Source organism: Chionomys nivalis, chromosome X (genome assembly GCF_950005125.1).
Source record: "Chionomys nivalis chromosome X, mChiNiv1.1, whole genome shotgun sequence".
NCBI classification, from domain to species: domain Eukaryota; kingdom Metazoa; phylum Chordata; class Mammalia; order Rodentia; family Cricetidae; genus Chionomys; species Chionomys nivalis.
Genome location: NC_080112.1, coordinates 38,544,523 through 38,616,611, shown reverse-complemented (window position 1 = coordinate 38,616,611; position 72,089 = coordinate 38,544,523). Strand labels below are relative to the sequence as shown.

The following is a 72,089-nucleotide window of genomic DNA, read 5'->3' as shown; positions in this document are numbered from 1 at the left end:
CTGCTCTTACAGTTGTCTTCCTATTTACAGCCTTTAGTTGAGTGTTATTCATCCCGTTCTTTCCGGCTGGGAGGGACGAGGGGGTAGAAAAGTGGTAAGGATTTCATTGAGTCTCAACCCTTCAAGTAGGCAGAAGAAGGAAAGAAAGAAGTCTTTATGGTCCTCTGTCACAGAGAGAATAAGCTACAAAAGCTGAGCTTTTTCGCATTGCCAGCACTCATGTTCTCTCATGCATTATAATGCCACAGAGGGCCGCTGACTCTTTCCTTGCTCAATGCCCTCCTCTGTTAAACAAGCTTTCAGTAGGAGGCATTGAAGTTCAAGAACAGGAGCAATATATAGAGAAAAAAAACATTTAAGGCAGAAAGAAAATAAATTCTTTTCAATTTTAAAAACCTTGAAGGGTTTAGGTTTAGGAAAATGGCTTAATCAGTTCCATCAAGGATGCTCTGAATATGTATAATGGACATGGGTTCTGAAATAGGATATAAAAGTCATTGCTTTTCTAGTTCTAATTATGTCGTGGATTTTTTTGTTTTGTTTTTGGTGGTAGATAAATGCATAAAGTATATTTGACACTGAAAGTGTAAAATTTAATGTGAAACTCGACGGTTTCCGCTCCAAATGCCTGTTCTAACTGTGTTGAGTTGTGTTGAATTTAGGTCTGGTTAATTTTGGTGTGTGTGATGCTCTGATTTATTTGTAATGTTTTTAAGTAAGAAAGTTTATAAAATTAAAAAATCAGGAAGTTCTGGGAGTGCTTTTGAGGTTGGCATATCACATAAGAAGCTGCTTTCTCATGCAACAAATCATCCTTCCTGCCACTGTAATGAACCTAATTTTCAATCAGAAGGAATGTGAATGTTATTTATAATGTAGATTCTCCCAATTTTATATTTTGCTCATGGAATTTCATTGTTCAAATTCATCTAGTTGAGAATTGAAGACTGGATTAGTACCAAACTAACCTTTGAAAGAGAGATTGTTCAGCATCTTTGTCTGTTGAGGATCTGCTTCCCATCATCCAATCAACTAAGTGTTGTATTTTTTCTGTTAACACAGTGTCTTGATACATAGCCCAGGCTGCCCATGAATTGATCATTCTACTTCAGTCTCCCGAGTGCTGGCATTACAGGAACATGCAATTATGCCCAAGCCCCAATCAAGGAAGTCTTATATATTGAGAATAAACTATATGTCAGACGCAAAGTTTAAAAGGCGACTCCTGCCTTTGATAAGTAACAGTATCACTGCTGTACTCGGATGAACAATCCAATTATTAAAGTAAGAATACAAAGAAAAATTACAACACAGAAAATTATCAGGTACAGACTTTGTGAAATAAGAAATTGAGGGCAAGTAAAAGCTGATCGTGAATAAAAGAGTCAGGAAATCCTCTTAGATCTAAGGCTTTATTTGGGCCTTTAAAATATTCATAAAGGCTGGAAAGCAACTTAATGAAGGGTGTACAGTGTTATCAAACCAGAGGAAGAGATGAGAATTTCAGATTCTGTTTCCCATCTGTAAAATGAGCCAAGAAGCCAGATATAAGCCCCCTCTGTGGCTGAGACTGTTGCCTTCACTTTATTATCATCATTATTATTGATATTATTATTTACTTTTATTTGTGTGTGCATGCGCGTGTGTGTGCACGTGCGTGTGCTTTAGTGATGGGATGGAACTCAGAGCCTTGTCTATACTAGACAAGCCCTGGACCATTGTACTATACTGTAGCCTGTTTTCACTCCTATTGTTCCAGTATTCAGCAGTTTCTCACCTAGGACAATCACTTGATATGTGTGTTCTATGTGATTTGTCTAGAACAAAACAGTGCATGGAAGAGAAGGTTTGGGTGCTAGTTTACCTGGGACAAAGATCACATGAGTAAGCAGTCAATTTCCCTCAGTAACTTGGCACTTAGTTCAGAGTTACCCTGCCAGAGGTGTGTTAATTCTCCCAGAGCATCAAACTAAGTTCTTCAACAGTCAGGCAAAGGAAGTCTCTTGCCTTTAGATATTCACTTCTGCTGAGGACACATAGCTCCAGTTGCTTACATGGAAGATTCATCTGGGTTGGCAGTGATGGTAACCCTGCTGTCAGGAGATGGGTGACTGGGTTATAAAGGTACAGGGTACCTGGCCATGTTTCATTGGTACCTTTAGTTCAAATGACATTCCTTAATTAGCCAGGCATCTAGGTGTATGATAGTGTGTGGCATGGCATATTAAGTATAAAATCTTATTTTGGAAAACTCTAATTGTTTAATAAAGAGTTTAAGAAACTGGAAATTTTAGTTTGGATAATTTTGTAATTTCTTTCTAAGTGCAGAATTCCCTCAGATGACACGTTCTCAGTGTGGCTTTATAAGTCACTGTTCTATGTCATCACCTAGATGCCTTCCATGCTCTGCATGATAGAATGAATTGAATTATTTGCTGCTGCTTCTGAGAAAGGGTGGCACATTGTGCACTAGAGTAGTTATAATGCATTTGGTGACATTTTCCCCTTTTTCTCTCTAGTGATGATGAACTCCTAGGTGGTGTTAGGAACTCTCCTTATCTTTTTTGTTTGTTTGTTTGTTTGTTTTTGTTTTGTTTTTAAGATTTATTTTATGTATTATGAGTGTTTTGTGTGCATTTATATGTATGTACTATGTGCCTGTCTGGTACCCGTGAAGGTCAAGAGGGTGTTAGATCCCCCAGAACTGTAGTTACAGATGGTTTTGAGTCAAAACTGGGTCCCCTGGTAGAACAAGTTCTCTAAACTGCTGAGCTATCTCTCCAATCATTATTTTTAAACTTTGTGTGTGTGCGTGTGTGTGCATGTGCGTGCCTGTGAACATGATAGTTCAACAGATAAAGGCTGTTCTTTTGAAATTAATATTTTATGTCCATCTTTCTGACTGTCATTTTTATCTTTTCTAATTACCAAGTATGAGAAACTTGTGAAGCATAAAGAACGGGGCAGTGTGTTCTGAACTGAGTGGATTTTGAAATAATGCTATTCACATAGAACTATAGTTTTTCCTTGAAACACGGGCAGCTTTAGCTCACAGAGCACAGCCTCCCACACAACTTGGAGCCAATAACTGCCCCATGCTGTCTCTATGCTCAGCACTCCTTTTCTGTGTTTCTCTGGCTCCACTCTTCTCCAAACCTTATCCACATTCCCACAGCTTGGGGACTTGATCCATGAACTCTCCTTTTTTGATCTGTGTAGACTCTGTACCCAGCTCAGGACTTAATATATAGTGACTCAATAAAAGAATTCAGTAAAACTGAATTACTATATTGGCTCTCTATATTTAATATGTATTTTAATATGGATTCTCTTTCTCCCCTCTTTTTTCTCTCTACTATCCTCTCATCTCACAATATATAGCTCAAGCTGGCTTTAAACTCATGATTTTCCTGTCTCAACATTCACAGTTCTGGGATTAGAGGTTTATGCCATCATTAGTAACTCTTGACTGAATATAAGTCATTCATGGAACTGTTTTACAAATGTTTCTGAGCAGAGGAGTGAAGGAGGAATGGGCTCTTTGTGGGATGTGCTCAGAATCCAGATAAAAATTGAGTTTCAAAACAGATAAACTTGTGTACAGCACTCACAAGGCTTTAGCTTCTACTCCCAGCAACACACTAACACCTGCACACATGCACGAACCAAAGCACCCCCACACACATGGGGCGGGGGACAGAAAGACACAGAAAGAGAGAAGAGAGAGTGAGAGAAACAGACAGAGATTTCAATAGTTTGACTTAATTCTTATGCGTTCAGACATTGACACAAAAGCTTGAGAAAAACCAACCCAAGGTATACAAATTAAAAGTCTGGAGGAATTTCATTTTAGATGCAAAGTTCTAGGTGTCATTGGAGAAATTGTTTGGTGCTGGAAAACACAATGCTGATTAACTAGTCAACTAATTAACTAGTTAACTAATACTCACATAGTTAAATTAGTTGTATCACAAATAATCAAAAGACTCATCCAAGTTTTAATATATAGTTTGCATTATAGTGTTCAGGTAAAAAATATGAAATAACTTAATTTCTTTTTCTGCGCTTGTCATGGCATATTATAAATGACAGAGACCTAGGAGAATATCTCCATGGTGAGTGCCTAAAGTTATAGATAAGAAATGATTTTAAAATTTTCATTTAAAATAGCAGCATCATTCATCATAGCCCCAAAGGAGAAACAACATAAGTGTCTATCAACTGATGGGTAGATGAGCCAAATAAGGTATACATGACATTTTATTCCACGCTAAAAAGAAGTGGGGCTGATGAGATGGCTTAGTGGGCAAAAACATTTACTGGGCAAGCCTGATGACCTGAGTTAGATTTTTCAGAACTGATGGTAGTAAGACGGAATCATTCTTCAAATTTGTCCTCTGACCGCCATGTATGAGCCATGACAAATGCACACACACTTACAAGACACATATCTACACACCTATACAAATGCCTGTGCCTTTCCCTCTAACCTACACACTAAATGAAATTAAAATATAAAACAAATGAGTTACTGATACATAGATGGTCCTCACAAACGTTCTTTTAAGTGAAAGATATGCCATGAAGGACCAGCACATTTGGGATATTTCAATTTGTATGACATACCCAGTATAGGAGAATCCATAGATAGAGAAGAAATCTTAATTGTTCAGGGAAAGAGATTGGGCAATGACTTCAGGGATATGAGATGTGCAATTTCTTTTTGGAATAGAGAGAATATTCTGGATGGTAGTGACAATCCTAACTACTATGAAGGAAAAGATGAGAGGTGCTTATCATAGCTTAGGAGTCAGTAGAGTTGGGGGTAGGTCAGTGGTATTCAGGGCAGCCTATTTTCAGGAAATGAGTTGAAGAAGTTGGCCAAGGACAGAGTGAATGGAAGGGCTTTCAGGGAAAGGAACAATGGGTATGAAATCAGGAGCTAGGCAGTGGAGCAGCCTAGTAATTGGGAAGAGCAGAGAAGGCTAGGAGGAAGGTGATAAGGAGGAATAGGAGGAGGAGGAGGCAGCAGTGGCATAGGTTGGTGGCTGGGAGTGAGGGGATTAGCAAGGATCAGTGGCTCGTGCAGAACAGTCTTGTTTCTATTCAAAAATCAGTGGCCAGCCTTTAAAGTGGAAGAGTCATATGATTATATTTTGCTTTCAGTTCATTGTGTTGGAGGAAGGCAGGAGAGATGAAGATTGGATTAAGAAGACGAAGAGTGGATGAAGAATGGCTCTACTAGGAGGACACCACATGAGGGCAGGTTGACAGCAGGTGGTGAAAGGTTTGAAATGCTTTTTAGAAATTAAAAATCGGTACTTTTATAGGCAAAGGTTTTTGCCACACAATTATCGCCTTTGACTTTGTGGCTTGTATCATGGTTCAATACTTCCTTTTGAGTGTGTACATTACTGTGGCATTCAGAAGTCAACCTTGAGTCCTTCCTTAGGCACTGTTCATATTGTTATTTTGAGACAAGGCTTCTCAATGACTTGGACCTTGCCAAGTATGCTAGGATGGCTGACCACTGAGCCCTAGGAATCTGCCTGCTTCTGCAATCCCAGCACAGTGATTACATCAAGTGCTAACACACATGGTTTTTAAAAACAAAAACAACAACAAAAGCAAGGATTCTGGGGATGAACCCAGGTTTGAGCTATCTTCCTAGCCCTCGATAGTTTCTTTTTCTCTGCTTAGTAGAGAATATGAAATTCTTATTTCCTCTCAATAATTCCCTCCACTCCCTGCAAAGTTCAATGTTAGACATGCAGGGAATTGATGGAGGAAGGTCATTGGTTAAATAAAGAAACTGCCTTGGCCCTGATAGGACAGAATTTAGACAGGCGGAGTAAACAGAAAAGAATGCTGGGAGGAAGAGGAAGTGAGCTCAGACGCCATTTCCTCTCCTCTCTGGGGCAGATGCGATGAAGCTCCGACCCAGGATGGACTTAGGCTAGAATCTTCCTGGTAAGTGCACCTCGTGGTGCTACACACATTAATAGAAATGGGCCAAGCAGTGTTTATATGCATACAGTTTGTGTGTTGTTATTTTGGGGCAAAGCTAGCCAGGCAGCCGGGAGCTGGGTGGCAGAACGCAGCCTGCAGCTCCCTTCAACAGAATGGCCCCCAACATGTGGACAGCTGCATCGACAGAAAGCCTGAGAAAGCTTGGGAAAGAATAGAGTAAAGCATGTTTTCTTGGTAGCAGCAATTTCTCGGGTCTGCTCTGCTTGATAGAGGCAAGCAAGCGCTCTCATCTAAGAGAGGCTTCCTGACTCAGCTTTAGCTGCAAAACCCTGCAGCTCATTAAGAGGTCCTGCCACGAAACACTTAAATGGTATTGATAAAAGCTGACTGCATACTTGTTTGTTTTCAGCCGTAGCACGAAAAAAGTTGTGCTGTTTTATTTGAAATGCTGGCATTCTGGTCTGTCCTGCCAGGGCAAACTCTGACTCTTTCAGGCAGTCAGTCCGAATGAGTGTGATCTATGAGCAGAATGCTGCAACTTGTTTGCTGGCAGGGACTTTGAAACGCCACAGAGTTGTGGTGATAAAAATGGCTCCAACATGAGGCTGGAAAGCTAAGGAATGGGCTGGATCTAGCTGGCAAAGTCACGGCTTTAATCCTACCCATATTGCTCAGTAATTTAAAGGCTCATGCTGTCAGAAAAAGAGAGATATACAGTAAAGAGAGATTCAAAGACAAAGAAAACCTTTAAATGATTTACAGTGTGTTTAAAAATATATGCAGGCTAAAAGTGAAAGTTCTTAAAAGTAAAAAAATGAAGAAATAAAGTAATTGGATGTGGTAGTACACACCTTTAATCCCAACACTTGGGAGGCAGAGGGAGATTGACCTCTGTGACTTCAAGGTGTGGTAGCACACTCCTTTAATCCCAATGCCTGGGAGGCAGAGACAGACGGATTTCTGAGAGTTCAAGGACAGCCTGGTCTACAGAGTTATTCCAGGACAAAGATATACAGAGAACCTGTCTCAAAAAGTAAAAGTAAAAATAAATGAAATAGAGTTAAAATAAAGCCACACAAAGATGGAAAATGCACAGAGAATCTTGATACTGTATGCTATTATGCTCTCTTTGAATTGCTTGAATGCTGAGGAAGGAGCAACAGCTGCTAAAAGATATATGTTTATAAATGCTGCTGGACTAATCCAACATAGATATTTTGAAAATACCTTGACTTTAAAATTTGGATCTAAGGACATGATGCTTTGGAAAGGAGTTTCTTCTTTTGTTTTCACAGAGGATGAGACCCTGTAGATTGTTTCTATCCCAATATGGTATGATAGACCACACCCTCCTGAAAGGATGCTGTGAACACCCTCAAAAAATTACTTTGCTCAACTGCCGACTGAGATGAATCTAGCACACAGGTTATACCATGAAAGGCCTGAATAACAGTGCCCCCATTCAGCATGAAGCAGTTTAGAGAGAAAAAACTGCGCCCATGTTCCCAAATATTGTTTATAAATGTTCTTTTACATTTAAAGGGGGATATGATATAGATATGAATAATTTGCATTTGTATAAATTTTGCCTTATTGATAGAAATTTAATGTCAATTTTGTTATATATATATATTTCTGATCTTGATTAAGGTATTGTGATTGTGTAGTTCATGTAAAAATGTAATGTATATAGGCTGTTAATGGATAATCATTAATAATAGTCAAGCTTGTAGTCATGGTAGATTTTCTAAATGTGCATAGATATATTTCTGTTATATAGGCATTCTTCATATCTTTCAAAGACTAGAGAACATGGTATTTAATGTTTTAATAACTTAGGGCTTTTCATGACAATGAGACATGTCTGCTCCTGGCAGCACCAATCTACTTCAAGAAGAATATGAGCATCAAAGAGACACCTTATGGGGCTTGATAGCCATTTGGGCAAGAAACTGCTCTTGCCTGGACTGATGCATAAACTGGACACAAAGAACCTGCAGAAAGAGGACTGCTGAACTTGCCTAAAAGTGAGATGGTCTTTCGGGGCTCCTGATCATGAAAGAGTCTGCGAGACATTCTGCAGGACACAGCAGATAGTGACTGAACTGCCTTTGAAATTTCCTGCTTCATTGAAATGTTTGCTGGAAACTATGGGCCTGTAGGCTGAAGATGGATGCCGCAATGATACAGAGAAACTTTGGGTGACTGTCCAGGCAGCGAGATGTCTCTGTCATTTCTAGAGTTTGGAAGTTGCTTATTTCTTGTTTGCTTAGGTAATATTGTATTGTTCTGGAGTCTTTGGTGGACTTGAAGAATAGTTAGTTATAGTTATAGTTTTCCTTAGTTATGATAAAGATAAAATAGATATAAATATTGTAATTTTTACTTGATAACTGTTTTGTTATATGTAACTTTGCTATGTTAAAGTTAAAGCCTTCCTTTTTGTTTAAACAGAAAAAGGGGAAATGATGGAGGAAGGTCATTGGTTAAATAAAGAAACTGCCTTGGCCCTGATAGGACAGAATTTAGATAGGCGGAGTAAACAGAACAGAATGCTGGGAGGAAGAGGAAGTGAGCTCAGACGCCATTTCCTCTCCTCTCTGGGGCAGATGCGATGAAGCTCCGACCCAGGATGGACTTAGGCTAGAATCTTCCTGGTAAGTGCACCTTGTGGTGCTACACACATTAATAGAAATGGGCCAAGCAGTGTTTATATGCATACAGTTTGTGTGTTGTTATTTTGGGGCAAAGCTAGCCAGGCGGCTGGGAGCTGGGTGGCAGAACGCAGCCCGCAGCTCCCACTACAGGGAATTTCTCCGTCTGCATGTCTTTCCATCTGCAAAAGGAAGATGACTCACCAAATCCATCTGTCATTCTACATGTGGTTGTGTGGTCTTTTACTATTTTTAAACTGGTTATGTTGACCATTCATTGAAATGTAGAAAACCCAGTAGGAGCCTCTTTAAGAATAGACTCTTCAAGAAACAGACTCATATGTATCACCTAGGCTGGCCTAGGACTACAAACCTAATATGTAGTTGAGAATGGATGACCTGAAACTTCTTACCCTCCTGCTCCCATCTCCTGAGCACTAGAATTGCAACACATCTGGGAACAAAGCCAGGGCATTGTGAATACTAGGCAGACATTCTACCAACCAAGATATGTACAGCCCAATTATAAATGTTTAAGAATGGCTTCTGATGGTATTCTTAAATGAGTTTTCTAAAGCTGACTATCACAAGTTCCACTACTTTAGATAACACACGCCTTTAATCCTAGCACTCTGGTCTACACAGTGAGTTCTAGAACACTCAGAGATATACAGAGAAACCCTATCACGAAAAGCAAAACAAAACAAAACCAAGTTCCACCACTTTAGAATGGAAAATCCATTGTTTTTTAATTAAAAGGCTTTAGATCCTAGTGTCTTGGGACTAATGCACTAGCCAGCAATGGAAGGTACCAATTATTTTTCCTCCATCTGTAAGTTTGGCATTCTTGTTTCTGTATCTATTTTTGCCTAGTGATTAGCTAAGTATGTTCTAGAACAAGGCAGAATCTGGCCACTAGAGTTTAAGTCTTTGATTTGACATGATAGTTCATACTTGGATGAAATTCAACAAATTCTTTGTACGTGAAGGTAGGATGTTGGGGAGATGTTAGTAGAATTAGAAGCTATCATTTGAAATGAATTGTAAATAAGAGTATAGTGTGATACACCTGTAATCCTAGCTATTCAGGAAGTTGATTCAGGAGGATTTTGAGCTCAAGGCCATCTGGGAAATACAATGATAATCTGTCTGGGAAACGAACTGAGGCATCTGGGCTAATACAAGCTCTCTGCCTAAGTCATCATTTTAACATGTGAAATGTAGCTAAAATTATGGTGAGGTAAGTGTGTCATTCATTTTGTTTGCAAAATTTAATGGAACACTGAAACAGCAACAAAAAAAAATGATAATGAAGATTGTGTTGGCTACTCTTATGTCAGCTTGATACATAAATGAGTTATCTGAAAGGAGGGACCCTCAACTGAAAAGATTCCCACATAGATCCAACTGTAAGGCATTTTCTTAATTAGTGATTGATGGGGGAGGAGGGCTCAACCCACTGTGGGTGATGCCATCCCCAGGCTTGTGGTCCTGGATTCTATAAGAAAGTCGACTGAGCAAGCCATGGGGAAATAAGTCAGTAAGCAGCTCCCCTCCTTGTTTCTGCATCAGTTCCTGCCTCCAGTTTCTGGCTCTGTCTGAATTCTGCTCTGACTGCTTTCAGTGATGAACAGTGATGTAGAAATGTAAGTCAAATAAAACTTTTCCTCCCCAAGTTACTTTTGGTCATGGTGTTTTATCACACCATTAGAAACCCTAAGACAAAGGTAGAAATATTTCTATGCAATATTTTTGAAAATCAAAATTTGCAATCAAGGCATTTGCCTGTCTCACTTCACCCTAGTTCCAGCAAAGCTTGGCATTGGTGGTTTCCCTACTTAGTAACAAAGGGAATGAATGATGAGGTCAACCATCAGCTAGGTTTCAGACATCCGTAAAAATCAGGGACGAAGCTTCCAAGTGACATATGAGGCAAGAAGTTAGGGAAAGTCTGGAATAGAGACTGTGTTGGAAGGACATCTCTTCTTGTTATGTATTTCTGGAAACATTTGCCTAACATCTGTACTTTAAGAGGCAGTGCTATTATTATTACAATGGCAAGTACATCCTCCATAAGGCACATAGAATAGCATCTTGCATCTCTGTGTGTAAAGAAAGTTTCTAGAATATCCCTGTGAATACTACTCTGTTGTAGCACTTGAAAGAAACTGCAGTGTAATTGAAATTAGCAGTGAAGTGGAAACAATGGAGAAGAAGTAGGAACATAGCAAGAACTTAAAGCACATGAAAGTCTGTATACAAGAATGGCACTAGACTTGCTCTGTGTTGTATCAAGGATAGCTTCCAAGAAAAAGCGATTAGCTTAGCATTACATTTAATGACAGGATTGGTCTCTGGAGAGATGTCTCAGTGGTTTAGAATTCTCGCTGCTTTTCTAGAGGATCTGAATTGGGTTTGTAGCACCAATACCAAGTGACCAACAACTACCTGTACCTCCAGTTCCAGGAGATCTGATTCTTTTATCTGGCCTCTGTGGGCACACAGTTGTGTGTGTGTGTGTGTGTGTGTGTGTGTGTGTGTGTGTGTGTGTGTGCATTCCCTAAATAACTGCTCTAAAAATGGGGAAATTCTGGGCCAAATGGTCACAGAATGGCAATTTAGATATACGGAACAGATTGAATGGGATCTGTGTTTTAAAGTTCCTGCAAATTCCCATTTTGTTTCTTCCTAGATTGGTTCTCAGGAAATATTCAACACCTCTATATTATTTATATGTGTTTTAGATTAATTCCATAAAATTTAGCTGGAGGGAACATTAAAATGCAATTGTACCATCTGTCTTTGCCTCAAGTTACAAATGAAATTTGCTCAACTAATTCATGAAAATGGTTTGATAACTTTTTCTATGTTTTTGCACTGTATCTTTCATTTTTAAGGCATTACAACTTGATTAGTTGGAAAATGTGCTCTGTTTTCACACCCATGCAAATTTCTCTTTTGACTGTGAGGGACAGGGTGGGTGACTGAAAATACCTTGTTTTGGTCTTAGGAGCCTTGAACTAAAGTATTGGTTCTGTCAGTACTGCTTTAGGCATGGCTTCTCACTTCTCTAAACATTTCCTTTGTAAAAATTGTTATAATACATATTGATGTTGCTATTTATGGGTAATTAATAAGAAGGGAAGTAATTGTTGAGATCAGGAACCACCAGAAACATGGACAGTGAGGATTTAAGATAAATATGGATCAGAAGATTGGAATGTAAAGGTTTTCTTTACAGCTCTGGAATTTAATGCATGCATACTTGCTGAACTGATTTAAGCCAAACTCATTCATTTCTTGATCCCAATTCTATTCACCTCCAATTCAATATTGCCTGACAATATGGATTAGATAATCACTGAGGACAGTATGAAATGTAAGCAAATCATATTTAAATGAACCAGCTAATAGTATCTTGATCACTTGGGTAAAACTGTTTATAGAATATTGTTTAATCTAGGATTATTATCAGATTAATTGTTCACTTTTTGCTATTTCTCCAAATTAGAAGTTTACATGTTGTGCTGATTCTGGCGCTCAAGTATAATACAAGCAGCATATCTAGTAGTGCAGTTATGCATGCTATGTTTGCCATTAGATTTTAGGGACATTTATAGCTCCAAGCATTGTCCATGAACTTTGAGATGTTATTTCTCTGCGTTAGAACACAGACTTGAGTGTTGGTCATCATCAGTTGTCCACAGGACTTATATTTGGGTCAGGCTTAATGGGTAAGGAATAGTTATGGGTAACTTGTGGCCTACTGTATTTGTCATCGTGCTTCAGAACTATGTGTTTTATTAAAATTCATTTTGTTTGATGTGTATGTGTGTTTGCATGCAATGCCTTGTACCTGAGGAGGCCAGGGCACTGGATCCACTAGAACTGGAACTACAGACAGTTGTGAGCTAACATGTGGGTGCTGGAAATTCAACCTAAGTCCTCTGGAAGAGCTGCCTGGGCTCTTAACTGCTCAACCATTTCTTTAGTCTCCAGAGAAATAGTTTTTATCCAGGGAAACTGCACCTACAGTTTTCCTTTTTAAATTTCATTTTGGAGTTCTGGAGATTGAACCTAGGACTTTGTATAAGGTTGGGTTTTTATTGCTGTGATAAATCATAACCAACAGAGCTTATTAAATAATGTGTCTGATTAGGCTTATTGTTTTCAAGGGTAGAGTCCATGATATCAGAGTGAAGGCATGGTGGCAGGAGCAGCTGAGAGCTCTCTTCTCATACCAGCAATCAGAAAGCAAAGAGCACATTAGGAATGACATGAGTCTTGAACCTCAAAACCTGCTCCCAGTGACAAACCTCCTCCAAAAAGTCACACCTCCTAATCCTTCCCAAACAATTCTGTCAATAGGGTACCAAGTATTCAAACATAGGAACTTACGGAGGCTATTCTCTTTCAAACCACCACAGACTTTTCACGTTTAGTAAATGCACAACCATTGAACTACATCATTCGTTTTTTTCTTTCTTTTAAAATCATGATCTGTGGTAGCAAACGGGAAAGAATCCTGTTAATTTGGCTGCTATTTAAAGAAGAAGTTTGTTCACCAGCCATCTTTGTCAGAGAAGTGTAGCTCTCACTCGTGATCAAAGAAGCTTCTGTTTTCAACAGATAGAGACCAAAATAGAAAACCACAACTGGTCAAAATATGCAGAACAACTTATTGTGGAATTCCCATCCCCAGCGGATAACACAACTCCTGCACATTCCTCTTAAAAGAACAGAAAGAACCAGGGAGTTTGATGTGAGATTATATCTCCTAAAATGATAGGGAAGGTGCACCCACATACTACAATACTATGGCTGCCTAAAAAAATGAGAGCACTAATAGGCATGCTAATGTGGGAGGGGGAAATTTCAAGGGGCCCCATCTCTAGATAAAGAACTGCAGGCAACTAAAATGCTTAGAAAGGGTGAATTAGTCCTTCCCAGGAATGAGCCCTTTAATTGGTCAGCTATAAAATCATACACATACAAGCAAGACTAAAAAAACTCAGCATGTTGTATTTATATATTTGTGTAACAAATATACATATATTTGTATGTAACAATAATAATCCAAATGAAGAGGCTCTGAATTGCAGAGGGAACAAGAGGCATTGGGAGGGGAAGAAAGGGAGGGTGAATGATGTAATTGATTATATTTTAATTAAAATAAATAAGTATATATTCATTTATTTTCTTATATATATAAGAAAAAATGCAAAGGCTGGAAAAATGGTTTAGAAGTTAATGTCATTGTGGTAGTTTGAATAAGAATATCCCCCAGAGGCTCATATATTTGAATCCATAGCTATCAGTGAGTGGCAAAATTTGAAGGGTTAGGAGGCATGATTGTGTGAATATGCATATCACTGTGGGTGGGCTTTGAAGTCTCAAAAGTCATGTTAGGCCTAGTCTCTTTGCCTATGGGACAGGATGTAGAATTCTTTTTTTTTCTTTTACACAGGTATATGTACAGTTAAGTTTATTAATGACTATTTTTGAAGCCAGCCATTTTGTTCAATACTTAAATAACAAGCTATTTAGTATTAAAGCGGAAGGTACTGCCACAATGTGACAGAAATACAGCTCTATTCACAAACCCTTTACACAATTATATATTAAATGCTAGTTTTATTTAAGCAAGGCACCCCTACTTGTTCTAAAATATGGGGTGGTTACCCCACTGGAAAAGCAAATGTGGAGAGTCGGATTGTTTAATTTCCAACTAGACCGTCATTTACCACAGGAAAAGACTTGACCTTCATTAAGGCATCCACATCTTCATTGTTTATCTCATACTCTTCCACATAGCGCTGCCCCATGTATATTCTGTGCTTTTCTAAGGCCTTCTTCTGCACGTCCTGCTCGGGACTCCATCTCAATTAAGGCATCACCCCTCCTTTTCCCATCTCTATTTAAGAGGAAATGAATTCCACTTTCACTGTTGCGGGTTCTGCAGTCTGAGAAAAAGTTAAGAACATGCTCCACAGTGCAGGACCAAGGCAGTCCCTGAGCTCGAATGAGATAGACATCACCCACCTCCTGTCCTAACTTTGGTGGGCTCAGCTCCTACTCAGGTAGCGGTGGGAGGCCTTCCAGGTAGGTAGTTTTGGACTCCTGGCTGTAACCCCGCGCCGGCGACCGCCAGCCACAGCAGGAGCAGCGGGGCGCGCAGGGCCAAGTGGGAGGCGGCAGAGGCCGCGGCGGCGGAGGGTCGGGCGGGCACGGGACCCGCCAGTCTCCGGCGGGTGCAGGCCCAAGCTGCAGGCTGCGCGTCTGCGAGGCAGCGGCCGCGCCGGCGGCGGCCCCGAGCAGCAGCAGCAGCAGCAGCAGCAGCAGCAGCAGCAGCAGCAGCAGCAGCAGCAGCAGCAGCAGCAGCAGCAGCAGCAGCAGGCGGCAGCGGCCCGAGACTCCCGACTGGAAGGTGCCGGCGGCCGAGTAGATGGGCAGGCAAGTGGTACCAGTGCTCCGGCAGCTGCTGCAATTGCAGCCACAGTCCGGGGATGTAGAATTCTAAGCCATTTCTCCAGCACAATGTCTGCCTGCCTACTATCATGCTCTCTGCCTTGATGGTTGTTGGAACACAGTCCACGAATGAAGCTGCATGAGGACAATTTTCATTGCTTGTGAGAAAACTCCAAGAAAACAGGACAAGAGTCCTGTGACCTCAGTTCTCCAAAGCCCAGGTTTGTCCTTGGAATGTGCTTTTGTGCTCCTTCCAGGGTCATGGTGTTGCCTTGGTCATGGTGTCTCTTTACAAAAATAGAATAGTAATAAGGCAGGCAAAGGAGCCAAGTTCAGTTCCTAACATTCATATCTGTTGGCTCACAATGACTCACAACTGCCTATAACTCCACTTCTGGACTCCACAAGTACCCATTTGTCCTCTCGTGTGTGTGTGTGTATGTGTGTGTGTGTGTGTGCGCGCGCGCAGATACACACACATAATGAAAACCTTAAAATCTCTTCCTATAAATAAATAAAACTATGAGAAGGATAATATATTTCAGAAAGGCATTCAGACCTACTTCTGAGATGGGTCATTCACATAGTTCTTAATAGGAGCAATAGACAAGTAACTAAGACAGTCTCCTAATTTATTCTGGATCCTTTCCACACTCTTTGGCATTAGGGTTCAAATACAGGACCTTATACATGCTAGGCAATACTACCTCTGCGCTAACATCTCAGCAACACGATTGCCCTTTAAATTATTTTGAGACAGAGTCTTACTATTTTGTGGAGATTGGCTTTGAAACCATTTCAAAGCCCAGACTAGCTCAGAACTTGTGATCCTTGCACCTCAGTCTCCAAGTAGCTGCTATTTCAGGCATGTTATCCCATGTCTGATTCATGTTGATAATTTTGGATTAGCTATATGATTAATATGGGAAATAAGCTAATTTTAAAAACAGTTTCTTTAGCCTCTGAAATCATAACATAGTTTGAAAGCTGATGACATAGTCTCCCAGGAAAATCCTTTACTTAAACCAGATACCCAGAATCTATATGGCTCATCATCCCAAGGAAATATGATTATTAAAACGTTTTGGTCATACTACATGACTGAACTATAACATTATCAATTTATGTTATTTAGTATTCTGCTTGTAGTAAAGACATTGCTAACGTATCTGTAAGTCTATTGTTAGGTGTTTTGAAATTTTCATTACATGTGGGACACAAGTAACAATAAAGGTGAGTTGGCAGATGTAAGGTAAGGAGAGGGATTTTCATCATTATACAGTTCTTACATGCTTCTTGTCTGGCTTTGTGACTACTTTGCCCCTTACAACAGCCACAAGAACAACAATGAGACATCAGGGTTGCTAAGACATTAAAAGAATTTAAAAAAAATTATTTTTATGTGTATGAGTCTTTGCTTGTGTGTATGTATTCATGTATGTGTACTATGTGTGTGGCTTGGCATGTGCAGAGGCCAGAAGAGGCCATCAGATCCCCATGGGATGGCTTTGAGCTGCATGTGGGTGCTGGGCATGGAACCCTGGTCCCCTGAAAAAACAGCAAGTGTTCATAACTGCTGAGCCATTTTTCTAGCCTGATTTAAAAACCTGAGCTAGAGACACACATGAATGCTACGCTGGCTGGCTTTAACATGACTTCCCTGACTTGAGAATTAAGTGACCCAAGTATTGAGAGTTTTCCCTCTTTAAGTATCATCTGCAGTGGAGTTTATGGGGTTCATTGCGCAGGACTTCTTTTCTAAAAAAGCGTTTCCTAGGCTCACGAATGGTCACTTATGCAAACATCTATATTAGTAGATTGTGACTCAGCACCTGACCATGGGTCTGGATGAGGGAATTCTTGTTAATAAGACCTTCTCATAATCGACTCTTTTAGGAATGTGCCATAATGCCTAATATCTGAAATTTTTTTCTTTCTTTTTTTTCTTCTTCTCCTTTCTGATACTGGGGATTGAACTCGGGAACTCAAGCACTCTGCCACTTAGATCCTTCAATCCATTTTTTACTTTTCACTTTGAGATTGGATCTCAGTGAGCTTCAAAGGCTGTACTGGACCTTACTCTGTAATCAGGCAGATCTTGAATTTGTGATCGTTCAGCCTCACTCTCCTGGGTTTCCTGGATAACAGGCATGGGCCTCCCTTGAAAAATTCTCTTCAACTTAATTTTCATCACTAAGAATTTTTAAACCAAAACTTCAAATAAAAACAACAACAATATTTCTTCTGACCTAGACCAAGGCTTTAGCCAAGGCTGGCCTCTAATTGGTGGCCTCAGTCTTCCTATTGCTGGGAGAACAATCATGGTATCCATATTTTGGAAAGCTGCTCAGATGATGTCAAGGGCAAGAAGCACAGACTGGGAGTAAACCTGTAAGAATCGGGAACTAAAGAGTTCAACCAGGGCTGAGATGCTCCCAGCCGCTATGCCCCTCTGCTGTGCTGAGCTGTGAGGAGCGGTTCCTTTACAACTGAGGGAAGAGTCCGGTCAGTTAGTCTAGGACCCCACCTAGCTGATTGAATGGGAAGTTCCATTGAGCCTGTCTCCAGCTGCCCACCAATCAAACATCAGGACTTGACGTTCTCTACGTGATAGTCCCGCCCCCGAGGAGCGTAGCCCCGCCCTTCCGACCGTGAGGCCCAACCGCTCCCGGGTCCCCTTGTGGCGTAGGCTCCAAGCAAGATTCGTTCCTGGGCGGGCGGTTGCTGGTGTTTCGACTCCGGCTCACACTCAGGCTCTTCTGTCACCTTTTTTTGCTTCCGCCCAGGAGTGTGAGAGATTTGGTTGTCCACCCCTGGCGGGGCAGTGGAGTACCATGAAGCGGGCAGCGATGTGGTAGGTGGCAGGGCGTGGAAGGGCTTGGAGGAGCGCTGTCCTAGGGCGCCCACGCCTTCGTTTGCCGGCGCGGGGCGGAAGAAGCAGTGGACGGGACAGAAGCAAAGGATGCAGAAAGAGGCACCCAGCAGCCCATACCCGGGCCCAGCGACCTAGCTTGGAAGAATGCGAGTCTGCCCTAGTGACTCTGGCACTTTAAAAAGGGAAGACTCAGGGTGTTCCCTTGAAATTCCTATCCCTTTGCTCACCATGGGTGTGGCTGGAACCTTGGGGTAGCCCCTTTTCTGGAAGCCAGTATTTTCAGTTCTGCCTTGCCAGCCCTTTTCTCTTTGAAAAACGTTCTGGAGGTTATGTGCTTGACACACTTGGAATCTGATTTAAGTATGTTATCACGTGTGCAAAGCGTTCGGGTTCGGCTCACATAAGCTGATTCATCTGTTTTTAATTATTTTAGATTTCTTTTTATTATTTTCTGTGTATGAGTGTTTTCCTTGCATGAACGTCTTTGAACCACATGCATGTCTGGTGCCTGAAGTGGTGAGCCTCCATGTGGGTGCTGGGAATCAAACCCAGGACTTTTTGCAACAGGTGCTCTTAACCACTGAGCCAACTCTCCAGCCACTTGTTTATTTTTGGGGCAGGGTTCCACTATGTAATCTTGGCTGGCCTAAAATTCGATTCGCACATCAACCAGACTGGCCTTGTACTCAAAGAGATCCCTCTCCAGTGCTAAGTTAAGGGCATGTGCCACCACTTCCAGTTCTTGTCTGTATATTTATTCATTGGTTTGAGAGAAACAGCCCAAGTAATATTAGCTGGCCTTGAACCCATGGCAGTCCTTCAGCTTTCAACATTTTTAGTGCTGGGATTTACAGATGTTCATTATCATGCCCTATTTAGAAAGTGACTCTGATAAACGGCAAGGGTCTTGTAATGAAAGGGCTCTGTTGGACCACATGGGCAATGAGAATGCCTTTTGGTAGATGTAATCTTTCCAGTTGGCACAGTTTAAAGACTGAAGTCTCTAGACTAAAGGGCATATCTGGCTGTCCCTATTCCACAACATGTAAATTTTTTTTCTGCTTGCCTGGTTTCCAAGAGAATGACACTTGCTCTGGTTTCAGAAGTCATCCTGCTGTTGGTGAACTCGACCTTGACTAATTTTCTAGGGGCCCTTGATCTGCCTTTACAGTTCCTAGGAACCTTGCTATCAGGTGAATAAAGTGGGTCTTCTCCCCACCCATCAGCACCTAAGGTTTGTCAAACTATTTGAAGACAGGCTGAAAGTCATTACAAGAAGGGCATGATTACCTTTGGACATAATGTGAAAGAAAGGCTTCTATAAGCTTTTTGGCCTTGCCCTTGTGCCTTCTTCCACAGGACCTTTCCAAAGGGTTGTGAAATTTTATTTTCATGTGTATGAATGTTTTGCTTGCATGTCTACATGTGTTCCATAAGCATGCCTGGTGCCAGTGGAGACCAAAAGAGGGCATCACATCCCCTGGAACTGGGATTATAGATGGTTGTGAGCCACCACGTGAGTACTGCTAACCAAACCCAAATCTCTTATAAGAGCAAGAAGTACTTTTTAATGGGCTAGAGAGTTGGTTCAGTGACTAAGGGTAGTGTCTGCTCTTCCAGAGGACCCAGGTTCAAGGACTCCATTTGCAGGAGATCTGACCCCCTCATTTGGCCTCTTCAGGCACTGCATGCATGTAGTGCACAGACATACATGCAGGCAGAACACCCATACACATAAAAATAAAATCTCAATTTTTTTAAAAAAGAAGTAGTGTTAATTATTGAGCTGTCTCTCCAGTCCCGACAACTCCTTTCTTGAGCCCTTCTAACCCAGCTTATAAGTTCTTCCTTGCACTCTATGTCATTGTCTTCCTTTCTTGTTAGTCCTGGTGAGCCTTGGCTTCTATCAGTGTCTAGTCGAGAGGTAATCCCTACATAAGGACAGACTGTCTGAGGTGATCAGGTTTAGTGTATGCTTGTGGGGCTTTTTCCCAGACACACATGCATCATGCCACTTGATTTAATCTCCATATTGAGGTATTTTCTCATGGTAACGGACATATGAATAACCTTGTCTGGGCTATTGTAGCTGAGGTACTGGATAGCAGCACAGGCCTTCAGTCATGCTAAGCAAGTCCTCTACCTCTGAGCTGACACCCCCAGGCTTGTACTATCTGATAATACACTGACAATTCTTTTTTTTGCCATTTTTTCCGTATTTGAAACCTAAGATGGAGCTAAGCCATTTCTTTTCAGAACTGCAGGTGATTCTAGCTCCCTAGGCAAGCCATGGAGAGGTTGAAATTCTCAGGTCTCTTTCATTAGAAAGGTTCCGTGCTGGGGTCCTGTGGCCTGAGTATCCTAAAGGATCTATGATAGTTTCCTTGAAAAACTAGGGGTCATGTTGTGGCGCTCTTGTGGTTTTATCAGAGATGAGAAGGAGAGTGAAGCAATCTTGAGGGACTGAGGGACAGGCTTTTATTAAGCAATTCTCCTGCTCTTTTGCTTAACTGCTTCATCACCTACTAGTGGGGCTGTCCTCTAAGCATAGCACTGTTAAGTGTGTTTTGTAGTACAACATCACAGAGTATACTTAACACAAACCCAGATGACCCAGGCCAGACCGAATGCTACAATTTACAGCACCCAGGTTGTAAATCTATAGAACAGTACTGTATTGAATGGTGTGGACAATTGTAACACAGTGGTAAGTTACTTCTATGTCTAAAACGGAAAAGATAGAGTATTTAATATGGTGTAGAAAATAAAAAGGGTGCACTCCCCTGCCGTTAATGGAGCTTACAGGACTAGAATTTGGTCCAGGTAAGTCAGCTCAAAGCACAAATATATAGTACAGCTGTTTAAAAGCTATTCTTTTTTCATATCAATGTTATATGAGTCTTTTTTCAAGTTTTTTTTTTTTTAATTTTTTTCTGAGCAGGGTTTCTCTGTGTAACAGTCTTAACTGTCCTGGAACTTGCTTTGTAGACCAGGCTGACCTCGAACTCCCAAAGATCCGTCTGCTTCTGTCTTTCAAGTGCTGGGATTAAAGGTGTGCACCCCCACCGCCTGGGTTTTTTCAAGTTTTAAGATATACAGTTCAGGGACTAGAGAGATAGCTGTGTAGTTAAGAGCACTTGGGGCTCTTCCAGAGGACCTAAGTTTAAATCCCAGCACCCACGTCAGATAGTTCGCAAATACCTATAACTCCAGCTCAGAAGAGTCATTCCCTTGGTCTGGACCCCACCAGCACCCACATACAGCAACACTCATGTCCACATACCCCCCCACACCCCTTTACCTCTTGAATGTTGTGATTGTAGGCATGTGCCACTACCCTTAATTTTATATATGCTGGAAACTGAACCCAGGGCTTCAAGCATGATAGGCAGACACTCAGCCAACTCAGCTATATGCTCAATTCATACAGTTTTTTTTTTAAAAAAGTGTTCAAATATCCTTAAAATATATATCCCATCTTTTAAGCTGCATACAAACTTAGGACATGAAAATCACTTTAAAAATATGTTGACTCAGGTGTTTTTCTGAATTCAGTTACCCCTGGGGTTTGAATTCAGGGCCATTTTGTCTTTTGGCGAATGGTAGCAATGGGAATGATTAGTTTTTCTTTTTGTAGTGGGTTTTTCATGATTCTCTGTGCATGTGAGTTGAGGTGTATGCACATGTATGTTTACAAGTGTGTTGGTTTGCATGCAGCATCAAGATGAGGCCATTGAGTACCCTGCTCTAACACTGGCCTTATTCCCATGAGACAGGAGCTCTCACTGAGACTAGAGTTGATCATTTAGGCCAGCAAACCCTGGTGGTTTTCCTGTCTCTGGGGTTATAGGCACCCATGAATGATGGAGGAGGGTCATCTGTCTATGTGTTACTTTCATTGGTTAATAAAGAAACTGCCTTGGCCCTTTGATAGGACAGAAAATTAGGTAGGCGGAGTAGGCTAGAATCCTTCCCAGTAAGCCACCACCTCGTGGTGCTACATAGATTATTAGAAATGGGTTAATCAAGATGTGAGAATTAGCTAATAAGAGGCTACCGATAACGGGCCAGGCAGTATTTAAAAGAATACAGTTTCTGTGTTACTATTTCGGGTAAAGCTAGCCAGGAGCCAGGCTGCAGCCCACCGCTCTTATCACTACAACCACACCTGACTATGTGGTTGCTGATAGCTGAACGAAGTTATAATTTACCCATTGAGCTACCTCCCTAATCTCGCCAGTGTTTTTTATAAAAAAATATTATTGTGTGTATGTGTGTATATTTGCATGATGTACATGTGTATGCCATGGTGTGCAGGTGGAGGTCATAGGACAGTTTTGTGGAGTCAGTTCTTTCTGGTTACCTTTCTATGAGCCCTGAGGATTGAACTAAAGTTGTGATTTTTGTCACCCTCCATCCCCTGTATGTTCTTTAAAACTAGGTATGTTCTATTGCAGAATCCTAGTTTATGAGATGACAGAATACAGGAATACATAACCCACTTCCATGGCTAATAGATTTGAACTTATATAAAAGTGTATACAATGTTGAAAAATAGAAAATCTAAATCACATTGTGAAAACATTCAAATTTTAAGGTTAAGATCAAGAAGACTAGAATATTAATCTGTGTAGAAAAGTACAGAAAAGGGAAAGGTTACTGTGTGAAACAAAATGCCAAGTGACTGACAGCCATACAGATGAGGAATAAAGAGGGCATAAAGACTGAAGGCCTCCAGTGGGTGCTTCTGTTTTAGTGAGCCAACAGGGATTGTGTCACAGCTAAATAAGATGACTGGGTGGCAAAGGGGTTAAAAATCTCCTGTGAGGAAGTATCCATATTCATATCTTGTTTTGCAGTTGAATTAGTTGGCTTGGTGAAAGGTCAAAGATTTATTCTAGCAGCACATTAATTGTCAAAACTACATGTAAGTAGGTTTTTATAAAGCAGATTTCCTGAGTGACTTTCACTCAATGCTGTAACTCAGTAGCTTGCTCTAAGAAAAGGTAAACATGTAAATTTTTTTGGCTAGTCATTATCATAACATCATGTAGTGTAGGAATTTGCCAGTAACTTGAACTAGATGACGGTGTTTAGAATTCTTGATTTCTTCAGTAACGTTTCAGCTTTCAGAGTATGTATGTGTGGGTGGGGTCTAACTATTTAGCCCTCACTGTCTTAGAACTCACTGTATAGAACAGGCTGGCCTTGAACTCACCAGGATCTGCCACCATACCAGGCTGCTATATGTTATTACTGATATGGTAGTATATGGTTGTCAATATTTGCAAAAGTGAACTACCCATCAGCTTACCCAGCTCATTTTTGAGAGAATTGGTAAGGCTCCTTTGGGTACATAGCTTTTATTTTCTTTCTTTAGGGTCCTAGGATTTTTTCAACAAGTTTTGTAAGTACTTTTCTTTGAGTGCAAAGTGATGACTCAAAGTTCAAAGATGATTAGTTTGTAATTGAGTTGATGTTACTTGTTGAGGAAATGTGGTGTGCAAGTAAAGAACAAAGTATTTACTAAAGGCAGTGTGTGGTTAGATACTCTAGAAGAGGTGACATCTTACAGATTCGCAGAGAAGCAGCTCTGGAAATTTTTAAGTATGCTTTCTCTTGTTTTCCAGGCTTTGTACCTTGAACAGGGGGCTTCTTACTCATGGCAGAGGACTGAGTCAAAGATCCCAGTACACCAAAAATCATGGACCCTTACACATCAGTGAAGGCAAGCATGATTGTTTTTCCCTTTTGTGCCTATATGATGAAAAAGCCCATTTTCCTTGGGAGGTGGTGCACAGAATGATAGCAGCAGTAATGAACCATGCATGTTAAATAATTACACATATATGTGTGTAGGGGGTGGGCATTTGTACAAGAACACTTGTGCATACAGGAGCGTCGGTTTTCTTTGGAGTTACAGCTGGTTCTAAGCCACCTGATACAGGTGCTGAGAACTGAGTTCAGGTATTCCAGAGAAGAAGTAAATGCTCTTTTTCTTCTAAGTTTTATCTTATTTTTTATTGCTTTTATTGAGCTCTACATTTTTCTGTGCTCCCCTCCCTTTCTCTCCCCTCCCCTTAAACTCTCTCCCATGCTCCCTATGCTTCCAATTTACTCAGGAGATCATCTTTTTCTACTTACTATGTAGACTAGATCGATGTAAGTCTCTCTTAGTATCCTCATTGTTGTCTAAGTTCTCTGGGGTTGTGATTTGTGGGCTGGTTTTCTTTGCTTTATGTTTAAAAACCAATTATGAGTGAGTACATGTGATAATTGCCTTTCTGGGTCTGGGTTACCTCATTCAATATGTTTTCTAGCTCCATCCATTTGCCCGCAAAATTCAAGATTTCCTTATTTTTTTTTTTCTGCTGTGTAGTACTCCATTGTGTACCACATTTTCCTTATCCATTCTTCGGTCAAGGGGCATTTAGGTTGTTTCCAGGTTCTGGCTATGACAAACAATGCTACTATGAACATAGTTGAGCACATGTCCTTGTGGCACGATTAAGCATCCTTTGGATATATACCCAAAAGTGGTATTACTGGGTCTTGAGGAAGGTTGTTTCCTAATTTTCTGAGAAATCACCACACTGACATCCAAAAGGGCTGTACAAGCTTACACTCCCACCAGCAATGCAGAAGTGATCCCTTTTCCCCACAACCTCTCCAACATAAGTTGTCATCAGTGTTTTTGATCTTGGCCTTAAGGAAATGCTCAACATCCTTAGCCATCAGAGATACGCAAATCAAAACAACTCTGAGATTCCATCTTAGACCTGTAAGAATGGCCAAGAAGTACATGCTCTTAACCACGGCATCATCTCTCTATCCTGGATACATGTTAAGTGTCAGTGTTTCATAAGTCTCCCACATATAAAATAATGAAGGTAGTTGCATAATAGCTTGATGTAGAAATTGGAATAAGAATTTGATGTGTTCCTAGGAGCCTTGGGGACGGAGCAGTTTCTTCTATTCACTTCCTGTGTAAAGCTACAGAAGACTGGAACAGAGATATAGTCATGAAGAAGCCTGCCATTTGTGTCAACCTTAAATGCTTATCTATAGTTTTGTTAGAGGGACATTGTTAATGTATTCTTAATTGCACTTACTAATATTATATGCAGGCTATGGTATGTCTTAGGAACTAGAAATACTCATAAAAATTAAAATTGTCACCTCTTTAAGGGGTCTGAGTGAAAGAGAGAGAAAATATAAATATGTGTAAAATTGAAATTTCTTTGTTTTCAGCACCTACCAATCTTTACACTGACCAAACAAGTGAGAACTATTTTATGTCAGTGAGCATCAGTAATCTGTACTGTTTGGGCTATTTTGTATACATTATTTTTTGGGGGAGGAAATTCAGAAATAAGAATAATTTACTAATGGTGATGTTTTACAATTCTTTATGGTTTCACCATAATTAATGTGTTCACTGAGTATGTGACATATATATAACAGTATGATAGGAAATCTACCACTTTCAGGAGACTACATGTTATTCTTACCATAATTTGGTTTTGATCATTTTGTTATTGAAGGACCAGGTATAGCTACATTTTAATTTCCCATGACCGAAATATATATTTTGAAATGCTAGAAAAAACAGATTATTTGAAATATTGTATGTTTATTTTCTAATTTCAAATTAATACTGATAATCTATTTTCCCCTTTCCATATAGCATGTTCAGCTATCCATGTGAATCATGGTGTGTGGTAATTAGTATTGATTTTTCCCCTCAGCGCTTATGTTTTGTTTTAAGCTAATTCACTCTTGCATAGTGGGCACTAATTAAAATTAAATCACACTCTTTGCTTTACCTTGATTTAAGTCTTTGGGTTTTTTTTTGGCTTAAGCTGCTTTAATTAGGATGGTATAGATATGTAAGTAATCAATTGCAATAAAACCCAGTTTTAGATATTAGTATTAGTTGTTGAACTAAGTTATTTTCTCTAATACTGCCTATAAGAAGATAGGTGGAGATTCTGTTTCTAAATATCTTTGTTCCCAGACTGGGAAGGTAGCTCAATTGGTAAAGTACTTGCCTGCAGGCATGAGAACCTGAGACTGATCTGTAGTCCCAACACCAAGGATATGTAATGACATGGGTATTTGCGGCTCACAGGCTGGGTAGCCTAGCCTAGCAAGCTCCAGGCCCTGATAAATCCTGTCTCAGAAAACAAAGTGGCTCACTCCTGAATAGTGATACCTATGGTTGTTCTCTGGCTTATGCATGTGTGTATACATGTACAAAGGATTTCCATCTTAAAGGGACTCAACTCTTTTTATCAAAAGGCTTTATCAGCCCTTTTGTATGAAAATTTTATGATTTATGTAAATGAACCTCAGTAATTGACAAAAAAGTATGTTTATTTGCACTAAGGAGATGGTATAGTTGTTTCCCATTTTCAGAGAGCAGAGGCCTGATCCCTCCCCTGAGCTGTTATAGCATTGAATGGGAATTCAGGAATCTTGATACCTTTTGAGTGCATGAGCAGCTTTGCTTAGTTCCTGAGCATTTTGCCCTAACCCATTTTTCCTATTGCCTTGTTTCATGGGGTAATGGCTTTATTTTTGTTTCAGTTCGGGATAAGTTACGGGAGATAGTAGGAGTATCCACAAACTGGAGGTAAGCACTTTGGTTGTTTTATTCCCCAGGGATCATGCTAAGTAATATTTAGGCTCAGTTGCTGATCCTCTTCTATGGATGGGGAGACCTATGTGGAGGTGGGGCTTTCCCATTGGGGTAAAAACAACTACTTCTTAATGTTTTAATCAGTTGATGCATCATCACCATAAAAAGTGGGATTTATCTATATTGCGCATTTTCTTTTTTTTTCTTTTTTCTTTTTTTTATATTGCGCATTTTCAAAACTGTTTAGGTATATTCATTGATTCTCAGAAGAAAACTTGTAATGTTCTTATGGTATATTTTTCTATTCCATTTTTTAACACAGTGAAACTGAAACTCACAGTTAAGATGTGAGACTTGAACTCAAGTCTTCTCGTTTTACTGTTTCATGTAACTTGACTCCCTTATGCAAAGGCTTGGGAGAGTCCTGTGGTTTGGTATGTAGGTAGCACGGATCTTGGCCTAAGCCGAGGACACCCTTGTTGAGAAGCCATAGAAGGCCAGACTATGGTGGTGTACCATCTGTGGGATCCAGGCTCAATCTGGGAGTTTAGCAAAAGGCTTAGATGAGGTCAGGGTGCTCACCAAGTCAGTCCCCAGAAGGAGCTTGTGGATATGATGCTTCCTGGTGGAAGTCTAGTGGTCGGATGTCATGCAGAATTGAGTGGCCAGGGCATTGCCTCTGAGACCTAGGCTTGATCCAGGAGGTTACAGAAAAACAAACGTCAGGTTGTTGGGGTTACATACTAGGCTAGAGTCTGGAGGAGAACTTCTGACACTTGGGTATGGAGTAGAGTGGTGAAGGTGGGGCAAAGGGACCCATGTGTGGATTCAGGGAGGGGCATGTCTGGCTAGAAGTCTAGAGATTGCTTGGGGTGCAAGAAGAGGTAACCAGACTAGGATTAAAGTTTTTAAAACAACGTTAAGATTCAAAAATGTTTTAAAAGTTACATCTGATATCTGATGATTTTTGAGTTCTCCCCATCCAGAGTAAATTGACAGTTTACGCCTGTTTTTCCCCGTGAATTTGACTTTTACAGGGCTAGCCTGTTTGATTTGAGAGTATTGCATATTCTCCATTTATCTGGTACCATTTAACTTGTTTCTCTGACTTTAATATTTTTTGTGAACTAAACTAATAATTATCATTTAAATTTGGACTTCTTACATGTTGCTGCTGTTGTTTACATAACATTTTTGTTTCCTATTGCTTTTTCTGTTGTCTTATGCTTTACTCTTCTTTTTTCTCTGCCCTTTTAAAAATGTTTTCTTCCTTTTTAACCCTTTATTCCACTTTGAATACCTCCTTTGGATATCTTTCACTTATCTCGTTTGTCTCTCTTCTGAGATTGAAGGGATGGGAGGGGAGGGAGAGAGTCAGATGAGTGAGGAAGAGGAGAGTGAGAAGATGAGAATGAAGATGAACATGACAGGACATGGAATATGAGTGTCAGCACCCTGTCTCTTGCCTTTCTCTGCTCTCATGCTTAGTATTGAACTTAGGACTTTGCTAGGCAAATGTTCTACCACTAAGCTATGGTGCTAGTATGAATAAACCTTTTAAAAGATTTACTTATTTTCATGTGTAAGGCTGATTTGCCAGCATTTCTGTATGTGCATCATGTGTGTGTAGTACCTGAGGAGGCCAGAAGTTGATATCAGATCCTCCGGAACTGGAGTTACAGATGGCTGTGCATACTGGGAATTGAATCTGAGTCCTCTACAAGCTCTGAACCACTGAACCGTATCCCCGGAAGCTCCTGAGTAAACTTTTTATGATCAGTTGAATATGTGGTTCATTTAGGTGTATCTATATCAATAAGTATGCATTTCTTATGTATATAACTACTGACAGCTAATTCACTTGGGAGAGCATGAGACTTATATCCACAAACATGAAAATGTCATCAGAAATGTTGTTTTACCAAATGCTTTGTGGGAAGGGAAAGAAGGATTTGAAGATCAAGTAGGCCTTGATCCCTCCTTTCTTCCATTTATTTTGTCTGACTGACCTGTTTGAGGGAATGGATACTGGAATTGTGGGACAGTACCGTTCTTGTTTTGTGAAGCCTACCTTTTCTTCTCAGAGACCATGTGAAAGCAATGGAGGAGAGGAAGTTACTTCATAACCTGTTGGCTAAATCACAGAAAGCCCTACCACCAAGGAAAATGAAGGACAGTTTCATCGAAGTTCTCCTACCTTTGGGTACTGATCCTGAGCTGCGAGATAAATATTTGACTGTTCAAAACACAGTAAGGTAACGCTGTATTATTTTCATTATTGTCAAAAAATGTTACCATTTTTTAAAATAACAACTGTGAGATATAATTCATAATCCTTACAGTCCATTTATTCAAAGTGTGTGTATGACTGTGTAGGTTCAATACAGTGAAAGACTTGTGTAAGTATCACTACAGTCAATCTTAGGGCTCTTTCTTTATCCCAAAGGACATTTATGAAAATTTAAAGGGAAGTCATTGTGATTTTCATTTAATTCACATTTTGACTTTATTTCACAGATTCGGCCGGATTCTTGAGGACCTTGACAGCTTAGGAGGTACTGGTATTTGTCTTCCTAAGAACAGTTACAGGTAGACAGCGAATCCCTGATAGAAAGGACCATTTTATTCTTTATACCATACAGACAGAAAAGGTTTTTCATTGTCATACTATTTTTCTTATTAATATGGATTTTCATATAACAGAGTTACCATCCAAATGAGCCTTTTTTATGATTTTTTAGTTTTAAATTTTAGTTTGAATGCAGGGGATTGAACCCAGGGCCTCAAGCATGCTAAGCATGCACTCTAGATGCAGTTTTATCTGGAATGTCAGGAAACACTATTATCAAAGCATGGCATGGCCATTACACTCTTGAATTTTCAGCAGGTTATTGCCTGTACAAGACCTGTATGAGATTGGGCCCTTTGGCAATCCATCATAGGGGAGTAAACTACTTAGGAGGCCCCACCTCTACCGGAAGCTCTATGTTCAGTTAACTGTTATTAGGTATGAGGGGCTTATGAAGCCCCACTCCCCCCTGAGGATCTATAGACAGTTAGTGGTTTCTTAAGTGGTGTAGTCACCGGTAAATTGAGCTATGATCCTGTAAATAATCCCTCACTTAGGCCCACGTGTGCACCCCAACTAAACTCAATGGGTCACTAAAACTTTTTAAGAGAAATTTTTTTTTGTTTTTTGGGGGTAGGAGTGTTTAGAGACAGGATTTCTCTGTGTAAAAGCCCTGGCTATCCAGGAACTCACTTTGTAGACCAAGCTGTCCTGGAACTCACAAAGATCCACCTGCCTCTGCCTCCCAAGTACTGGGAATAAAGTTGTACACCACCACCACCCAGCATTTAAAAAGTATTTAAAGACAAGTTACAGATACCATGTAAAGAAGCATTTTCCATGTATCATGTGTTAGAAATTAAATTGCAGACTACTAAATATTTTAGTGTACATTTCCTATGAAGTAGGACATCTCTTATATAACCATAATGCTACTATCATGATCAGAAACTTAGTATTTTTTAATCCTCAGGGCTATTCAGTATTCACTAGTGGTCCTTTATTAAAGAAAGGCATGCTTTCTATGCATGGATTGCATTTGGTAGTTGTGTTAGAAATAGACACCCAGCCTTTTCTTGGTTTTTGTAAGCTTAGCCCTTTGGAAGGCTGCGGGCTGCTTTTCTTGTAGATTCTTATAGACAAGCCCTCTCTTTGATCTTGTCTGATGTGTTCTCATGATTAGTGTCAGGATTTGTACCTTCCACAGGAACACCATGGGAGGGGTGCTTTGTTCTTACTGTGGCTCATCAAATGATACTTAGCTTTTTATTTCTCCAGTTTCTGATAAGGTAAACTTTCACATAGTGAATGTGATATCTGACATGTTTTCTGTAAAATTACTCCTTTCCCCTTTGTAGCAAATTAGCATCATTGTAAGGACACTTTGAGACCTTCTAAGTATCCCATTCCTTGCCAGAATTTCAGTTATTATTATTATCTTTTTCCTCTTCATAATGTTTCAGTACTGGAAATTGAGCTGAGGGCCTTGAACATGGCAGATAGGTGTTCCACCACTGACCTACATTCTTAGTCCCACAAGTTACTGTTAAATTTTAAAACAACGTCTTGCTGTGTAGGATGGCCTAGAACTTGCTATGTAGCCCAGGCTGGCCTCACTTTATAAAAACTGAGCCATCTCCATGGCTCCCTGGATTTAAAAAATGTGTCCTCCATCATTCTATGAACACTTTCAACTTTCTGACCAGTAAGATATTCTACATTCATCTTATCCTTTCTCTGGCCCAGGCAGCCAGTTAGCCAAGTCTTGGAGGGATTGTAGTTCTTTTTACTGGAGAATGGCATTTAGAAACCGAAGTCTATATGCTGGGAGTAGTTGTGGCTACTGGTTGTCACGATCCTGGATATGTATGTCCATTTACATTTGTTTACTTATTGATCTATGTATATGAAGACTATGCTTTTAAACTGGTACCTTCAACTTTTGTTTAGCAGTCTATGGTTTGCACTTTAATATTTATAATTCCCTTTTCCAGCTAGCTCCATTATCTGTAATATATTTACTAATGTGACCAGCTTCCTGCCTATAACCCATTTACCAGGGCCACTACCCAAATCCTCATTGTCACATCCCTTGTACTCTGGCACCCTAAAAAATAGGTCACCCTCTTCATTGTTTTAGGTCTGCAACACGCTTACCATACTTTTGTCACCTCCCCTCTACATGAATATCCTGCTCATTCCACTTATTCCTCCATGTTGCCCTTCTCACTCCCTCATAATGACTTTTAGAATGAGCTGTTGGGAAGGGACTTAAAGACTCTCAAGTCTCTTAAAATACAAACAGAAGCCCACTTACATATAGCTGCCCTTCTTCTCTACATTAGTTAGAAATTCTTAGTGGTCTTTAAAAATTATACACATTTATATTTGCATATCTTACTTTGGTTTTCTTAGCTGTCCTTATATACACAAACACCTTTGCCATTGCCCTTAGTTTTCTTTTTTAGATTTTTAAATTTATTTGTGTGTGCATGAATAGGACAGCTTATGGGAGTTGTTTCTACCTTTCTACCATGCAGATTTGGGGGATTGACCTGAGGTTGTTTGGCTTAGCAGCAAGTGCCTTTAGTGGCTGAGCTCTCTTGCTGACCCTACCCTTGTATTCTCTCTCGTGACCTCCTGTTGATGGCCAATCCCTTCCACCTATTCTCTTAATATTTTTAATTCCTTCTTTAGGGAACTTGCCATATCACTTAAGCCATTTTCTTTGTATCCCAAGCAATTTCCCAACTTTACTTTCCCCACATTTTATAAACACCAAGATTCTCCATCTCAAAGTGAAAAGCAGATAAACCCTCTTCCCTTATAAATACGCTCAATTTTCCCCTTCCCTTCATTGCTGATTTCTGGAAAGAATTAGAAAAGTCCATTTGTTTCGCTGTTCCTTACTGTGAACTATTGATTACTTGCCTGGCTGCTATAGCCTGGTTTCACCTCTTCTGTGCCTTTGCCAGTGTTCTTGCAACACTCACCCTTGTCTCCTTCACTGCACAGTCTACTAAGTTCTTTCCTCAGCTTCCCTGATCTCTCTTGCGATTTGTGATATCGTTCCCCTCATTCTTGGTCTCTGTTTCTTCTTGACTCTTTGACATCTCTTTTCCAGTCCTCTTCATAGGTTCCTCTTTCTCTGTTGATCCATTAAATGTTGACTGTTCCAGAGTATTTATCTTCTGCATTTTTGAAGGCTACCTTTGTACATTCTGTATAAATAATCTCATCTATTTTCAGCCCTTCTGTTGCTATGATTATGCTAAATACCTGTAAAACTACATTTCTTGGGCTCCTCTGAGTTTCAGGTTGTCTTCCTGTCTACTGGATATCTTCCCTTTAATGTACTTTTTAGGCTTCTCAAATTCAAAGTCTTCAGTTGGGAGTTACAGCTCAGAGACAGAGTGCTGGCTAAGCATGGTGGGAGTCAATTCCTAGCTCTGAATAAACAAGCAAACAACATTTCAATGCAATTGGCCCATTGTGTTCCATCTAATGGAACACTCATCTAAGCTAGAAACTTGCATTTAGTCAAGTCTTGTCAGATCTACTTTTTTCTTATTTCTTGAATTTTTTTTTATTTCCTATTCTACTCCTATGACACAGGTCACATGCAAGATTTCTGGGAACCTGACAGGCTTTTAAGTGGGGTTTCTTGCCTGTAACATTGCATGCCCCAGTGTATCCCTTAAAAGATATGTGGATGGAAGAATTAACTGTCATTCAGCAAATATTTATTTAGCAGACTTTGACCTGAGGATGAATGAGACATATTTGAGTACATCATGGTGGGGAAAGCAGGGACACCAACCAATGTGTAACTGCAATACAAATTTAAATGAGTTCATATTCATAAGGCACATGGAGCCATACTTGGAAAATATATAATAAATGTTAAGATACAGAAGGTGTACACAGGATTCTAGGACAGTGTGGGAGTCAGGAGTGTGGTTGGGAAAGAGGGATAACTAAGGAAAACAGCTTTGTGACTGCGGAAGAATCAGGAGGAAAGCATGTAGCTGAGGCCTTGTGCTTAGTTCCTCTCTTCTGGGGATGTTTGCTTGATACTGTAAGCTTGTCCTAGGTTCTTGCTCTCGTTTAGCACTGTTTCCTCGGGGTGGTGACAAGCTACTTGGCAGCTCTGAGCTTTGGAATTTTGTTTTCTTACTTTATCTGTAAGTGAGGGAATAGTCTGATTAAAGGATCTCCAGATTGATTCAGTTATAAGTCTTTGCTGCCAGATATAGTAGAATGGCTTGTAATCCCTAGCACCTAAGGGGCTGGAGAGATGGCTCAGTAGTTAAGAGCACTAGCTGCTCTTACAGAGAAGCCAGGTTTCATTTCCAACAGCTACATGGCAGGTCACACTCTCTCTATGTAACTCTAGTTCCAGGGAATCCAGTGCTCTATTTGGACCTTGTACTGGCTAGTTTTATGTCATGCTGACACAAACTAGATTCATCAGAGAGAAGGGAGCCTCAATTGAGAAAATGCTTCCATAAGACATTACTGTAGGCACGCCTATGGGGAGGTTGTAATTAGTGATTGGTGTGGGTGGTGCCACTCCTGGGCTGGTTGTCTTGAGTTCTATAGAAAAGCACTCTGAGCAAGCCATGAAGAACAAGCCAGTAAGTAGCACTCCTCTGTGGCCTCTGCATCAGCTCCTGCCTTCAGGTTCCTGCTCTCTCTGAATTCTTGTCCTGACTTCCTTCAGTGATTAACAGTAATTGGAAGCATTAGGCAAATAAGCCCTTTCCTCCCAAAGTTACTTTTAGCTCTGGTGTTTTATCACAGCAATAGTAACCCTAACTAGGACAGACCTCTACAGGTTCCTGCACAAATGCAGCACTAATACATATATGCAAGCACACACACATAAAAAGAGGGAGAATTGTCTTTCTAAGCCTGGAGGTTTATATCTGCAATTCTTGTATGTAGGAAAATAAGGTAGAATAATCACCACATGTTTGGGACCAGCCTGGGATGTATAGTGAGTTCCCAATCAACCTGGGCAACAGAGTGAGACCCTGTCTCAGTAAACCAAAAGAAAAGAGTCTTTAGTTCTAGAATAAGATCATGAGTAGTACTGGATTTTATTGAAAATAAGACCTTTTGTGATTTTAAGGGAGAGAATTGTAAATGGAAGAAATAATTTTGCTTTTCTATTATTTTATACTCTTCTGGTTTTCCTACAGTTCTTGTTTGCTACATGCACAACAGAAATCATTCTGTTATGATGTCTCCTTTATCAATAGTGACAGCCCTAGTGGACAAGATTGGTAAGCAAGATCAGCTTCTATACATACTTATAATTTTCAGTAATTATGAAGTATTATTGGGATTTGGGGGGAAATGGTTTCCTTTAAAGGGGATTTTAATGTATATATGAAACTATCTAGAATATAACATGATGTTTATATAATTAAGTGGAAGAGTTTAATTTAATTACAGTTTTTATAGTCCTTGTATGGTCTCAGATTTTTAGATTTATTTTGTATGTCAAAAATTATTGTAGTTTTGAAGATAAATATAATACAACTTGTCAGATTTTCAGATGTTATTGTTCACTTATAGTACTGACTTTTCTTATATAGTGAATGGCTCTTAACTTTCTATTTTGCAGATATGTGTAAACAGAGCTTAAGTCCTGAACAGGACATTAAGTTCACTGGCCATGTTAGCTGGGTTGGAAAGACATCCATGGAAGTGAAGATGAAAATGTTCCAGGTATGTATGTGCGTGAAGATCCCTCACTGTTGAAATATAATCAGCTAACTCACTTGAGGAAAAGCTGTGTATGTTCATGGATAAGTATGCAACCCTTAGCTTCAAAAATAATTAACAGTTCAAAGAAGGGATAGTATCTTCCTTTTGCTACTTGCATTTAATATATATTATTTTGTAATCATATACAGCTGTACATTAAGGTACTTGTTTCTGATTTTGCCCAGTAGGGTTTCACAAAAGTCTGAGTTGAACTAGATGTGAATTGGACTGATTACTGTATTACTTTTGGGGGCCTGCTGTACCATAAAGTCCCACAAACTGGTGGCTTAAAAATATCAGCAATTTATTGTTTGAATTTGGAGGCTCTGATTCCCAAATCAAGCTGTCAGCAGGGTCATATTTTGTCTTAAACCTGCAGGAGATTATCTTTGTTTACCTCTTCTTCGTAGCAAGAGGCGTTTCTACTTTTGTCATTGTATCTTAGTTACTACAATGCAACACCACGACCAAAAAGTAAGTCATGGAGGAAAGGGTTTATCTGGCTTAAAAATCTATATTGCTGTTCATCAATGAAAGGAGTCAGGACAGGAACTCAAACAGGGCTGGAACCTGGAGGCAGGAGCTCATACAGAGGCCGTGGAAGAATGCTACTTCCTGGTTTGTTTCCCAGGCTTTCTCAGCCTGCTTTCTTATAGCACCCAGGACCACCAGTCCAGGGATGGCATCATCCACAGTGGGGCTAGGCCCCACCCTATTGATCACTAATTGAGGAAATGCCTTACAGCTGGATCTCATGGAGGCATTTTGTCAACAGAGGCTTCTTTCTCTCTGATGACTCTAGCTTGTGTCAAATTGACACACAAAACCAGCCAGTACACACTGTGTGGTTTTTGTGTGTCTATATTTCTATGTCTTTTCTCTAATATCTTAATCATATTGGATTGAAGGCCCACTCTGCTCCAATCTGAACTCATTGTTTTTGTTCTGTTTTTGAGATAGGGTTTCATATAACCCAGGCTGGCCTTGAATTGGTCCTCAAGAGTGAGTGAGTGAGTATCCAATGGAGGACTAGTTGGTGGTGGCTTTGTCATCAGCACAACTGATGAGGCAACCTTACAGAAGCAGTGGGAAGCTTTACTATTGTTCTGGGGTTTTAGTTTTCTGAGACAAGTTTATGTCCTGTAGTCTATGCTAGCTTCAAATTCCTGATCCTCTTGCCTCCACCTTTCATAGGCATGTGTCACATGCCTGGCTTTATTTATTTATTTATTTATTGTTTTGAGACACAGCCTCACTCTGTAGCACAGGTTGTCCTGTGCTACAATCCTCCTGCCTCAGCCTAGCAAATGCTAGGATTACATGGATAAGTTGCTATTCCTGGTTTTCATTTTATCTAATTATGCCTGTAATGTCCCCATTTTCAAATAATGCTTCTGTGATTTGTAGACACTTAATCAAACTTCTTGGTTAATTTTTGTCCTACTCAGTGCTGTACACTGTAGGTTTCCTGACCTAGGGCCTGCATTCTGGGGAATCACAGGTATTTGACTCTCCTATAAATAAATTAGAAAAACAATACAGGAGAGGGGAAGGGAGGGGAAGGGAGAGAGAATATGAAAAGTTGTGTCATATGCCTCTCTCTCTAGCCTGACCTTTCTCTCTGGGTTTACCAGGTAAAATTTCCAAAGCTAATCTTAGATCATGTCATTCCACTTTATAAAAACCTTCAGTGACCATTGGGCTGTAATGCACATTCCTTTGATTAGGTAGTGCCCAAGGTACTCTATATGCTAGATGCAATCTACTTTTCCAACTTTATTCCCTTTATCATTTATGTGTTTTCTTTTTTGTTCTTTCAATGCCAAGTTTTGAATCCAGGGCCTTGTGTATAATAGGCAAATGCTGCACCACTGAGCCACTTCCCAGCCTTGTGTACCTTCTTAGTGCTCATTGCTCGTTATTGAGTAGTCTGCGAGTATGGAGTTACATATCTTGGCATTCTTAGTGTGTGACACTAGCAAGTGTAAATTGTAGTAAAACACAATGTAATCATTTAGCAGCCGAATGTCTGTTAATGCCTTTTTCTTTACCTGAAATGCGTTGTGCTCTGATTCTGTGCATTCCCACTGTGCTTTAGGGTCACATCTTGCTCGGCCCCTTCTTTGATTCTTCCAACTTGGAGCATTTGTTCAGTCTTCAAGCCCTAGTCTGTCTCTCCTTCCTGGCACCTGCTACTCTCTGTCCTACAAACGGTATACAAACATTGTTTTTTCTCCCACTAGATGATATACTTGTCAACAGCAGTGCCCACTTCTCAATATCTGTTCATGAAATCAATTTGGCAATGATAATTATTGAACAGCTCTTCTGGTCTGGGTATATGACAATGAGCAACACACAGAAAGTTTCTTTCTCTTAGCGAGTATATTTTACAAAGACCCATTCATGTAATGCCCCATTCATTCATTTTTGAAACATTAATTGTATATGTATCTGCCAGTATTTGTGCTTAGTGGTGGCAGTGGAAATATGAAGAAAATGGTGTCAGTCTACATGAACCTCACTTACTATATCATAGGGAAACAGCCACATAAATATATGATTGCAACATATTTTGCAGTATTTCTCAGAACAGGTATTTTGGCATTTTATCCAGGAAATTTTTTAGTTCTGAAGACCTACCAGTGCATTGTGAGATGTTCAACTCCCTAATTCCTTTCTGCATCATTTTCTTGTGGCTATTACAAAATACCTATCTGATGGTTTGACTGAGAACTATCCCCCACAGTTTCAAGCATTTTAATACTCAGTTCCCAGTTTTGTGGTGCTGTTTGGTTAGGTTTAAAAGATGTGGCCTTGCAGGAGGATGTCACTGGGGGTAGGTATTGAGAGATATAAAGACTCATACCATTTTTAGTTTGGTCTCTCTGTTTCCTGCTTGTGGTTTGAACAGTGAGCCCTCAACTCGCTGTTCCAGCCACCATGCTTGCTGCCATGCTTTCCCTCCATTATGAATTCTTACTCTTATCCCTTTGGATCCATTACCCAAATAACCCTTTCTGTAGCTTGCTTTGGTCCTGATTTTTTTTTTATTCCAGCAATAGAAAACTAACTAATACACTGACCAAAGCAACTTAAAGTAAAAGAGAGAGGATGGATTTTGGATCCGCTTCAGAGGCATTTTGGTCCATCATGCAGGTTAGGATGGTAGCATTTTTGTCAGTGAGAATGTGATTGGGGCTTCTCATATCATGGCAGCAGACAAATCAGAGAGCACAGTTCAGAAGAAGAAGTGAGGATAACCTTCAGAGTCCACTCTAGTGAAATAGTTCTGCCATCTAGAGTCCAAACCCCTACTGTTCCACAACATCCCCAAACAGTGCCACCAGCTGGAAATCAAGTGTTAAAGACTGGAGTCCTAATTAAAGGAGCACATTTCACATTCAAGCTGTATCCTTTCGCCTGTGATCCCCAAACGCTCATAAGCTGTCTCATAAAGCAAAATGCAATTAGTCTAACTTTAAAGTCCCCTGAACAGTATCAACTCTGTTCTAAAGTTCCATGTCTCAGAGGTTGGAAAGATACTCAGCAGTTAAGAGTGATTACTACTACAAAGGACTGAAGTTTGAGTTCCTAAACCTACTCTGGATATCTCACAATAGAAGATCTGATGCCTCTGGACTCTGTTGGCATCAGCAGTCATGTGTACACACCTCTCCCCCCCACACACACACAGAAAGAGAGAGGTGGGGGGCTCTGGTAGACACACATGGACACACACACAAAATTAAATCCTATTTTAAAAATTCGAAGTTTTTATTGAAACTCAGGGCAAACATTTATCTGTGTGTGTTTGTAATCAAAAAGCAACAATACTTCTCTTATAAACGGTACATGCTAAGAATTCTCATTTCAAATTTCAAAAGAGAAGAACAAGAAGGTAACAAGACTGAAATGCAGCAGATCAACCATTAAACTCTGTAGCTTCACGTCTAGTACCTGAGGCATGGTGGTCATTGTACGCATTATATCTGTATCAATGTATTTTGATAATTTTCACCGGTTTCCTGGCTTTTACTTCTTTTTTGTTTTGTTTTATTTATTTATTTAAGATTTCCGCCTCCTCCCCGCCACCGCCTCCCATTTCCCTCCCCCTCCCCTGATCAAGTCCCCCTCCCTCGTCAGCCCAAAAATCAATCAGGGTTCCCTGCCCTGTGCAAAGACCAAGGACAACCCACCTCCATCCAGGTCTAGTAAGGTGAGCATCCAAACTGCCTAGGCTCCCACAAAGCCAGTACGTGCAGTAGGATCAAAAACCCATTGCCATTGTTCTTGAGTTCTCAGTAGTCCTCATTGTCCACTATGTTCTGCGAGTCCGTTTTTATCCCATGCTTTTTCAGACCCGGGCCAGCTGGCCTTGGTGCGTTCCCCATAGAACATCCCCATTGTCTCAGTGTGTGGGTGCACCCCTCGCGGTCCTGAGTTCCTTGCTCGTGCTCTCTCTCCTTCTGCTCCTGATTTGGACCTTGAGATTTCAGTCCGGTGCTCCAATGTGGGTCTCTGTCTCTGTCTCCTTTCATCGCCTGATGAAGGTTAATATTCAGGAGGATGCTTATATGTTTTTCTTTGGGTTCACCTTCTTATTTAGCTTCTCTAGGATCATGAATTATAGGCTCAATGTCCTTTATTTATGGCTAGAAACCAAATATGAGTGAGTACATCCCATGTTCCTCTTTTTGGGTCTGGTTTACCTCACTCAGGATAGTGTTTTCTATTTCCGTCCATTTGTATGCAAAATTCAAGAAGTCATTGTTTTTTACTGCTGAGTAGTACTCTAAAATGTATATACTCCATACTTTCTTCATCCACTCTTCCATTGAAGGGCATCTAGGTTGTTTCCAGGTTGTGGCTATTATGAACAATGCTACTATGAACATAGTTGAGCATATACTTTTGTTATATGATAGGGCATCTCTTGGGTATATTCCCAAGAGTGGTATTGCTGGGACCAGGGGTAGGTTGATCCCGAATTTCCTGAGAAACCACCATATTGCTTTCCAAAGTGGTTGCACAAGTTTGCATTCCCACCAGCAATGGATGAGTGTACCCCTTTCTCCACAACCTCTCCAGCAAAGGCTATCATTGGTGTTTTTTATTTTAGCCATTCTGACAGATGTAAGATGGTATCTTAAAGTTGTCTTGATGCATTTCCCTGATCGCTAAGGAAGTTGAGCATGATCTTAAGTGTCTTTTGGCCATTTGAACTTCTTCTTTTGAGAATTTTCTGTTCAGCTCAGTGCCCCATTTTATAATTGGGTTGATTAACCTTTTACGGTCTAGTTTCTTGAGTTCTTTATATATTTTGGAGATCAGACCTTTATCCGTTGCGGGGTTGGTGAAGATCTTCTCCCAGTCAGTGGGTTGCCTTTTTCTCTTGGTGACAGTGTCCTTTGCTTTACAGAAGCTTCTCAATCTCAGGAGGTCCCATTTATTCAATGATGCCCTTAAGTGTCTGTGCTGCTAAGGTTATACATAGGAAGTGGTCTCCTGTGCCCATGTGTTATAGAATACTTCCCACTTTCTCTTCGATCAGGTTCAGTGTGTTCGGACTAATATTGAGGTCTTTAATCCATTTGGACTTGAGTTTTGTGCATGGTGATAGATATGGATCTATTTTCATTCTTCTACAGATTGACATCCAGTTTTGCCAGTACAATTTGTTGAAAATGCTCTCTTTTTTCCATTGTATACCTTTAGCTCCTTTTTCAAAAATCAGGTGTTCATAGGTATGTGGGGTAAAGTCAGTGTTTTCTATTTGATTCCATTGGTCGACTTCTCTGTTTTTATGTCAGTACCAAGCTGTTTTCAATACTGTAGCTCTGTAATAGAGTTTGAAGTCAGGGATGGTAATGCCTCCAGCCAGTCCTTTATTGTATAAGATTGTTTTGGCTATCCTGGGTTTTTTGTTTTTCTATATACAGTTGGTTATTGTCTTCTCCAGAACTGTGAAGAATTTTGATGGGATATTGATGGGGATTGTATTGAATCTATAGATTGCTTTTGGTAGAATTGCCATTTTTACTATGTTGATCCTCCCAATCCAAGAGCAAGGGAGATCCTTCCATTTTCTGGTGCCCTCTTCAATTTCTTTCTTCAAAGACTTAAAGTTCTTGTCAAATAGATCTTTCACTTCCTTGGTCAGAGTTACCCCAAGATACTTCATGCTATTCGTGGCTATCGTGAAAGGTGATGCTTCTCTGATTTCCCTCTCTGCTTCCTTATCCTTAGTGTATAGGAAGGCAACTGATTTTTTGGAGTTGATATTGTATCCTGTCACATTACCAAAGGTGTTTATCAGCTGTAGGAGTTCTTTGGTAGAGTTTTTGGGATCGCTTATGTATACTATCATATCATCTGCAAATAACGAAAGCTTAACTTCTTCCTTTCCAATTCGAATCCCCTTGATACCCTTATGTTGTCTTATTGCTATTGCTAGAACTTCAAGCACAATATTTAAAAGGTGTGGAGAAAGTGGACATCCTTGTCATGTTCCTGATTTTAGTGGGATGGCTTTGAGTTTTTCTCCGTTTAATTTAGTGTTAGCTGTCGGCTTGCTGTAAATAGCTTTTATTATATTTATGTATGACCCTTGTATCCCTAATCTCTCCAAGACCTTTATCATAAAGGGGTGTTGAATTTTGTCGAATGCTTTTTCAGCATCTAATGAAATGATCATATGGTTTTTTTCTTTCAGTGTATTTATATGGTGGATTACATTGATAGATTTGCGTATGTTGAACCAGCCCTGCATCTCTGGGATGAAGCCTACTTGATCATAATGCATAATTTTTCTAATGTGTTCTTGGATTTGGTTTGCCAGTATTTTATTGAGAATTTTTGCGTCGATGTTCATGAGTGATATAGGCCTGTAATTCTCTTTCTTGGTTGGGTCTTTGTGTGGTTTTGGTATCAGGGTAACTGTAGCTTCATAAAAGGAATTTGGCAATGACTCTTTTGTTTCTATATTGTGAAATACATTAAGGAGTATAGGTATTAGCTCTTCTTGGAAGTTCTGGTAGAATTCTGCATTGAAACCATCTGGTCCTGGGCTTTTTTTGGAAGGGAGATTTTTGATGACAGTTTCTAATTCTTCACGACTAACAGGTCTATTTAGATTGTTCACCTGGTCTTGGTTTAGCTTTGATCTTATTTATTTGCGTGTTCTCTCTCTGTCGTTTAATTAGTTTGGATAGGGGTTTGTCGATCTTGTTGATTTTCTCCAAGAACCAACTTTTTGTTTCATTGATTCTTTGGACTCTTTTCTGTATTTCTATTTTGTTGATTTCCGCCCTCAGTTTGATTATTTCCAGTCTTCTACTCCTCCTGGGCGCGTCTGCTTCTTTTTTTTTTTTTTTCTAGAGCTCTCAGGTGTGTTGTTAAGTCCCCAATGTATGCTTTCTCGGTTTTCTTTAAGTGGGCACTTAGTGCTATGAACTTTCCTCTTAGCACTGCTTTCATCGTGTCCCATAGGTTTGAGTATGTTGTCTCTTTATTTTCATTAAATTCAAGGAAGACTTTAATTTCTTTCTTAATTTCTTCCTTGACCCAGGTGTGGTTCAGTAGTTGACTGTTCAGTTTCCATGAGTTTGTCAGCTTTCTGGGGGTAGCTTTGTCGTTGCCTTTTAACTTTAATCCGTGGTGATCTGATAAGACACAGGTGGACACTGATATTTTTTTGTATCTGTGGAGGTTTCCTTTGTTTCTGAGTATGTGGTCAGTTTTCAAGAAGGTTCCATGAGCTGCAGAGAAGAAGGTGTATCCTTTCCTATTTGGGTGGAGTTTTCTATAGATGTCTGTTAAGTCCATTTGCTTCATTACCTCCAACAATTCTCTTAATTCTCTACTAGGTTTCTGTCTGATTGACCTGTCCATTGGTGAGAGAGGTGTGTTGAAGTCTCCTACTACTAGTGTGTGTGGTTTGATGTCTGCCTTGAGGTTTAGTATTATTTCTTTTATATAAGTAGGTGCTTTTATATTAGGGGCGTAGATATTCAGGATTGAGACTTCATCCTGATGAATTGTTCCTGTTATGAGTATAAAATGTCCATCTCGATCTCTTCTGAGTGATTTTAGTTTGTAGTCCATTTTGTTAGAAATTAGTATGGCCACACCTGCTTTTTTCTTAGGACCATTTGCTTGAAAAACCTTTTCCCAACCCTTTACTCTGAGTAGATGCCTGTCTTTGTGGTTGAGATGTGTTTCTTGCAAACAGTAGAATGTTGGATCCTGTTTTCATATCCAATCTCTTAGCCTGTGCCTTTTTATAGGTGAATTGAGACCATTAATATTAAGTGATATTAATAACCAGACTATTGTTTTTGGTAGTAGAGTTTGTGTGTCTCCCTTCTTTGAGTTGTACTGTTGAAGGGTTGCTAGATGCCTGAGTTATTGTAGGCAGTGTTGGCAATGTTGGATTCCTTGGGCTGTGATTTTCCTTCTATTACTTTCTGTAGGGCTGGATTTGTGGCTACGTATTGTTTAAATTTGTTCTTGTCCTGGAATGTCTTGTTTTCTCCATTGATAGTGAACGATAGCTTGGCTGGGTATAGTAGTTTGGGATTGCATCCATGGTCTCTTAGTTTCTGCAGTACCTCTATCCAGGACCTTCTGGCTTTCATGGTTTCCATAGAGAAGTCAGGTGTAAGTCTGATCGGTTTACCTTTATGAGTTACTTGCCCTTTTTCCTTTGCATTCTTAATATTCTTTCTTTAATCTGTATATTTTGTGTTTTGATTATTATATGGCGAGGGGATTTTTTTTTTTATCCAGTCTGTTTGGTGTTCTGTATGCTTCTTGAACCTTCATAGGTATATCTTTCTTTATGTTAGGAAAGTTTTCTTCCATAATTTTGTTAAAAATATTTTCTGAGCCTTTGAGCTGTGCCTCTTCTCCTTCTTCTATCCCTATTATTCTTAGGTTTGGTCTTTTTATTGTGTCCCATATTTCCTGAATGTTTTGTGATGAGAATTTTTTGGTTTTGCTCTTTTCTTTGATCAGTGTGTTTCTCTATGGTGTCTTCAGAATCTAAAATTCTTTCTTCTATCTCTTGTATTCTATTGATTATGCTTGTTTCTGTAGTCTCTGCTTATTTACCTAGATTTTCCATATTCAGCTGGTCCTCAGTTTGTGTTTTCTTCCTTGCTTCCATTTCAGTTTTCAATTCTTGAACTGTTTCCATTACCTGTTTGATCGTTTTTTCTTGGTTTCCCAGGGTATCATTTACGTATTTATTCATTTCTTCAAACTTTTTGTTATACTTCTCATCCATTTCTATAAGGGCGTTTTTTTACATGTTGTTTAAGGGACTCTATTGCTTTCATAAAGTCAATTTTTTCTTCTTCTGTGTTAAGGTGTTCAAGTCCTTGTGTTGTAAGATCATTGGGTTCTGGTGCTTTCATGTTGTTTTTCAGATTGTTGCGTGAATTCTTGCCTTGGCATCTGCCCATATCCTCCTATCGATGCCATCTATTGGGTCTTTTAAAACAGGATCAGGTTTCCTTGCTGGCCAGGGTCCCCACTTAAAAATGCCCTCAATCCGTTTCCTGGCTCCCGCCGCAGACCAAGATTCCTCTCACCACTCAGAAGGGTCTTCAGGACCAGGACCAGGATCTCCGTTCGCCAGGGACCTCTCCAACAAAAAGCCTACCACTCTGCAGGCTAGTCACCAAAACAGAGAAACTCCTGCTGCCCTCTGCCCCGAGCTCCCGACCCAGCGCCCAAATCGGCTAAACTGGGTGATCCTGCGGCCCCGCAGAAGGGAGGGGGAGGGAAGGAGGCCCCTGGGCGCAAGCTGTGATGGGTCAGGGAGAGAGAGGTCGCAGTAGAGGAGGAGCAGCCCCAGCAGAGGGTACCAGTCCTCACAGGCTAACGGGGGGAGGGGGGGTAAAAGGGGTTGGGGAATGCCCCTGCTCTGTTTCCTGTGTCCCGCCATGGGCCAAGAACACTTTCCCCACTCAGGAGGGTCTTCAGGGACAGGACCAGGCTCCCCGTTCGACCATGGACCTCGCCACTAAAAGGCCTACCACTCTGCAGGCCGGGCCCCAAAAAACCTACTTGATTTAATTGTAGTGGGGGTGATCTGCTCTCAGTGTGGGCTTCACTGTTTCATGCTTGGAGTATCCCGCATCCGCTGCGTCTGCGCCCCGGTGTCTCTGCCGCGTCTGCGCGCCCGTGCCTCCGCCCGCTGCTTGGGCCTCTGGCTTTTACTTCTTAAATCTTTTTTTTTTTTTTAACAAGTTCCCATTCTTTATGATCCAGTGTTTAATCCGAGTTGCTTGCATGAGCATAGATGGGAGGTTATTTACTGGAGCATAGGCATAGGCAGCATTACTAGTGAATATACCCCTGGAAATAATGGTTCCTCCCCTGGCCAGTGGCTATTAACTGCCGTTAACTCCTCCCTATCAATGTTTGCCAGTGTTGATAGTCAATGGTTACAGGTAACCACAGCTGTTGTGAGTTCACAGATGCAACAGCTCTGACATGTCAGTCATTTCACAGCATTCTTCCCTGCCCTTTGGCTCTTACATTCTTTTTGCCCTTTCTTATGCTGTGTTCCTTGGGCTGGGTGATAGACAGATACCCTGAATAGGGCTGGACCTCATTAATTTTTGTTGTTGTTTTGCTTTTTTGAGACAATATCTGTGTCTCCTTTGTTGTTCTGGAATTCCCTATGTAGACCAGGCTGGCCCTGAACTCATGGAGACCCATCTCCCTCTGCCTCCTGAGTGCTGGGATTAAAGGTGTGTACCATTGTTCCTGTCTTTATCTCATTACTATTGAATTGAGGCTCATTCAAATTGCAGGACACACACACACACACAGCCAGATTCTTCTTTGCCAGAATGTAACATGAATGACCTCTTGTCCAGGTTCTGATAGGATCTTTATTCCCATCTGAAGCTCCATGAGCATAGTTTTACTATCCATAGTTCCAAAGTTCCAATAATGTTCTGGTCTGCTGAACTCATACTGGAATGGTTCATTAAAGTATCCCGATGCTCTAAGTTTTTCTGTAAACTGTTTCCAAAGGCCCAAGAACAACTTGGTCTGGCTTGTCACAACCGTCTTTCTTCTTGATTCCAGATCTTTTGTATTAGTTATTTATATTTTTATTTTTTAGAATTTTTGTTTGATTTTATGTACATGAATGCTTATAATTTTTGCCTTTGAGCATATATATGCACCATGTGCATGCCTCTTCACTATCATGGAACTGACGTTGTAGATGGATGGTTTTGAGCCACCATATGGCTGCCAGAGCAGCAAGTGACCCTTAACTATGGTGCCATCTCTCTAGCCCCAGTTACTTTTCTTGTTGCTGCGACAAAATACATGACAGCATCAATCTAGTGGAAGAAGGACTTATTTTCATTACTGGAGAACTCAAAAAATCACTTCTCTTTGCATAAGGTAGCCTAAAAAAATCCCAGGTCATTGAGACTAGAATGAAGGGTTGGGAATCTTCGTGAAGCCAGAGTTTCAGACAAGGCAGGGCAATCAGTAAATAGAGAACCAGTTGCATCATCCCACCTCAACACACATTTAGATAAAAGAATATAATATCTTTCAGAATTTCAATGGCAACTAGTAAAAGGATTTACCTGATGGAGCACAGGTAATTGTGAACACAATTAATTAATTAATAATAATAATAATAATAGCTCCAAAAGTAGGAACTATGAAACCCAGGTCCTCAGATCATCTTAACTGGTTCCCTGTAGTCCATTTTGAAGAGAAATACAAGCCCTCAATTGGTATTCGGTGGGGTCCCTGTGTCTCACCTTAAACCCTTACTGGAAAATTGGACTTTCTTCTTCACAGGTGAACCCTGTCAGTAATTCTTTGGAGGCGGCAGCTGCTATAGTACACCTTTAAATGGGCTGAAATCTGTCTCCTAGGTGGCTTTTGTAAGTGTTTAGGAGCAAACTTGGCCCAAGTAACAATCTTGTTTAGAATCTTGTAGAACCTTTTAAATAAGTATATTATCATAAAATTATATTTGTTGTTTCACAGTTTCATAAACAATCATATAATTCAAACATATTCACCACCCCACCCATTTTCCTCTCCTTTCCCTCCTTTCTTCTTCTCAAGTCATCCTCCTCCTTTCATGTGAGTTTTGCATGACCCACTGGGTGTAATTAGGTTTGCATGTATAAACACGGGGGATGGTTATTTACTGGAACATGGACAGCTTAGCCAGTGGCTATGCCATGGAAAAATGTGACTGCACCTTCTACAGTAATCATTAACTGCCAGTAGCCCCTCCTGGAGAGGTGGGCCTCATAAAACCCTCTCCTGTTCATGGTGGAATGTTGATGGGTACAGTCTTGTGTTGTTCACCGCCTCTTCTTTGAGTTCATGGATGCAGCAGCCATGCCGTGTTCAGAGGATAGAATTCCACAGTCTTCCTCCCCAACTTCTGGCTCTTAATTTTTTTTTTCATTCTCTCTTCTATGATGTTCCCCTGAACCTTGGATAGGATGATACAGATGTGCCATTTAGGACTGTCTCTAATTTTTTAATCAATTCATTAAATAGCTGAGGGTGTTGATGCCTGCCTGTGATTCCAGCACTTGGGAGGCCAAGGCATGAGGGTCATGAGTTCAAGATCATTGTTACCTACATAGCAAGTTCAGAGAGCCAACCTGGGCTACATGAGACCCTGTCTCAAATACAGTTTGCTCAAAAGCATCCTCCTCAAGGTGGTAAGATTCATGAACCACTTTAATGAGCATTTATTTACCTAGACTATACATATGTTGGCCTCAAGTAAAAAAATGGAATTTTTATCTAAGAGTTATTTAAACTATCTGAGTAATTTTCTTTAGTTGTTTGAGGAGAAACCTGGAAAACACAAGCAGCTTTAATCTTGAAAGGGGAACAGTTACTAAAACTGAAGACTCTTCCCTTCAGAGGAAAGACATTTTTGTGTAAGTGGTTTCCCTGTTCAGAGAGACTTTACCTACTGAGCTATCTTGCCAACTCCATTTTCCGTCAAAATTTGTTTTTGTTTTCCTCCCACTGCCCCCTCTGCATCATTGCTTTCTTTTGTTTTATTCCACCCTTACTAGTGTCTTTTTCATTTCTTTCTTTCTTTTTTGGTTTTTTAAGACATGGTTTCTCTGTGTAGTCTTGGCTGTCCTAGAACTCATTTTGTAGACCAGACTGGCCTTGAATTCACAGAGATCCCCTGCCTCTGCCTCTCAAGTACTGGGATTAAAGCCATGCACCACCACTGCCCAGCTTTCATTTTTCATGTCTCATGAGACATTTTTCGTATCTCAGGCTTAGGTTGGTTAATGGATTCTATTAGCCTGGTAAGCCTCTAAGAGATCCTAGTAGCCTTTATGGAATCCCTTTTGTTTCCTTGAATGCAACAAGTTTTCTAACTCCTGTTTCCCTTTGGGTTTTGATGTAATCACATGATTATCTGAATAAAATGTCAGACTATCTTTTGTTTTTGTAAAATATAATTGTATCAGGCTAAATTTTGCTTTTAAATTTATGAGACTGAGTTCTCTACTTGAACTGGATGTTTTGGTTGTGATCTGTAGACCTTCTGAAGATATATACAGGAAGCAATTAAAACAGGCAAAGGAGAGTGTGCTGATAAGAAAAGAAAGTTTTAGGATGTCAAACAACTTCTTAAGTGTTTCTCTACTGTTTGAGAGAGGCAGTATGCATATGTGTTACAATTGTGTAGCTTGGTCCTCTTGTGGAATTCCTATCAGTGGGTACAGGAGCTGTCTCTGACTCTTTTGCTGGCTTTTGGGACCCTGCTCCTCATACTGGGTTGCTTTGTCCAGCCTTAATACATGAGGAGCTGCTTAGTCTTACAGCAACTTGATATGCTATGCTTTGTTGATATTTATGGGAGATCTGCCCTTTCTTAAACAGAAATGGAGGAAGAGTGAATTGGATGGATAGGAACAGACGGGGCAATGGGGGGATGTACTAGGAGGAGAGGAGGGAGGGGAAACTGCGGCTGGGATGTAAAATAAATGTGTGTATGATAAAAAGAAATAAATTACATTAAATAGGCAAAAAAGAGAAAGTTTTAGGATCAAGACAGGAGGGCCTGGAGCATACATTATGCACAGAAATAGTAGGACAGAGAATCTAGACTTTTTGTGACTGATTAAAACACCACAGATTTGGTCAGAGACTATTAGAATGTGTTGGGGTTTTTCTTGAACAGTATGTTTAATGTTATCCATTTGACCATTTGAGTAGATCCTTATAACTAGCATAGAACTCAGAGCCTTGTCTATTTAGTTCAGTTTAATGTTAGTAATTCTTCCACCCTTTAGAGTTTTCCTGTCCAGTGTCTCTTCACTCTATAGGATATCTACTGATTAGTGCCTAACCTCTGGATCCCCTATAGCCTTTCTGATCAGGACTGGAGTTTTAGGGCCCTTTTAGAGGGCTTCTGTTTTCCATTAGGTCCTGGTTGACCTTGAAATGCACAGATCAAAATATCAGCTATCCTCTTATTTTTTTATATATATTTCACTTAATGTAATACATTCTAGTTCAGTATATTTTTCTGCATTTAACAACTACACACACACACACAAAGCTAAGAGGATATATGTATGTATATGACAGGATGACAGTCACACAAGACTATAATTACACAAGGTAGCCTGAAACCCACCAGGCTAGCCCCAGACTCACAGGCACTGCTCTCCCTCAGCCTCCCCAGTTGATAGGATTACAGGCATATGCTATTGTACCTAGCCAGCATTTTTAGTCTTAAGAGGTAGTAATGGGTTCTAATTTTGACATTTGGATAGCGCCTAGACCTAGAATACTTTTAGTTCGTGGGGATATGACATATAGCCATATTCACACATATGATATTGACTATACTATATAATAACCTGAAAGAATAACAGTAATGAATACTGTCAGAACTGTGGTCAGTCTTCCCAACAAATGCATTCCTTATAACTTTGTTTTTCTTTCCTTTGTTCTTTAGCTGCAAAATAATGAAGATTATTGGCCTGTTTTGGATGCAACCTTTGTCATGGTGGCTCGAGATTCTGAAAATAAAGGGTAATTGTCGCTTTTTCATAATTCCTTAATTTGAAAATACTAAGACTTCAAAAAAAAAAACTAATGAATTTCCATATGCCCATGACCTGAGTATAACAGACTTAACTGAACATGTTTGCCAAATTCACATTTTTTTCTCTAAAGGAGACGTATAATATTTTAAAAAGAAATCTTATACGCGATGGCATTTTACCTTACAATGATGTAAGAATCTTTTTACGAATGTAGATATTTTATTTTATTTATTAACTGCATACACTATTTCCTGATTAAACACCTCTTCCATACTCCTGGCTGCAGTAGTCACCATTTTCCCTTCAGGTTGACTTGTTTTTAGCTGCTGCAGAATAGAGAGAACTAGTGGTGCTTGTTTCACCATGTTCGGCTCATTTCACTTAACATAATGCACTCTAGTTCAGTATGTTTTTCTGCAGATAACAACTTTATTCGAAACAGCTAAATAATACTCTATTGTATATATGTATTTCATTTTAATTTTTCCACTTATTAGTTGATAGATACCTAAGCTGGCTCAATTATCTTAGTGAATGTTAATAGTGATACCATGCTTAAGGTATATAGGTATCTCTGGTATACTAAATTAATTTTTTGAATATGTATACAAGAGAGATAAATGAGCTATATGGCACATCTGTTTCTTAAAAAAAAGTTGCCGGATAGTGTGGCGCACGCCTTTAATCCCAGCACTTGGGAGGCAGAGGCAGGCGGATCTCTGTGAGTTCGAGACCAGCCTGGTCTACAAGAGCTAGTTCCAGGACAGGCTCCAAAGCCACAGAGAAACCCTGTCTGGAAAAACCAAAAAAAAAAAAAAAAAAAAAAAAAAAAAAAAAGTTCTCTATGATGTCTGTACTAATTTACATTCTTTCCAAGACCATCTACATTCCTCTTCCTCCATATCATTGCTAGCATTAATTTTTTTAAATAGCCACTGGGGTGAATTGATATCTCATTTAACTTGTCGACTCTCTGATAGCTAAAGATATTAAAAATATTTTTCATTTATTTCTAAGCCATGGTATTTCTTTTTGGGGGGGAACTAGCCATATCATTTGTACATTTTTAAATTAGTCTATTATTTTTTTTTAGAAGAGTATCAACTCTTTCTAAAATCTAAGCTTGTAAAGATTTTTTCCCATTCTGTAGGTCTTCTCTGTACTCTGTTAAGTGTGCCTTTGCTCGGTAGAATCTTTTTATTTTGATGGAATCCCACTTGCTTAATTTCCCTTTTGTTTTCTGTCTTAAAGCTGTTTTCCCAAAAGTCCCTCCCCATTTCAATGTCCTGAAGTGTTTCCTCAGTTTCCTTTTCTTTTTTTCTTTCTCTCCTCTCCTCCCAGCCCCTACCCCACCCCCTCTGTTTCCACCCCCAATCCAGTTCTCCATTTCTGGTTAGGAAAGGGAAAGTATCTCATAAATATCAACAAGGCATGGCATGTTAAGTTGCAGTAAGAATAAGCACCTCCCCATATATTAAGACTGGGGAAAGTGACACAGTATGAAGAGTGGAGTCCCAAAAGCCAGTAAAAGATTCAGAGACAGCCCTTGTTTCCACAGTTAAAAGTCACACAAGAGAACCAAGCTGCACAACTGTAACATATGCAGAGGGCCTAGGTCAGTCCTATGCAGGTTCCCTGGTTGTTGGTTCAGTCTCTGTGAGCCCCTAGAAGTCCAGGTGTCAGTGATGGTAACCCTGCCATGTTGGGCTGTCATATGTCCAGGACCAGTCTCAACAAAAACACCTCTTGCCAGCATAGGGGCGTGGGGATTTAGAAATATAAGTAAAGAATATGAAGATCCTATAGAAGCTAAATAAGAAAGTGAACCCAAAGAAGATGCATTTGAAAATAATAAAACAGAATCTATAGAATAGTACCAGAAGGGCATACCAGTGAAAACACAAATTGTCCATGTTTAATTTTCCATACGTTTTTATACCCCAATACAAAAGGGGGAAGAAGGCAAAGACTTCTTTAACATGATACAAAGGACAACTCAAAGAACAGTTAATTGCTTTAACACTTTGAGGCATCAAGTCATTAACATTCTGTTGTTTAGGAAGTGAAACCACTCTAGACCAAGTATCCTGAAGGTAGCCCTTCCCCAGGTAACCTCCATTTACAAAAGACAGAGCAAAAGTATGCTTGCATATCCTGACCATCTGTCAGGATGGAAATAGGCTCACATTTTTGGGGCTCCACACCCAGATTAGTTGATTCTGTGAGTTTTCTTGTAGTGTTCTTGACCCCCTTTGGCTTCTACTCTCTTTTCTCCCCTTCTTCTGCAGGATTCCCCAAACTTGGGGTAATATTTGGCTATGGGATCTCTGCATCTCTTTCCATCAGTTGCTGGATGAAGCCTTTCAGATAACGGTTGGGCTAGGCACCAGTCTATAGGTATACCAGAATATCATTAGGCATCTTTGCATTGTTTTTTTTTTTTGTAATGGTTTCATATCTTAGATTTGAGTGTTTAGGTCATTCTTTTGTTTCGTTTTGTTTTTTTGAGACACAGTTTCTTTGCATAGCTCTGGCTGTCCTGTAACTCATTCTGTAGACTAGGCTGCCCTCCAACTCAAGAGATCTGCCTGCCTCTGCCTTCCAAATGTTAGGATTAAAGGCATGCACCCCTGCCACCAGGCTAGTTCACTTTTTTTTGTAAGTGCTAAGAGATGAGTCTCATTTTTTTTCCTGTATACAGAGACCCAGTTTTCCTAACACCATTTGTTGAGAAGACTCACCTTTGTACTACATAATGTACATGTTATTATACTTCTAATCTCTCTGTTCTCTTCCACTAATCTATATGTGTTTTAACACCAATGGCATCCTGTTTATGCTTTTTAAAATCTCTGTAATATGTACTATTTGTTTATTTTGAAATAGGGTCTAGTATAACCAAAGCTATGCTTGCACTCTATGTAGCTGAGAATTGTAGGCAGATTTTTCTTTTGGGGCTGCCAACTCACAAAAAAATGAAACAAACTTCAGAAACTTAATAATAATAAAATAATAATAATAAATAAATAAAATAATAGTAATAAAATTAATAATTTTGAAAGCTTGACCTTAGCTTAGGCTTGTCTCTAAATAACTCTTTTTTTTTTTTTTTTTTTTTTGGTTTTTTCGAGACAGGGTTTCTCTGTGGTTTTGGAGCCTGTCCTGGAACTAGCTCTGTAGACCAGGCTGGTCTCGAACTCACAGAGATCCGCCTGCCTCTGCCTCCCAAGTGCTGGGATTAAAGGCGTGCACCACCACCGCCCGGCTAAATAACTCTTATAACTTAAATTTACCCATATTTTAAACTATCTACTTCCACATGATCGATACATCATCTCCATTAGCCCATCCTGGTTATTCCATATCTGGCTCACAACTTCACCTTTCTTCCTCCCAGAGCTCTCTCTGTCCAGAAGTCCCATCTATACCTCCAGCCTAGTTATTGGCTATTTAGCCTTTATTGACAGTGGGAACCCTTCATCTCTTGCAAATGTTTTGATGTTGTCTGACGTGTTCCTGCTCCCAGACTTTGATTTCTCTTCACTCTTTCCTCTTTCTTTCTTTCTTTCTTTCTTTCTTTCTTTCTTTCTTTCTTTCTTTCTTTCTTGTCTTTCTCTCTCTTTCTTTCTTTTCATTTTACATGAAAAATGCTCCCTCTCTCCCCTTCTCCCGAATCCCCCCCACCTTCCATCCCATCCCCCATTTACTCCTTAGAGGGGGCAGATGGAGAGGGAGAGCAATGAAAGAGATATCTTGATAGAGGGAGCCATTATGGGGTTAGGGAGAAACCTGGTACCAGAAAGATTCCAGGGAACCTACAAGAATGACCCCAGCTAAGACTCCTAGCAATAGTGGAGAGGGTGCCTGAACTGGCCTTCCCCTGTAATCAGATTAGTGATTATGCTAATTGTCATCATAGAACCTACATCCAGTAACTAATGGAAGCAGATGAAGGGATCCACAGCCAAGCACTGGACTGAGTTCCTGGAATTCAGTTGAAGAGAGGGAGGAGGGATCATAATGAGCAAGGGAGGTCAAGATCATGATGGGAAAAGCACAGGAACAGCTGACCTGAGCTAGTGGGAGCTCCCAGACTCTGGACTGACAACTGGGGTGCCTTTACAAGCGTGAACTAGGACCTCTGAATGTAGATGACAGTTGTGTGGCTTGATGTGTTTGTGTAACCCCTGGCAGTGGGACCAGGACTTATCCCAGGTGGATGAACTGGATTTTTAGAGCCCATTCCCTATGTTGGGATACTTTGGTGAGGCTTGATGCAGGGTGGAGGGGCCTAGTCCTTCCACAACTTGGTATGCCATTTAGCTTTTTATTAAACCAACCACAGTGGTACATTTTCAGATAGTATAAAGGAATATTCCACAACAGAGAAGGATTTTGAACTCTGTAGTAAATCTGGGTTTTATAGGCATGCACTACCAATACCAGACTTTGTTTTTGTGGTTTGTATGCAAATTCTAGCCATTATCTTGTGATTACATTGAAACCCCTATATGGGCTAGGTTGCTCTCAAACTTACAATCTTCCTGTCATAGCCTCCCAAGTGTAAGGATTATAGATGTGTGCCATCATATCAACTATAGTATATCTTGAATTCAGGTATTGTGATACTCAAACTATTTTCTAGATAGCATTTTTATCACCCTGCTAGGGACTTACTTCTATGGTATCTTGTTTGATTAGCATGTGTGAGACGCTGAGTTTGATTCCTAGCACCGAAAATATAAACTCATAAAAATTCAAAACTATATTACCATTGTCACACCTAACAAATACAAGTAATCCTTAATATAACATAGTATTCCTTCATACTTACTCTTTAATGTCCTTTAAAAGAGGTTTGTTCAAATTAGGATCCAAATTCAGTGTATAGATTATGCTTGATTTTATGTCTCTTAAATCTGTTTTTAAAATAGCTTTATTGAGTTGTAATTTATATGCCATATGATTCACCCACTGAAGGTGTACAGTTTGAATTTTGATATACTTACAAGTTGTACATTCTTTTAAGTATGTTCTAACCTAGCCTACTTGTGTGTCTCCACTGCCCTCTTATTGTTTTATATCATTAACATGTTGAAAGACTGGGCTAGCTATTGCATAAAATACCCTACTTCCTGAATTTGCCTTATTGCTTCTTTTTGACATCCTAATTCTTTGTATGTGGTACCCTGTAACTACTGTGTCCTGTACCTGAAGTTTGACCTGGAGCTTTGTGTTCGATTCAGAAGCATGATTGGTGAGAGCACAATATCATTATGCTAGGAAAGGCCCTGCGAGTCAGTAGGTGTTGGTGGTGCCACCTGAGCCGTTGCTAAGATTGATCTGTGTAATCTACGAGTGGCATGCTCTCCCCAGTGAAGTTGTTTTTCTCTTCTTTATCTTGTGATGAGCTACTTCTTCTTCCATTTTTCTGTTTACTAATTGATTGATCAATCGATTGATTGATTGAGGGGGGAATATGTATAGGTTATAAGACAACTTTTGGAACTTGGTTTTGTCCTTCTTCCTTGTAGGTTCCAAGGTTTGAACTCAAGTTGTTAGACTTGGTAGCAGGCACCTTTATCTACTAGCCATCTTAGCAGCTACTCCCTCCTCCACACCCCTTGTTTTTAATGCATGTAGTTGATCATTGCAATAATCATTTTCATTGGAATAAAGCAACCTTTAAATTCTGTGATTTTTCCTCAATGTATTAAATTATTAACTTATTAATAATTTACTAATATTAATTTATGTAAAGGGATGCTTTCCCTAATCTATTAGGGCCATTAGATTTGTAATGCATATATATTTAATTTTTTTTAATTTGGTTATTTTCTAATGACATATTCCCATTTCTTTTTTCTCTTTAAAGAAGGTATCTGACTTCCATGGATTTGATGTATTAAGTATATTTCAATCAACTATAGTCCTTACTCTTCTTGATGTTCAGGTTGTATCATCTTCTGTCAGGAGGAGACTGGATCTTTGTCCTTTCAGCCTATCCCCATTAGTCTTTTGTTTTGTTTTGTTTTGAATTTCTGATCATCTGTATCTACAGCAATAATATTTCACTGTAATATTTTCCTAGTTAATCGTGGAAGTGGATTTAATGAAATAATAAAAAGAAAAAAATTTTTACTAACGATAATCCAGCCACCAAGATTTCAACAAGATTTTTAGTTCCCTTTCTATCTTATTTATTCTTTGCACACGCACACAATGTAGTTTGATCATATTTACTTTTTTCCTCTCTTATGTTCGTTCTTTACCCTTCTCCCCACACCTGCTGAACCCCTTCCTCCCAACAAGGCCCCCTCCCACTTTCTTGTCTTTTTCTTTGATACACTGAGTTTAGTTAGGTTTGCTTACATGAGAATGAGAGGTTGTTATTTATTGGAGCATGGGTAACTTATCAGTAGCTACTCCACTGAAGAAAATGGTTTCCCCCATCCTCCTGGGAAGGATGGGACTTCATGAGCCTCTCCCCATCCATGATGAAATGTTGATATTCTCCAGTTAGCACAGGTAACCACAGTTGTTGTGAATTCATGAATATGAACTGTCTTGTTATGTCCAGAAGATAGTGTTTCACAGCATTCTTCCCAATCTTCCTGCTCTTATATGTGTATCCTCATAGTTCCCAGAGCCTGGAATTACTGATAGAGAAACCTCATTTAGCGATGACTCAACAGTCATTTATTCTCTACACTATGAATGGTTATGAGTCTCTGTATTAACCTTTGATCTCTACATAAAGAAGCTTCTCTCTGAAAGGCTAAGATGAACACTTATCTGCACCGTTAATCCTTTATACCTTCCTGCCCTCTAATTTGATGAGACGGTTTAGGCTCACATTTTTCCCTTTTATTTTATAGTAATAATAATGAATAAAATGAATTTTATTTCTTTTCTCTTTCATTTTATTTCATATGTTTCATCCCAACTGCAGTTTCCCCTCCCTTCACTCTTCCTAGACCCTTCTCCCCCCTCTCCCCTCCCCCTAGACCTCTTCTTCCTGTTTTCCTTCAAAAAAAGAACAGACCTCACAGGGATATGCACCAAACATGGCCTAACAAGATACAAGAAAACAGGGCACAAACCCTCAAATCAGCTAAACTTGGCAAAAGGGTCCCAGGTGCAAGCAAGAGTCAGAGATGCCCCTCCCCCCCAAAAAAAACTCCAGTTGTTAGGAGTCATACAAGAACACCAAGCTACACAACCGTAACATAAAGGAAAAGAACCTAGCTCAGGTTCTGTGTTTGTCACTTCAGTCTCTGTGAGTTGCTATGAGCCCTTAGTTGATTCTGTGACCTGTGGTCTCGTGGTGTCTTGACCCCTCTGGCTCCTCCAATCCTTCCTTGATCTCTTCTGCAGGATTCTCTGAGCTCTGCCTAATGTTTTGCAGTAGGTCTCTGCATCTGCTCCCATCAGTTGCTGGATACTGCTGCTCTGATATCAGTTGGGCTAAGTACCAATCTATGAGTATTACAGAATATCATTAGGAATCATTTCATTGACTTTCTTTGGCCAGTTGTGCTTTGTTCTATCCTAGGTCTCCAGATATGTAACTTCTGGTTCTTGGCCATCCAGGCAGTGTTAGGCATAGGCTCCCTCTTGTGGAGTGGACCTCAAGTTGCAGCCAGTCGTTGGTGGGCCACTCGCACAAGTTCTGCACCACCATTACCCCAGCACATCTTGCAGGCAGAACAGATTGTAGGTCAGTTTTGTGGCTGGGTTGATCTTCCAGTCTCACTGCTCGAAGCGTTGTCTGATTATAGAAGATCGACGGTTTGGGATCTGTACCCCCATTACTAGGGGATTTCAGTAGGGTCAGTCTCATAGATTTCAGGGAGTTTTCACTGCACTAGGTTTTTACATAGACCCCACCACCCCATGTCCTGTGATTCCAGTCATCTCTCCTAGTACTCTCTCTCTCTCTCATCTTAATATCCTTTCTTCTGAAACCCTGGACTCAGCCATTTATCTATAAAATTCTGAGACTCCTTTTAGTGGGAACTGATATCTTACTCCAAAATCTGGGTACTGGAGCTATATTGGTATTATTTTCTCCCTTGTTTCTATGCCTCAGTGTATAGAGCTAGGATATGTACTTTTCCTGTTGGTATGGCAACCAAAAATTCTAGGGGAGAAAAGATTTCTTGCAGCTCTCAGGTCAAGAGTACAGTCTGTTATAGTAGGGAAATCAAGGCAACAGAAGCTTAAAGCAATGCGTTATATTGCATCCACAAGCAGGAAGCAGATAACAGTGAAAGAATGCTAGTGTTCAGTTCACTTTTGCTGTTTGCTATAGTCTGGGAGCCCAGCCAGTAAACAATGTCATCCATAGTAGGCAGGTCTTCCCACCTCAATTAGTGTTGTCAAGATAATCATCCATTGACATGCTTAGAAGGTCATGTAATTTAGATAATTCCTCACATGTCCAAGCAGGAACCTAACATCCATGTAAAACCAGATTCTGTCAAATTGACAGTGCTAACCATCACAGTATGTATTTACTCTACATAATGATGGATCTCATAAAGACATTTTGTGCAAGTATATTATAGACTTGAATCACATTGACCTCAACCATCTTTTTTCTTCTCTTTCCTTCCTCTACATTTCTAAAATAGTCTCATTTCTAATATAGATAGATAGATAAAGATAATTTTATGTTTTCATTTGAAATCTAGGATTCACAAATGATACACATGTTGAATTCTTTTGCTGCAGTGAAGAACTCTTTTATCCTTATTTTTTAATCATGAGAAATTAAGTTCTTTATTTCAAAGAATTTTTATTTTATTATTTTGTTGATTCATTATAGTTATTTGTTTTATTTTTATTTTTGAAGAGTTTTAAGAGATGCATTGAATTATCCTATACCATTTACCTAAATTCCCTGGTCAACATGGTATCTAATTCATCTTCTTCTCTTACCCACTGAAATTACACACAGGGATAGTTTTTCCCTGAATCATTTAAATGTACGTTTTTGCTGACTTCAACTCTACATAGTTTAGTGTATGTCTCTTAAGAACAATGTAATTCTCATACATGACTTCAATGCCTTTATATCGTGTTTTCAATTTATTTAATAGTGAAGCAATTATATTATCTCATACATGATCCATATTTGGATTTCACCAGATGTCCCTAAAATTTCCTTGTGAAGTCACAGCCCAGATTCAGGATCCACTAAAGCAGTGGTTCTCAACCTTCCTAATCCTGTGACCCTTTAATACAGTTCTTCATGTTGTGCTGACCTCGTGCCATAACATTGTTTTCATTGCTACTTCATAACTGTAATTTTGCTATTGTTTTGAATCATAATGTTAATATCTCATATGCAGGCTATCTGATGTGACACCTTGTGGGGTTGAAATCCACAGGTTGAGAACTGCTGCAGTAAAGGACCCTGCATTTCATTTGGTTATTGTGTTTGTTTAACAGAAGTACCCTTCCTGCCTTCTGCCTTTGAAGATACTGAGATTTTTGTAGAGTTCAAGTCAGTTGTCCTACAGAATGTTTTAAACCCATATTTGTGTTCTAATGAGTAGAATCAGGTTTAACTTTGTGCCAAGTACTTATATCCTGTTTTCTTTGTGCCTTTTCCTTTTGCAAGACAGGCCTTATGGAGGTCAGGCTGACCACAAACTCATTTTTATGATGACCCTGGACCCTTATCCCTCCTTCCTCTCTCACGTGCTAGGATTACAGCCATGTGCTACCATGCCCAACATCTGTATCTGTATACTGTGAACTTTCTAGTGCATAGTTATGCCTATAAGGAGAGGGCTTGCTCAGTTGTTCCACTGTCCGTGTATGAGACTGTCAATAAGCATTACCTAAAACAAATGGCAAAAGAAGACCTTTTCATGTTGGCAGTGCTGGCCATCAGGGCCTTACATATGCCAGACCAGCACCCCATCATTGAGTTATAACCCTGATGAAGACTTTCAAACTGGTAGGCAGTTGTTCACCTTAATTCTTTATTAGATAATAGCATAAATAGCGTACACTTTTTTTGTACTAGGTAGGCCTAAAACTTGACATCCTCCTGTCTCAGCATCCCTAATTTTAGGATTACACCCATCAAGGCCACATCTTAAACTAAGTTTTTCTCTTTTGTTTAGGCCGGCATTTGTAAATCCACTCATCCCTGAAACTGCAGAAGAAGAAGAACTCTTTAGACAAGGAGAATGTATGTTAATTTGCTTATAGTAAAATAAAAAATTTAAGCATATTAATTTTACTTTAGAAGGGATTATTGAAGATTATATGACTCACCACAGTCAGATGTGTTACTCACATCAGAAAGTTTTTGATAATAAAAAATGCTATATTTTGTCCCAAGGAGTTAATGCTTTGAACAGTTTTATTGATGAGACAGTAGTAAATGAAGCAATTTCTCTTTTCATTTTCTTATTGCTTGAGAATTACATACATGCATATAGTGTATTTTTATCAAATCCCACCCCTTTTCCTTCCTTCCCTACACACTGGTCACTTTTCCCTCCTAATTTCATATACTCTTTTTAAAACTGAGTTCACTTAATGTTGCCAGTATGTGCATGGGTGCAGGACCATTTACTGCAACATAGGTAACTTATTTTTTTTTTATGAAATGGGAAGTGTATCTTAGTGGTTTAAATGCAAGACAGGTCAGGACTCTAGATCAGTATGATAACCAGTGTTTTCATGCTAAACTGATATAATTTCCAAGAAAGATGGGCTCAGCGGTTAAGAGCACTGGCTGCTTTTCTAGAGGACTCAGGTTCAATTCCTACCTGTCTATAACTCCAGTTCTAGGGGACTTGACGCCCTCATACAGACATATATGCAAAACCAATGCACATAAAATAAAAATAGTTAAATCACTATTTTAAAAAGTCTTCTGCTGGGCAGTGGTGGTGCATGCCTTTAATCCCAGCACTAAGGAGGCAGAGGCAGTCAGATCTCTGTGAGTTCAAGGTCAGCCTGGTCTATAGAGTGAGTTCCAGGACAACCAAGATGGTTACACAGAGAGACCCTATCTCTAAAAACAAAACAAAACACCAAAAAAGTCTTAAAAATAAAAGAAAATACTTACTAGAAAAACAAGGTTTCTTTTGTGGTTTGGGTTTAAAACCCAGTGCTTTGTACTTTAAGAAAAGTGCTGTACTTCTGAACTGTGTCCCTGGTCCCATCTCTGGAAATTTTATGCATTCTCTGCAACATTCTCTTGGATGAATAAATGTATGTGTCTGTGTGTATATATACATATGAATGTGTCTATGTGTATATATACATACACATACATATGTACATATATACATGTATGTGTATATTCTGGCGGTATTTTGAAACTTAGACATAAGTTGTATGCTGCAAGGCAGCCTAGATGCTGTGAGAGGACCCTCCTGATCACACCTCTTTGTTCTTGCATACTCCAGTGAACAAGGGACGGAGGATTGCCTTTAGCTCCGCTTCATTACTGAAAATGGCTCCCAGTCCTGAGGAGAGGAATACCATACATGAGATGTTTCTTAACACACTGGATCCAAAGTAAGTTAAGATGGTGAGAAAGTATTTGAGTCCAAGGTCTTCTCCAGAGCCACACTTGAATGGAGAGTGTTTCTAACCAGTTTCTTCTCAAGAGTGAAAGCATGACAATAACCAGGTTTAATTCATCTCCACTTGCACAGGACTATAAGTTTTCAGAGTCGAATTTTGCCACCAAAGGCAGTGTGGATGGAGGATACAAAACTCAAGAGCTTGGATATTTGTCACCCTCAGGTACTAGAACTTTGTGAGCAATCTTCTGAATGTGCTGGATTGCGTTCATGATAATTGTCTAAAATCTGACACACCTTTAAATGGTCCACAAAAGGGTAGCCACAAACTTTTATTTGTTAATATTCATTTTTTTATAGGAGCGGAACATTTTCAATCGGATCTTTGGTGGTTTTCTTATGAGGAAAGCATATGAACTCGCGTGGGCTACTGCTTGTAGTTTTGGGTGAGTTTGGCTTAAGTTAACTTCTGAGAAACAACTTATTTTATTCCACTAAATGGAAATATTTTAAACCACTCTGAACTACACTATAGGATTATGCTTTTTATAAGATCTCTGTGTGCTGCACTCACATGTTTGTGTGTGTGTGTGTATCTTCAGGTTTTAAATGGGGAAATTATGTAAGATGACACTGAGACCATATAGATCTCAAATCAGTTTGCTTTCCATTTTTCATATTGCTGTATTTTTTTCAGTTGGTCTTTAATTAATGGGCTAACATTCTAAAATCAAAGTCAAAGGCCTCAGATAATTTTTTAATTAAAAACTTTTATTATATATATTCCTAGGTAATGTCATACACAAATTGAACCCCAGACTTTTACTGTAGTGAATATCACCCTCAGAGTAGCTGCATTTGATAATATTCCCTTTCTTTACATTTTCTTTTTTACTATTGTTATTTTGCATCAGGAAATTGTTAAGGGAAATACTTTAGACCTGAATTTTGCAGTTCACTCCAATCTTGGTCTTTCTCCAATAGTGGTTCCCGGCCATTTGTGGTAACAGTAGATGATATCATGTTTCAGAAACCAGTTGAAGTTGGCTCACTGCTCTTTCTTTCTTCACAGGTAGGTGTGTCATGAAATGTGAAAAGTATTTTTTGTCATTTGGGTTTAGAAAAGAAGTTTTTATTTTCTGTGTTTCTTTTATGACTGGGTTCTTCCCTTGTTCCTAAAACAACTGATTATGTCTTATGTCTATAATCTGTTAGGTATGCTTTACTCAGGACAATTACATTCAAGTCAGAGTACATAGTGAAGTGGCCTCTCTTGAGAGTAAAGAACATATGACCACCAATGTATTTCATTTTACATTCATGTCAGAAAAAGAAGTACCCTTGGTTTTCCCCAAAACATATGGAGGTAAGTTATGATGACTGCTTCTTCCTAATGAAAGAAAGAAATGCTTAAGAAAGAAATTCTCTTTTTTTCCATGGCAGGGTATTGAACCCAGGGGTTTTCATACATTGAGCTATATTTCCATCTTTTAAATTATCCCTGAATCCAAGGATTCACATGAGCTAAACATGTATTCTGCCACTGAGTTAGATTTCCATCACTCTTCTTTTAAATTTTCCTTACCACTGTCCCCAAGCCTGTTAGCCCAGGAACATGTCTTTGGGAGATGTGGGTTTTTATGTTCTGTAGCCCTGAAAGCCAGAGGTGCCTTTTGGGCCCCCGAAATGGCTGTTGTTACTTTGCTTAGCTGTTGTACACAGGCCTGATGTGAACTGCAAACAGCTATTAATAATGAAAGAAGACTAGTGCAGCCAACAAAAAGGATGAAGTCAGTATCTGTTCTCTCAAGATAGTGTGCATCCCTGTTTCTGGCTTTGCACATGCAATGCTGTCCTAGTATTCCAAACTAGTCATTCATCTGTATGATTGTCCAAGGTGCTACACATTTCTCCAGAGGTTTCTTTCTTGTATTTCAGAGTCCATGTTGTATTTAGATGGACATCGTCATTTCAAGTCCATGAGTGTCCCAGTGACCTTGAAAAAGGACTACCCTGTGGAGCCCTAGGAAAATCTCACTTGCTGCAAACCAGCAGTTCCTGCACAGTGGCATAGTGCCTAATAAAGCCATGCTGTAAAGTATTGATGTTTGTATGGCTTTTCATCCTCCATAAAGGGGACTATATTCAGCTTTTAGAACCATCAGAGAAGCAGAATGGGTAGCTGGATGGGGCTGAGGGAGTGAAAGAATGATTAAACAATAAATCCTTTTACAGTGCTGTGAATTGTGAGCCTATCATGTTGGTTATGACCCCTGTGTGCTAAACATTTCAGTCTTTTTATACAGTTGGGCATGTTCTTTTGAGTGAAATTCTTTTTAAGCCTGACTAGTTTCCGTATGTTGTCTAAAATCCCACGAATGCTATATGTTTGTTTATTGTTTTTTAATCTTTTTTTGTTTTTTTTGACTATTTTCTTTTTTTCCTTATTTTTAAAAAAACTGTCTTTTCTCATTTTACATACGAATCCCAGTTCCTATTCTATCACCTCCTCCCATTCCCTTCACCACCACCACCCCACCCCCCCACCCCACCCCCGCCACCCAGTCCACTCCTCAGGGACAGTAAGGTTTCCCATGGGGATTCAGCAGAGTCTAGCACATTGTTTTTCTTTTTTTCAAGATGGTTTCTCTAGCCCTGAATGTCCTGGAACTCACTCTGTAGACCAGGCTAGTCTCAGTCTCACAGAGATCCATCTGTCTCTGCCTCTTGAGTGCTGGGATTAAAGGTGTGTGCTACCACTGATGGCTTATATGATTGTTCATTGCTTATCTCCCCAAGGTTTTATTGTTGATAGAGGGCAGATGGAAAGCAGATAAAGGAATTCATGAAAGTCTACAGCATTTGTAAAGATTTATGGGAAGGTTTAAATTTGAAAATATAAAGAAGTGTTCAGGGGTGAGGTAGATATGGAAACAGAACCATTTGTTCATTCTTAAATTTACTAGATATACCATGTTATGGGTTGGGAAGGATACATCTGGTTTTAAAATAGTAACTGTTCATGCTTCTGGAGCATTTATATGCTAGTCAGGCATTTGACCTGTATGAATCATATTTCTTTCACATATCATGGTGAGGCAGGATCTGCTTCTCCCCATAGGGTTAGCCACTCGGGAACCTGAAGTGCATCCTGGTTAAGTGCCTTGTCAAGGTCTAGCAGCTTAGAAGTAGCCTGCTGGCAGTTTAAGTGCAGGTTTTTCTTGAGAACTACAGCATGCTACATTCAAGGAATATAACAGGAGGTATCATACCCACTGGGAACTCAAAGGATATATTCTATTTCTTTTTTGCTTACCTTCCCTATGCCCCATTTTTCATCTTTTATTCTTTTCTCCTTTACCTCGCCCATTCCGTTTTTCTTTGTGGTATTATCATAGATTAAATCCAGAGACTTGTATGTTTTCCAGCACAGTGTTAGACTCTAACCAGCAATGCCATTAATTTGCACCCAAGATACTTTATTCCATTATGGGAGGGGAACTTGATCGAGTTTAGAAGAGGAGGGAGCAAAATAGAGACTACATAGATGATAAAAGGAATTTCTGGCAGTGTTCTTTAGCAAGGGTTCTAGATCAATGAAAACAGACACAGCTCTGCCCTGGAATGATCTAGACTACTTTAAAATTTGTTTATGTAATATTTATTAAAATCATAGTCAATATAAAGTATTTTGCATGAACAGTCATGGAAAAAACAGCTCACTCTGTGGCATGTGGTTTAATTGAATGGGATCAAATTGAACCACCTGGTGATTCACCTGGCCATTTGGTCCTGTGTTTTGGAGATCTATGTATGACATGGATACCTATGACTTAGCTAGATGGCTAAATGGAGATGATCCTCATTGAATTAAATTCATTTAAATTGACTACATATCTTTTTATACATTATGCATCATGCGACTAGCCATTTGTGCCTGTACACTGAAGTTTTTTCTGGATTTTATTTCTATTCTAAACACAGTGTTATAAGAAATACCCTAAACACCTAAGACATTTGGCCCCTAAATTCTTTCCTCAGGAAAAGTATGAAGAAGCAAGATAGCAAGCTATCTAGACCAAGAAGTATGCAAGCAGTGAAGATAGAGAAATTCCAGAACAGTTAAGCACATATAGATGTCCACAATTTTTTCAGACTTTGCCAGATTTTTGTCTTTTGTTGTAAAAATGTCTTCAGCATTTTATAGGTAAAATGACATTTGTTAATTGTTTTTCTTTGAATCCTGTTGAGATCAAACAAATAAATAGCTTATTTTGTTTTTATTTAAACTTTTCAAGTCAGAAGTAACACAAGTTTTGTTTGCATTTACCAATACAGGTATTGAGGTTCTAGGCTGAGGCTGCCATAGCTCAGTGAGGTTCTGGGCTGAGGCTGCCATAGCTCAGTGGTATAGACAGAATTTATGTCCCACCCAGCCCTGCAGCCATTCAGTCTCAAAGAAACACACAGAGGCTTATATTAATTATAAACTGTTTGCCCTATTAGATCAGGCTTATTATTAACATAAATTAACCCATAATTTTTATCTGTGTTTAAGCATGTGGCTTGGTACCTTTTCTCAGTGAGGCATTCTCCTCTTGCTTCCTCTGCATCTGGCTGGTGACTGTGTCTCTGCCTTTCCTATTCCCAGAATTCTCCTAGTCTTGTTGCCCCTCCATACTTTCTGCCTGGCTACTGGCCAATCAGCATTTTATTAAACCAAGAAGAGCGATAAATCTTTATAGGATACAAGAACATTCTCCCATGACACTTCATCTTTTTTCGTTTCAAAACAAGAACTCTAAATCTAATCTCCTTTGTTTAGCTTTTTTCCTGACCATTATCCATAACAACATGTAACCAACAGTCTAAACAAAGACAAACATCCATAATGCATTTTGGGAATATAGGTGTGGTTTTCTAGGCTACTTTCTGCTGATTGAGGGTGCCGATAATATAAGGACCAAAAGAAAATTTAGGATTATAGTGAAGTCCTAACTGGAGTAGTCTGTAAGAATGGGTCATTTCAGCCAATAGCCTTGAAGCTGTTCTGGATGTAGAACTCAAGAGGAAACTGCAACAGAAGTGCTTTAAAATGTGGGCTCATCTGGGCCAACCATTCCTATTGGAGATTTTTCAGAGGTCTTCCTTGATCAAACCTTATGCAGAATGTATCCACAGCCTCTCATTTCCTGTAGAAACAAATTCAAAACCTCTTCTCCAAAGTAACACATCTTGACTTAAAGTTTGAGGTCAAGGCCTTTTCAAATAAGTAGTTTGGATTAATCCAGCATCATTTATAGTCAAATGTCTTTTAGCACTCTTGTTCTTTCCTTAGCAGCAGCCAAACAATTAAAAAAACAATACAATAATATACTGTATCCAGATTCTCTGTGTATTTTCTATCTTTGTCTTTTTTTACTCTATTTTTTTGTTTTGTTTTGTTTTTAAAAGGGGGTTTCTCTGTGTATCTTTGGCTGTCCTAGAACTAACTCTGTAGACCTCAAACTCACAGAGATCTGCCTGCCTTTGTCTCCCAAGTGCTTAGATTAAAGGCGTGCGCCACCATGCCCAGATACACTATCACTTTCTTTTCTTTTCTTTTTTTTTAGTTTTTTTTTTAAGGTTTATTTAACTTTTTATTTTATGTGCATTGGTGTGAAGGTGTCAGATCCCCTGCAACTGGATCTTTAGACAGTTGTGAGCTGCCATGTGGGTGCTGGGAACTGAACCCAGGTCCTCTGGAAAAGCAGTCAGTGCTCTTAACTGCTGAGCCATCTCTCCAGCCCCCATACACTATCACTTTCTTAAAGGACTTCCTCTGTCATTTTTACTTTCCCAGATATATATATATATTTAACACACTGCAAACCATTTAGAGGCTTTTTTTTGTCTCAATCTGTCTTTACTGTATATCTCTTTTTCAGACCATATGAGTCTTTTATCTGCTAAGCGATATGGCCAGGATTAAAGCTGCGGTTTGGGGCCTGGCTCCACCCCATTCCTTAGTTTTCTGAGAGTCTAGCTTCATGGCAGAGGTACTAGTAGGAGCCAGATTTATTGCCAAAAGTCTGCAGACTTTCTAGGTCCATGAAACCACCAAGAAGCCTGATGCAAGGCTCTTCATAAACAACATTTAAGTGTTTTGTGTCAGAGACTCTTAAAAGAGCTGCAAAGTTTTTGCCAATAATGTTGAGTTAGGAAACCTCTCTTAAAGGAGACACCACTCTGTTTGCTGCCAGAGAACAGTTTTCCTGAGTAAAGATGGTTACAAAGAAGGTGCACTTGACTCTGTTCTTTTTTAAAGCTTTCTCAGGCTTCATGTGGAAATTCTTGCCAAACATTTGGATGCCATTTGTAGGCAGAAATTTCTGTCCCATATGGTCCTGCAGGCATCCAGTCCCAAATAAACACAGAGGCTTATATTAAATATAATATGATATAATTATAATAGGCCATTTGGCCTATTAGCTCAGGCATATTAACTAGCTCTTACAACATAAATTAATCCATAATTCTTATCTATGTTTAGTCATGGGGCTTGGTACATTTTGTCAGTGAAGCATTCGCCTCTTGCTTCCTCTGCATCTGGCTGGTGACTGTATCTCTGCATTTCCTCTTCCCAGAATTCTAGTCTGGTTGCCCCACCAATACTTCCTGCCTGTCTACTGGCCAATCATCATTTTATTAAACCAATATTAGTGACAAATCTTTACGGTGTATAAGAGCATTCTCCCACACCACAGTGGTAGAGTGTTTCCATAGCATGTTTAACCTTAAGCATAGAAAATAAAGTTGTTTTTGTTTTGAATAAATATTTTAAGTCGATTAAAGAATACTCTAAAAGATAACAAAGTTGTTTCTAGATTATTAATGTTCTGTTTCTCTTTCTTAAGAAATAATTGAGAGGGAGGAGGTTGTAGCTCAATTGATAGAGTAATTGTGTATCATGTGTTAAGCCCTGAATTCATTCCCAGCACTGTATAAACTGGGTGTAGTGCTGTATACCTGTCATCCCCAAACCTAGAGGTAGAGGCAGGAGGATCAAGTTTAAAGTCAACCTTAGCTTTGTGGTGCATGCCTTTAATCCAAGCAGTCAGGAGGCAGAGGCAGCTGGATTGCTGAGTTTGAGGCCAGCCTGATCTACAAAGTGAGTTCCAAGGCAGCTAGGGCTACATAGTGAGACTTTATCTCAGTAATACTAATGACAGCCAGGCAGTGGTGGCACACACCTTTAATCTTAGCACTTGGGAGGCAGAGGCACTCGGATCTCTGCGAGTTGAAGACCATCATGATTTACAGAGCGAGTACCAGGATAGACTCTAAAGCTACACGGAGAAAATGTGTCTATAAAATAAAAAAAAATGATAATGATGACAACGACGATGATGATGAAGAAGTCATCCTTAACTACACAGTAAGTTGGAGGACAGTATGGGCTGAAACCCTGTCTCAAAGATAAGAAGAAATACGTGAGAACATTTTTTAATTTTATTTATTTTATATGTATTCCTTTAATATTCATATTTTTTACATCTTCACAGCTGTACTATTCACTGAAAATCAGGTATTTTTGTAATCTACCAAAGTGAAATATTTATCTGTGCATTTTAATAATTGGCACTGATCTTTGTATTAGTCTAACAAATTTACATATTGTGGAAAGAACAAAGACCAATGAAGAAAAATATGAAAGTAGAAGTGAGAATATTGAGGGTGAGATTAAGTGTGTATGTGTTGGGGGGGGTAAAGGTCAGAGAGATGGAGGAAAAGAAGGGATGGGTAGGAGTCAGGAAGATGAGGGAGAGAAGAGGGTGGAAGTGGGGTCAGCCAAAACTATGTATGAAAATACAAGGAATAGTAGGAAGGGCCTTGGACCTTCCTCAAAGCAATGAGCCATACCCTCTCTGACGAGTGGATAGTGTGTGGGTTGGGGGGTATGTGGAGGGAATTGGAGGAGGGGAGGGAGTAGGAACCTGGATTGGTATTTTTTTTTCTTTTTTTTTTTTTAAGGCTTCAAACTCTCAAATCCCACCTCCAATAACACACTTCTGCCAGCAAGGCCATATAACCTCCCAAACCTTCCTAAACAGTGCTACTAACTGAGGAACAAGCATCCAAATACCAGAGACTTTGTGGGACAATTCTTAAACTTCCACATGTCCATGGATGGCTGTGGTCTTGTGCTGGGAACCTTGTCCCTTGATTGCACCCTGAGAATAGAATGGATGATTATTCGGGGAAGGAAAAATCCATCCAGCTAAAGAGGAAGGGACTGTCAGACTCAGCATCAACATTACATTCAAGACACACATCTATGGTCCTCCATCTAATGTCAGCAAACTCAGTTGTTTCAGCGAGCAGGCATCCCAATCTGCCTGTGCTTGGTGTGAAGACCTCTCATCGACAACCTCACTAGCGCCTCAGCCTGAAGGAAAGAACATGAAAGCCAATGCAGAACAGCAGGTCACTTCAGGCTGTCAGCTCGCCAAGAGTACAGCCTTCTACTTCTATCCCCGGACATTATGAAAATAAGAAAAGTAAAATAATCCTACCTGCTTATCTCATTCTAACTAGGGACGTTTTGTTTCCATCCTGACTAACGTTACATATCGATTTTAGTTCTTGTTTATGGGTCAGACTACACCATAACTTTATATTTCAGTTATGTTTAAAATTTGTGACTGCGACTCACTTTCCTAGGTGACATTAACTTAATACCATGGATTAAATACCCATTATGCACCTATCACGGGGTCAGAAACAAAGCAAAGGCAGACCTGAAACTAGCAGATTTGTTCTCAGCATTAATTCTGTGTGTTCCCTTTGCAGTCAAGAGAAATGGTCTCCCACACGTCAGAGTCCCAAGTTTCAGTTGGCTTACCCTACATGCATATTATATAATAGCTAAAAAGATGCTGCCAAATTTCTCAAGTCCTATTCTTGTCACATTGTATCTCAAGTATCTGGATTGGTATTTTTAATGAAAGAAGATAGTTTGTTTCTTTCTAAAGAAAAAGCAGAAAGAAAGAAAGAAAGAAAGAAAGAGAGAGAGAGAGAGAGAGAGAGAGAGAGGAGAGAGAGAGAGAGAGAGAGAAAAGAAAGAAAAGAAAAGAAAGAAAGAAAAGAAAGAAAGAAAGAAAGAAAGAAAGAAAGAAAGAAAGAAAGACGGCATTCACTTTGATCCAGCAATAGACCCTTTATAAAAACAAATATTGTATGGAGGATTGAGATCTTTGGAGAATTTCAAGGACAGTTAATAATCTATCTAAAGTTAGCCACCTCCATAGAATCTGTCATACATTTGGGAAATCCCAGAGTCCTCAGAAAAAGGATCTGTAATAAATGCCTTCATATTCAAAAAAAAAAAAGAAGAAAAGAAAATATAAGGAAATCTACAATGTTTGTAAGCTAATAGAAATTTATTAAAATGTTAAGTGCAAAGCACAAAGGACAAATGACTTAGATCTGTTAGACTTGCTAAAAGTTCATATTAAGTAAACATGACCACTAGACAGAAAGGTGTCTTCTAGAAGCCTCTGGTCATCCCATCAGTTGCTGAAGATCTAGATGTTCGTTGGACAGTTGAAACAGTCAGGTTCCTGTGGACAGATGGAGGCTGGGATCTCATCTCTTCCAGCTTCTTCAGCTTTTTCCATCTGGGCCCCTAGTCTAGTTGGGCCTTCAGTCACTGTCCCATATCCTAATCCTCTCTGGAAACACTTAGAAGTATTCTTCACTAGCTCAAAGCCAATGATCACATTTAATTTTTCTATGTTTTAGCACTGGGAGCCAAACCCAGGGTCTGAATGCTTTATAGTCAAGTATGCTAGCTACTTCTTAACTAAACTCCCAACTCCTATTTTCCAGAACTTTTTTGAGACCTGGTCTTTCAGTGGAACCCAGGTTGGCCTTCACCTTGTGATTCTCCTGTCTCTCTCTCCCAGGTGCTGAAATTACAAGCACAGGCCCTAGATACCTTACTATTATCTCAATACATATAAAACTTAGTATCAATAGAAGGGATACTATGTGGAAATAAATGTCATTATTTCGGGTTCCTTATCATAAAATCTTTTGCCATTACTCTCTTGGGACAAATGCCTATCTTTCTATTCTTTTCTTTTTTTCTATCTTTTTCCCCACACCAGTGACTGAACTCAGGGCATGTTACTACTAAATTATACTTCTACTAACTTACTCCTCTAGTCACTTTATCCTGTTTTAAGTTTATTGTTTTCTTTGGTGTGGTTTGAGTGATAAAAGGTCTTATCATGTAGTTCTCTGGAACTTAACTATGTAGACCAGACTGGCCTCACACTCAACTGAGATCTACCTCTTTATAGCACTCAAAACAAAAGCAAAACAAAACACACAAGCGGACAGAAAACTGTTAACAAGCTTGTTTGAGTAGCAAGCAATTGAGTTGGGAATACAAGACCTCAAGAGGTCTAGTGTTTGTTCGCAAGCCTTTTTATATC

The 72,089-nt window shown here is 39.6% G+C and overlaps 1 protein-coding gene across 3 annotated transcripts; it reads left to right on the top strand.

Moving 5' to 3' along the window:
* The first annotated feature begins 15,172 nt into the window (after positions 1–15,172).
* On the top strand, positions 15,173–63,852 carry Acot9 (acyl-CoA thioesterase 9). Of its 3 annotated transcripts, XM_057759501.1 has the most exons (16): positions 17,744–17,946; positions 23,598–23,695; positions 25,655–25,681; positions 26,557–26,602; positions 28,693–28,863; positions 29,126–29,163; positions 34,382–34,465; positions 34,810–34,913; positions 49,960–50,036; positions 60,190–60,257; positions 61,489–61,600; positions 61,741–61,831; positions 61,969–62,054; positions 62,593–62,680; positions 62,824–62,974; positions 63,547–63,852. In XM_057759501.1, exons 1-16 carry the CDS (start codon positions 17,927–17,929, stop codon positions 63,633–63,635), a joined length of 1,350 nt encoding a protein of 449 aa, XP_057615484.1. In that variant the 5' UTR covers positions 17,744–17,926; the 3' UTR covers positions 63,636–63,852. The 3 variants fall into 3 exon arrangements, with proteins under 3 accessions (XP_057615486.1, XP_057615484.1, XP_057615485.1); XM_057759503.1 differs by lacking the exons at positions 17,744–17,946; positions 25,655–25,681 and adding an exon at positions 15,173–15,313; XM_057759502.1 differs by lacking the exon at positions 25,655–25,681.
* Positions 63,853–72,089: the final 8,237 nt, after the last annotated feature.

Bases quoted from the DNA above. Each gene is read 5' to 3' on its own strand.
- Acot9 (XM_057759501.1), top strand. From the start codon at position 17,927: ATGAAGCGGGCAGCGATGTG. The intron at 25,682-26,556 runs GTGTGTGGTAAT...TTTTTGTTTCAG, and splicing joins AGCTATCCATGTGAATCATG to TTCGGGATAAGTTACGGGAG. The intron at 61,601-61,740 runs GTAAGTTAAGAT...CCACTTGCACAG, and splicing joins CTTAACACACTGGATCCAAA to GACTATAAGTTTTCAGAGTC.